The 72089-nt window shown below is 42.0% G+C and overlaps 1 protein-coding gene across 1 annotated transcript; it reads left to right on the forward strand.

Moving 5' to 3' along the window:
• Positions 1-1178: 1178 nt before the first annotated feature.
• AP1S3 (adaptor related protein complex 1 subunit sigma 3) lies at positions 1179-54622 on the forward strand. The gene is made up of 5 exons (XM_054586130.1): positions 1179-1298; positions 39042-39220; positions 40932-41040; positions 49865-50002; positions 54405-54622. Exons 1-5 carry the CDS (start codon positions 1296-1298, stop codon positions 54438-54440), a joined length of 465 nt encoding a protein of 154 aa, XP_054442105.1. The 5' UTR covers positions 1179-1295; the 3' UTR covers positions 54441-54622.
• The last annotated feature ends 17467 nt before the right edge of the window (positions 54623-72089 follow it).

Here is a 72089-nt window from a genome sequence, read left to right on the forward strand (position 1 = left end):
GGCCTTGTTTGGGGTCTTTTGAAAAGGACAGCTAACCTTTTTCCCCTGAGCACTGGCTTCCCATCTCCAGGCCTCATGTCACCTCCTTAGCTGACCACCTTCCCTGACCTCCCCTACCGCCACCCAAATAAATGTAGCTTCCCCTGTGCCTGCACCCATCTTCTCTGTAATCTCACCTACTTTGCATTGTCCTTCATTAGTAATTAGTTATTGACTTGTTTATTTGATCCCATCAGGAAGCTCCATGCTGCTTCTGTAAGGCCCGGGACAGGCAAAGTGCTGATAAATGTGGCTTCATTGCATTGGTCGGTGGAGTGTCCCTTACTCCCAGGTCACCTGAGCCGTCACACAGCCTTGGAAGGTACACAGTAGACCCTGGGAACGACTGCCACCAATTTTGGCTTCCAGGCACCACCCAAGCAAAGGTTCTTAACCTTTTTAGGGTGTTGATCTGTTTAGGTATTTGATAAAACCAACCTACCTCCCAAAAGGACATAAATATGTGCTCAAAACTCTTAGAGTGTGAGAATTGGGGGTCTCTTAACGTCCCAGGTAAAAACTCTAGACTTAAAAAAATCAAGGCGAGGAGATTGGAGACTCATCGCCAGTCTTAGGAGAGGCGTCTTACAACAGGGATGTTGAAAATGACCTATGGCTTTTGAGTGCAGCTACGTGCAATACATAATATATAATACATATGATGCAATATATAAACAGGCAAGAAACCGATTCTAGCGCAGGCACACGCTCCCTCTATACGGGTTTACGAAGAGACAACCCCTGGTACTTTCCGCGAGTGTATAGGAAAGAATCTTTGCCAGGTCTGAAAAACGTTTGTCCAAAGAATGAGTGACACTTTCGAAGGCAGATTCAGGAAAGCAGCCCCCCCACAGCCCCCTCGGGGGTCCGCGCTCAGGGGGTTCCAGGGAGCGCCCCGAGGGCTTCTGCAGCCGCGCTGGCCGCCGAGGCCAGGGTGCAGCGAAGCGCGCGCAGGTGGATCGGCACCTGAGGCCTCCAGCTCGGCGCTGGGCGGGGCAAGCTGCCTTGGGGTGAGAGTGCGGGGAGGGAGGAGGAAGGGGGCAGGGATAACGGGAGGGGCGGGAGGGGAATCGGCGGGGAGGAGTCAGCAAACTTTCAGTTCGAGGGCATTGTGGGAAGCAGCCATGGTCTGAGGCGGATGCCTCACCTGTCAGCCGCGCCAGCTCCTGCGCTCCGCTCTCGCCCGCCTGTGCACCGCGCTCGCCACTCGGCACTCGCCAGACTGGGGCGGCGGCGGCGGCGGCGGCCCGGCCACCATGGTGAGTGCAGGCGACCGGCGCCGGCTCTGCCTCGGGAGCGAGCGCTCCCGGGAGACACCTGCGGCGCCCGGCCGGCGCGCGGCTCCGTGGAGGGCGGGGGTGGGGGGCTGCCGGGTCCCGCCGGAGTACCCCGGCCAGTCCGCGCCTGTGGCCCCGCCGCCGGGACGGTGCGGACGCGCCGGGACACCAGGAACACCAGCCAGGGAGTTTCGCGGCCGCCCGGCGCCGCTGCTTCATTCATTCGACCAAAGTTTGCTGAGCGCTTAGTCTGTGCCAGGCGTGGTGCCAGGCGCTGGGGACCAGCGGGGGACCAGGCGAAGACTGCTGCCTGGAGCTCACATTCTCGGAGGGAGGTGTGGCCAGAGGAAGACGCGTAATACATCAGTGTACATATAGATAACCTCCGAGAGTAAGTGCCCTGGTATCACAGACACAAGAGGATGGAGGGGTGGACTGGCGCGGCTGCAGAGAGGGCCGTCAGGAAAGGCCTCTTTGAGGAGGGGGCGACATCTGAGCTGCTGGAGGTCCTGGAGGAGCCCTGTGAGTGGTGGGAGCGGGGAGAGCAAAGGCCAGAGAAAGGTAGCGGGGCCAGATGAGGAGGGTCCTTATAAGATAAGGAGTTTTGTTTTTTATTCCAAATGAGTGGGAGCGTTTTTTTGCAAGAAAACTGACCTTGTCCTTTCTATACTTTCAAAAAATCTTTTTGGCGGTTGGTGGAGAGTAGAATGGTGTGTGCATGTACGTGTGTGAAGAGGGGTGTCCAAGTGAAAACAGGGAGACTGGTTGCAGTGCTCCAGGTGGCAAGTCCTGGTGGCCTGCACTTGGGTGGAACCGACAGCGTCAGAGGTCTCCTGCTCTTGCCTCCTGCCCAGACAGCGTTTCTCGGAGTGCAGTCCCTTGAACTGCACCCGACCCACTTCCCCAGCTCAACTCACTTCCCACGTCCCAGGAGGAACAAAAGTGACCTGCACGTCCCTGGTGCACGCTGCTCAAGTGGGCCGCTGCAGGCAGGACAGGACCGCGGGCACGACCGCGTGGGTTCGGAAGGTTGGCGGACAAGGAGCGCAGAGCAGTGTTGAGCCCCTGGCCGCGAGGACCACAGGTGCCGGTTCCTGGGAGAGGGTTGGCTGCGCAGACCACAGGTGTGGTTCTTGTCTGTTGCAGGTTCCTTGTAAATACAGCGCAATGCAAAAAGAAGGCTGTAAATAATGGAGCAGCTTTCTTGGCTTGCTCAGGTTTCCCAAGGAACAAGGTGACGGCGAGCAGCGCAGCCCGCAGCATCATTCGTTTAATGAAGGGTGGAACAAGGCCCTGCAGCTTCTGAGTAGCAAAGACTGCTTCCATGGAGGGGGTGGGGGGAGGCTGGGGCAGGGTCCATACTCTCGACAGCACCTGCTGTCTGGGGCTCACATTCTAGTGAATTTTTCTTGCTGGTGTCACACGATCAGTTGATCAGAAATGTGTGAAGTTTCCCTGGCCTTGCCCAGCAGCGAATATTAATGTTCTTGAGCACTTGTGGTAGGCCAGGTGGGTTGCAGGACCCTTTGTATTCATGATCTCAGTCCTTGCTGATGAGGGCAACAGTTGCTCTCTGCCTTTTACCGGCTCTGCCCTGTTCTAGCAGTGTGTCCCTGGACAACCCCCTGACCTCTCTGTGCCATTTTGCTCATGGAGATAATCATTGTTCCAAATTCGTAAGGCAGAGGTTCTCAAAGGGCAGTCTGGGTACCCTGAGGAGTCCCTAAGACTTTTCAGAGGGCCCCAAGGCCAAACTGCTTTCAGGAGGACACATGATATTATCAGCCCTTTTTCATGTTCATTCCCACATGACTGTCCATGGAGTTTTCTTGAGGCGAATATGACCTGGGGTTGTGCAACCCGTTGAATGCAGAAGCATCTAGGTGTGTCAGGCTGTCTTCTATCGAGCCAAATACCGCAGGCACTTGCTAAAATATGACACTACCACTCTTTTCACTAATTTTTTTTGCCTTGTAAAATATTGTTACTCTTCATAAAAAAGTTTATTTCTGTTAGAGTGTAATGGCTTTAGTTTTTAAAAAATAAACTGGTAAATATCTAAAATTTTTCTCCATTTAAATATATAATAATATATGGCTACAACCTACCTAATAAAAAATTGGGGGGAACTGTGTTGTCAGGAGTGTGAAGGAATCAGAGTCAGGTTCTGCGAGTTAGTGCAGATGGAAGTGTAAAGAGCAGCCCTTTGCCTACAGTAGGTGCTCAGTAACTGTGGTGTGTCATCTGTTTTTACTGTCACATCGTAGGGAAGAATAAGTGGCCCTCCCTGGTGCCCTGCAGCGCTAGGATTTTTGGGCAAGGTCCGCTTCGTCACTCCACGTCTTTGTTCTGCTCTGTTCCTAGTTCCTGACTCTTGCCAACTCTTACTCTAGGAGCCTGGAAGGTGTTTATGGCATCCCACCTAGTACATACACACAGGAAATGGTTCTAGATTCCACCGTGCCAGGGATCCAGGTTTCCAGCGCCGAGATTTCATACTTCATGCATTCTGGAGCTGTGTTTGTGCTTGGATCGCACTGTTTGAGTCAGCTCTGGCCTGCCTTTGTTTGAGAAATCTCTGCCTTGGAAAACAATGCGGGCGTTATCGTGTTTCAGGGGCTCCGAGCCCAATGCGCTTAAACATCTTACTGGGAAGAATTTGCTATTGAATGGTTGAAATGGTGATGGGAGAGTTTTTTAATGCGTTTCTTTATTTATTTTTTATTCCCCTGTAAGAGGATAGCAGTGAGGATTTATAGAGGGATGTTTAAAAGGCTTTGGGGACACTGTTAATAAAAATGCAGGAGGACTTTGCTTTGTTCAAGGCCACATACTTCTGAAAAGTTGAGGTGACTTTTAAAACAAGGTTTTAAAACTGCCTTTGAAGTGTGATTAGCCATCTTGTGTTACAAATCTTATAATGTATGTTATTTATCTATATCGAGATAGAGTGATGCAGAAAGCATCAACCTTTTTTTTTTTTTGGTGTGATTTTAAATCTTTGGAGAGAGAGCTTCCCAAGCTGCACTGTGAAGCCATTTCTTTATCAGAATTCATGTTAGTTTGAAGCAGCTTGAGTGTACTGATCTCCTACATCAGATAATTCAATTTCCCATGTTCATTTGTAACCTCTTTTATTACATAAAACTAGAAAAGGTGAAAAGGAATTGGGGGAGGTGAGAGGAGAACCCCAGGTATGAACCTGGAGATCTTACCACGACCCCTGTCCCCACCCAGTACCTTAATTTCATTGCCTAAGGCTTAGGTGAACGGTAATCAGTATGTAGTTGTTTGGACAGTTTAAATTCCAGGGAAGTAGTCTATTACCGTAGACTACTTGAGGCCTGGTCTAGGCTGCTGGCTGGCAGTTAGTGTGGTAGGCGGTTGGCAATAGGGAGGGAAATGACCCTCTGTTCAGTTGTCCCATGAGGATTCGCCCACAACAAGCCCTTCCCTCAGGTCTGGAAACAACATCAGGGAGGCTTGTGTTTGCCTCTTGCCAGGACTGTTACTTCTGAGTTCCCGTTACTAGCTTTTTATGACAAATACTGACAATAGCTTACAATTTTTATGTGGCATTTTACTAACAACAGATGGAAGGAAATGGTCAGTAGACTGCGTGTTTGCCATACTATGTTGTCAAGGTCGGTTCCTTTGGGTCCCATGAATTATTTCATTATGGGCAGACATAATAGGTAAAGTGACCCCTCCCTTCTCACACAAATAAAGAAAATCCTTTTAAGAGTCCCCAAAGATAGGCATGTCTTGACATCGCAGTGCATCATTTCTTCATTTAAAAAATTAATAGAGCCGGCATACAATACCATACTGTTGCACGAGTATGCCACAGTGATTTGACATTCCTGTATCTTATGACGTGGTGGTCACAGTAGGTCTGGCAACCATCTGTCCTATACACAGTGAGGATATTATTGACTATATTTCCTGGGCTGTAAATCGTATCCTCACGGCTTTTTAATTTTATATTTTATAACTGGAACTTTGGACCTCTTATTCCCCTTCACCTTTTGTACTCATCTGCCTCCACCCCGCTGGCAACCATCATTTTGTTTCAAATAACACAACACAGAAACAAACTCCTTCCATGTTATTACGAGAGCCAGAGATTGTCCCAGAGGTCTGAGACGTCATTGGGGTTACTTCTTCCCCGGCCCGTCTTTGCCCCTCCCAGAGTCTCCCTTTCTGGCGTATCTTCTCCTCTTGTTTGCAGTCTTTGTTTCCCCTCAAGTGCCCTAGCCATTTACCCAGGAGAAACCCCCTAATTGCCATTTGAAGCCCCCAGGTCCTGGGACGTGATAGAGGTGCACACAGTTATCGGAGGCAAATGCCCCTCAGAGGCTCTCTGTGGGGCGCGAGGCTGTCTCACCGGCACCCTGACAGCAGAAAATACTTACTGCATGGCTGCTAATAGCAGAATAAATGAAGACTCATTTATGTCAGAAATGAAATGCCGTTAATCCTTATGAGGAAGGTGGGCTTCCGAAAAGTCTCCGAGCAAGTCCCAAGCCTGAAAGGTCCGGATTGTGAGGTAGCTCTCCCTACACAGTTTCTGAAAAATGCCTGGGGAAAAAAACGACAGGATCGCTCATTGGTCTCTCAGTGCAGGGGAGCATAGGCCTAAAGTACATTCAGTCAAGGATGAAGGCGTTCGGGATTCTATTTTGAATGTCCTTTTTGGATCTTGTCTAGCAGGACTTGCCGAATAAGCCAGAAGCTTCCTACTCTCCTGGAACCCCCATTCTCAGTGGGAAGTTTTGTAAACTTTCTAAATATTTTGTATCACGCGCACAGAAAGGGATTATACTGTAGAGCTTTGCTGAGGCCTCATCTCACTTTTACTTGGTGAAAATTGCTGACGTGTCTGAGGTGGGTGTGTGGGGACCTAGTTGAGGCATGTGGATCAGGCAGTGACACTGGCCTTGGGGACTAACTCAGGCCCTTGACACCCCCAGCCCTTCTGGCCTGAGGAGGTGGGGCCTTTTCTCCAGCTGGCGTGGCCTTTGCCCAGTCACTTTCTGAACGAGTTCTGACTGAACATGGCGTTCAGGAACATCTCCCCACATTTAGTTTCAGGTTAGTGCTTCTGCTGCAGGCATGTCTCTCTCCGTGTCCCCATGGAGCCTGGGGCGCAGGACACCGTGGCTTTCCCAGCCCTCCCCCGCCCTGCCCTCGCCCTGCCCTGGATCTGTCCTGTTCATGCAGGTGTGGCGTAGCTCATCTGCTTAGATCTTGCACATTCTTCACCCATTTGTGTAAAATAAGCAGACAGACACTCTATATATAACTTACAACTTCCAGAAGGATATGTAGGAGACGACAGTTGTCTCTGGGAAGGGCTCTAAGCATCTGGTTTGGTCAGAAGATTCACTTTTTATTCTCTGTGTTATTATTAGACACTTCAGTATTTTCTGTGTGAAAGTATTACCTTTTAAATAATATAAAAATGACTTCATAAATATTGTTGTTTTTATTCTCCAGCAAAACTGTTTTGTTTTTCTCTGTTTTGTATCTTATTAAGCTTGGATGTGTTTAGAATCAGGATAGTAGCAGAATAAATTCCTTTAAAATACACACGCACACGCACACGATTTCTTTCTCTCACTACCGTGGGCTCTTGGCCAGAGGCCCAGAGCTCCTAATTGCACTTTGCTTCTCTAGGGGGGTTGCGAGTAGCTGAGGGGCCGAAATGTGAGCCATCTTTCTCACTTCAGTGACTGTGAAAACTTTTGGTAACAAGGTGAAATAATATTTCTAGTTGATTCACAGGACTGAACCACTGAAGTACAGGGCTGTTTGTCAGGTCATGTAGGGTTGGCCTCTCTGCGTCTGGCAGACAGCTGAACATTCCAGTAAGATTAAGAGGTCACATCGCTAAAAAAGTCAGGAAGGACCCATCAAATCTGGAGTCAGATGCAGATTATCACGGAATTGTTCTGCCCCCAATTTCAATGTCTGCCGCCTTCCTCATTTTGTGGGGGGAAAATATCAGGGTAGCAGTTTTTCAGCCTGCAGATGACTCTATAAGAGCCCTGAAAAAAAATAACATTAATGTCTCTTTTGAGCAAAGTGAGAGAACTTCGTCAGGTGACAGAACATGCTGTCAGAGGAGACCTCCTGGTCGTGTGACCCATGGAGCGTTTTGCCAGCTTTTCATGAAGCCTTTGCTGGTTCCCATCTAAGGCAGGCGTGGAGTCGGGGTGTGAGGAGGCGGACGCCTCAGGCCTGTGTGTGAGCTCCGTGACTTTGGGCACAGGGCTCAGCCCTCTCCCCCCGCCGGGCCCACTTCCTCAGGTGACCTGAGGATTAAACGAGAGACTCCAGTACAAGCCTCCTGCACAGGGCCCGGAACCTGGAATTTATTCCATAAATGGTTTGCGGGGCTATTGTAAGAGAAATAGGAAAAAGCTAACGAAACACTTAAAAATAGTTCAGAAGATTTATTTATTTTTTTCTCCCTGAAGAATATATTTGAGCTGGTGAAATAAAGAAACAAAATATCATAGGCCGAAAATATTGGGGAGGTGGGAGAAGGTATGTACAAAACGTTTTTCTTTGATTTCTTAAACAAGCACTTGCCTTCAGTTTCTTTACTAAGAACCCAAGTCCTCAGTTCTAGGTGTGTTGCATGTGAGTCCTACCTTTCAAAGTCCATTTTGGCCTCCTGGTTTTCATCCCTTAAGAATTCAGATAATCTAGTCTATATCAGCAATCTCTGGGAGCCTCCACTATGTAACAAGGCAGGTCAGATTGAACCTGAACTTTGACACAGAGTATGATGGATATGCCATCTCCCACCGCTTAACAAGTTTGTTTGTAACAGTAGGTATCGTCATCAATGCACAAAAGCCCTGGGGACTGATTTTGAATGAGTGCTGAGCAGGGTGCAGTAGGAAGAAAACAAAAGTTCTTAATACACATTTAAGGGGTCATTACCGTGCCGAGTGCCGAGTTTTGCATGTTGAAGCATATTTAACATTTTTAAGCATAACCTCTTAAGTGAATTTGTCCCTCATGACAAAAAAAATTCACATTAAGATCAAATAAGCATTACTATGAAATATGAATAAGGTCCTAAGTTATTAATGTTTCAACTTCAAAGTTATATTGAAAATTGCCTGGAAATTTCACCCCCAATTTCTGGTATCTTTATTCTCCTAGAAAGATTTGAAACAGAACCAAAGGCCAGTCTGCCTCAAAAGACTCCAGGAAAAAAAAATCTAATTAGAAGCATATTTACTATGAGACAAAATTAACCAAGTAAGAGTATCATTGAGATAATCTATGTTGATTATTCTGTCCAGAGGAAATGATAAACGGTGAAACAGTCTATGAATCACTCTCCATGTTTTTTTTTCCACTTGTTAATCCTTGTGTTCTTAACTGTGAAGGTTATTAGAAAAGCAAAACCCATGAGTATGAGGTCTGTTTCCTGATTACCAGAAATTGTGCTGTTGGGAAGAAATTTCTCACTTGTGTAGCAAACCTAGCCGAGGACGGGGGTGGGGAATTAAGCTCTGAGGCACGTTGCTTGGATGATAGAATTGCTGCAGGGAGTCTGCGGAGGGGTTCTGGAGGGACAGGCGTGGGGCTGAGCCCCAAAAGGGTGGGGCACCCTGCCTTCAGCTTTTCAGAAAAGAGTGTGGGAATGTACGTCTGGATATGAGAGTAGGAAGGGGTTAATGTGTAGACTGTAAGGAAAGGTGGCTTTAAGGCAATGTCTGCCCTGGAGGAGAGCCTGCTGGGTCTCCCAGAGGGACGAGGAATGGGTCTCTCACTGCCTCTTCACCCCACCCTTCTCCCCTCTAACCCTGCCTTCCAGTGGACCCCACTGAGAGATGATTTCTCCAGGATATTTGGGCAATGACGTTTCTCACAAGTGGACTTTACAGATAGCTAAAAGGGACAGACTTTAACCACGATTTAGAGCTAAAAAAAAAATAAATATTAATACCCTCCTTAAGCATTAGGGGAAATGAGTCAGAAGTAATTTCAATCTTGTCCAGAGCCAGGAGGGGCCTCACTTCACTCTATTGCATGGTTTGGAGGCGACTTGTCCCCTTGGCAGCCAAGGTCCAATGGTACTGAAGACTCAGGTGTACTTGGGTGTGTGTGTGTGCACGTATTCCGTCTCTGAGTGGGTTTGTTCTCTTGTCTATCTCTAAAACACCATCTGCTGTGACCTCCCTCCACTACCCCATAGTCTGCCCTGAGCTTTTTCCTCCAACACTTTAACTTCTGTTTTGAGAGGGGATGCTTCTTTGAATAGCAGCATGAGACAAACATCACTAGAAAGACAGGAGAGCATGATGCTTAGAAGGCTTGCTGCGCTACAAGGTGAGGGCAAATCAGGTCCTTCACCCAGCTATGCCCCTAACTGTGACCTTTACCAGGTCACCTAATTTCCCAGGACATGTCCTCAGCTGTCACACCAGGAGAACTTGGGCAGGAGATACAACCTTAAAAACCCTTTCTGGCTCTCACACACTGTTATCAGCAACAAGAAAATCATATGCCTCTCTAATCCTAATATACATTAGGATCAGAAGGAGAAGCAGAGCTCGCCTGGGGCTAAGCTGTTGATCCCTGTGTCCTTGCAGGGCCATGGATCAGGAGCTGGACTCGCTCAAGGTGCAGCTTACAGGCGGGGCTCTTGTGTCCACAGCTGGCAGGAAGGAACAATAGCCCCCGCAGTAGAGAGCGTGTGTAACTGTGTGCGGGGCATAGCATTGCTCGCCCATCTGTTTGTGTGCGTCTAGTTCCTTGAAGTTTGGGCTTCAATCAGGTAAAGTGTGGAAGCAGCACAGCATTATAATTTTGCAATAGGTGCACATTTACTTAATACCCACTGTGTTCTGTACTCGGAACTGGAGATTATCAAGAGATGGAAAGAGGACAGAAGTAATTATGCGTCTGATGCCACAGGTATGCCCCCCCTCAGCTGTGGGTTTCTTCACGGAGGCAGAGAACAAAGATGTGGTCAGGAAGGGCCAGGAGACACGGGGCAGTGTGAATTCTGAGCGGGGTTCTGAAAAGGCATTAGGGGCTGGGCCTGGTGAGGAGCACATTTCACACGTGGGGAGGAAGAAGGAGCCGGTGGTGAGACGGGTCCTAGCCATACGTGTTTCAGGGTCCATAAGTGTGGCTGCATGTGGGGACAGGTTTGGAAAACGCCGTCTGGATGATAGAGGAGCTTGTCTCCCTGTCGTTTGTTGAGAGGACAGCCCAGGAAGGTCTGGCATTTTTGTTTTCTGTTCAGAGTCATCATTTCATAGGTGCAGAATATGAGCGATGGGACAAGCCTGCTGGGACAAACACCTAAACTGGATCTCTGTTCTGTTGTTTTCTTCAGATGTTGGGAGTATCATGCACATCTATAGATGTGATGGACTGGAAGTTTTAAGGTGAAATTTGAAGTTTGATGTTAATTTTATTTTATATTAGATAAGTTGAACCATCACACCCATATCCCAGAAAAACTTCAGCCTATCTTTGCCTCTGGTCAGTTTTTTCATGCGCTTTTTATTGAGATGCTCCTACTGATCAAGAGCTTGGATGCTGGGACAATGTCAAGTTGCCGTAATATTTTCTTCTTGTTTTGAGATATAGCTGACATATAACATTATATTAGTCAGGTATACAATATAAGCATTTGATATATGTATATATCGTGAAATGAGCGCCACAGTAAGTCTAGTTAATAGAGTCATTGTCTAAGAAATTCAGACAATAAATAATTATTTGTCAAACAGCTTAATGCCATTGCCTATTAAAAGCCAAACCCTTAAACTTATTGAAGAATAAAACATTTTAAAACATAATGGGCCAAGTGCAAAAACTTCAGCTAAGACTTTTTGTGTGAAGCAATAGGGAAAAGGTGTTTATTCTGTCTCAGCTGCAAGGTAAGTAATTTTCAATAAGAGAAAGGAAAAAACCTTTTTAAAAGTCTTTTCCTTTGAAATCATGGGCTTGTTGGATTAATTGATGTCTATCTGTATTTATTAGTAAAACCTATATCAAAAGTACCTCAAATCAGCAACTAGTTTAGCAAACACTGCTGATAAAGTTTGCATGGGTGCAACCTCCATTCCCCATAAGTCACTAGTGGGGCCTAAAGGTCAGTATTTTAAAGGTCACACTAAATCTTTACAACAAGATTTACAGTAAGACTTAAAAGAACAGCAAGAGCTTCTAAACCCCTTTTTGCTGAGTTCCTTTTTAGAACCAGTGAATATAATTGTATTTCCTCAGTATGAGTTCAAAGAACAGAATTCTTAAGGCTAACTTTGCATAATCATTATATTTTTACAAGTATTTACAACATGAATGCCTCTATAATATACCTCTAATTTACAATGATATTTTGTACTAGAGTCTTGGCTATGGAGACTGAAAATGTTGGACCTTGAGCAAAAGTGACCAAATAAAAAAAAAAAAAGACACAAAATTCTTTTTTGTTAACTGTGAAATAAAGTAACCACAAACAGAGTAGGACTTCCTCTTCTTTACAAAGCATCTTTTTTTTCCCCCTCCCTAGTTATGTTGAGAGATAATTGACCAAAACATCATGGGCGGTATTTTTTTGGTAGCATCTTTGAAAGATTTATAATAAAATATCAGTGTTACTGCCAACTGCTCTAAGTGTTTATGAGTACCAGTGACTACAGTTTATTTTGTAGCTACATGCTGCTAAAATTAGGTTAGAGTCCTCAATTTTAAAAGTAATACTTAAAATGCTGGGCAAGGGAAAAAATGAGAAAATGGGTGTGTTTTTCTTTGCCTGTTTTCTCTACCGGGTGATACAAAGAATAGTTATTACCAGCACAAGTGATCCTAAAATATCTGTTCCATACTCCATTAAAAAAAAAAAATTCATGCTACCTGGCAGACCTAATGAAAGAAGAAATGAGTGGTCAAAATGGAAGATGTTAAGCTGCGCGGGGCTGGGCCTGGCCTGCAGCTCACCCACTGCTTCTGAGTAGGGAGCTGGAGGCTGCCAGGTAGAGGACAGGTGCCCTCTAGTCACTGCAAGTTTATTGCACTGCCCACCCTTAATGACGCCACATTTTAAGAGTAGAATCAGCCAGTCAGGTAATTATATAATGAGATTTGCAGGAGGCCAGGTTCATTATCAAGTAATTAGCCCTGGGGTTACTTTGATGGCAGTTAGAATAGAATTAAACTATTTCTCCATGACTGAAGCTTAAATCCATGACTGTTCAATAACGTCATCTTAAAAGTAGCTGATGGTTCTTACAGTTTTCTCGGATAAGAACCCCTTTGGGAATCTGCTAAATTTCCTGGACTGTCTCCCTAGAGCAGTGCTCAGGAATCCAAAATTTTGCATATAGTTTCTGGAAGTCTACCAACACCCCCTTTCCCTTCCTGGTTATCCTTAAACTTTGGGCATTTCTTGTAAAGCTATAGAATCCTGCCTGAATTTAATCCCTAGCCCTGCCATCTATAGCTTGATGCTGCTGCGAAAGTCTTCTAAATGCTAACAACTTTTTTTTTTTGGTTTCAGTATCGTTACATCACCTAGGTGTGTGGATTAAACAATCTAATGCATGTAAACACTCAGCATTGTGCCTGCCATGCAATGAGTCATTTTTATTGATAAATATAATTGTCACGTGGAATACCATGTTCACATTAGTTGAGCAGCACTTTTGAGTCTTGCTGTCAAAATGTCTCCTTGGGAAGTTAGAGGATGATCCAAAGGTCTCTGGGGAGAGCTAAGGATCGGAGTAGAAAGTTAGTGGGCCAATCGTAATGCCATTAGTGTGTGCTCACAGCTATTTTATCTACCTCCACTCCAGGGCAACACGTTAACAGCAGACACTCTTGGAAGCCAGACAAGACACTTTTCCCTTAGAGATGTGTTCACAAATTCTTCTAAATTGTCTTCTTTTTTAAGGATGCTGAGCAGCCGCTTCTGTTAATACCGCTTTCTTCAGACCAGCCGTTGTAGGGTGGATCCTAGAGTCATTTTCTGGTTGTCGTGGTAGCCATGTGGTACTGTGACCATGCCATGGTCATGTCAAATGGACCATGTCTTCTACAGATGGCTAATATCACTGCCTATGGGCTATTTTCATTGCCAAGTTATGGGCATTACCTACAGTCTTGAGAACAGTTTTCATTATTGTTGATGCTATGTGTCCATTTAACACAGATTCAAAAGCTTTGTGCAGTGTAACCAATAGTCCTATCTATACCATATGCACATGAAGACGGCCTTTGATTGCTGGGAAAGGTTGGCGTGTGGATGGGGGAAGACCTCAGGCTTCACAGTCCGACAGATTGGTGTTGGGATCCCTTCCTGCTGTTTCCCAGCCTTTGAGCTTAGTCACCGACCTGGTGTTACGGGACATCTCTGTGGCCTCATGTGAACAACTCACTATCTGTCCCTTGCTCGTGGTTATTGTGATTGCGATGTCTATGGCTCATTATATTTCCTGCTTCTCTTAGCAACATTGTGTGTTCATGGCCTGGAACGCTGGCTTTGCCCAGAAAGGGCCCTTTTGATTTGTTTTTGACAAGTGACCAGATGAAGTAGTTCTTTTTCAGATGCGTGGTGGTGGAAGGAATAGTCTCCCACTCTCTGTCAAAGATGTCTGTCATTGAATATATGACATGATATTCCTAATTTCACCAATGAACGTAACTGATGATAAAATTCATTCTGGTAGCGTTGTGTTCTATGGAATGCAGACTCCTGTACACATAAGAATGATTTATGTGTTTGGGTTACGCTGTGGAATAAAAAAAAAATGTTAGATTTCTTAAAAAACTAGCGCCCATTGCCTTAGTTATTCTTAACAGGTTCACGTGTCATGCTGGTTTTACATGTTATGCACCATTCATGTTAGGTTGGTGGGTGCCACAGTCAGCAGGGATCTGACGGATTATAAACTTAGGATGGAAAACGATTTTTGTCTGAGAGTCAGACCCTAAAGAATCATTACTTAGGTCTGTCTGAAATTAATTAACCCAGTCTCTCTGCTTTCCTTGGATTTTATCCAAAATCAACCCTGGATGGTTTCTCTCAGAATTGGCTCCTCCAAACTCTTCCTCCCAAAGAAAACGTGTCACATACACAGAACCCATGACTAAAACTTACCAAGTAAGGACAACCAATGACAGCCCTTAGTTTTATAGCAAAAGATGGTCAAATCCAGTGAGGTTTATAGAATATTGATATTTACTTTCTGAATCAGTGGTATTATTTTACTAACTCTATCAGCCTTAAAAGGAAAATCAAAAACTAAATCACATTCATTTAAAGTGAATATTGGGTTTTGGTTATTATTGCAGCCTGAGATCTCCTGTGCAGTCTTGGAACACTTGTAATTTCTAGTTTAGTGTGCAAACCCAATGTTGACTGAAGTACAACCAAGAGTTTCTATACATGAAATGTAAGACTGTTCTGTGGATGTTCACATATTCAGTGAGAATTTTGTGTGTAAGGTTTGTTGGGCATCATTGGAAACCTAGTCCTGGGAACGTGCCCCTGATTATTTTGCCCTGGGGGGAGGCCAGTGTCGAACGTACCTTTCACGTATATTCAGTTCTAAAATTAGGCGATGCCTGAGAAGCAGCAAGGCCCTTTGTCATTTTTGCCTCTTTATTAAACAGTACGGGTGGGCGTGGCCTATGCTTGTGGGCTGCAGACTGTGAGCTGGAGAGAGCAGAACAGAAAGGAAAGGCAGAGAACAGCCACTTCCCATTGTTAATGCACAGAACAAAGAGCAGAGTGTGAGATACCCAACGATGCGTGTCCGCTGTGGCCTCTTTCCTGTGATTTTTTTCCCCAACTTGCTCAGCTCAGCCTGCCTTCCAGCAAGAGTCACAGGGTGTCAGGGCCTGTGGGACAGAGGAGGTGAGAAACCAAGGCCACTTCCATGTTCCGAAGCCCCTGGCATGTGAGAGAAATGAAGTGCCCAAGCAGAGCTATGCATATTGTGGCACTTTTTCAAGCCTTGTGCTTAGCAAGCCAGTGCATGTAGCCTGCATACCATACTGTGCACTTTCACTTTGCCTTTTGCAATGTGTGTTAGGGATTTATAGAAATATATTGATTCACTGTGTATGTATTCCAGGAGCTTGAGCTGGTAATGGGGCATGAACATCTAGCTGGATGGAGAACATCTCTGTCTTTCAACCTCGTTGGGGTTTCTCTGCGGTAGTCCGAATAGTGTACAATCCTAAATTTGAAACCCTTTGTGGATGTGAGGCCTGTCCCCTCTTTCTCACCCCTTTCACTCAACAGGGCTGCCTCTGAGTCCAAGGACATTTTGCCTGTCTTGGTGGTCCCACCGACTGGCACCCTTTATGTCTCTGAGAAAGTGGCTTACAGGAGGGATGCAGGGCCTGTGTCCAAGTGGGTTGGTTAGGCTGTGACCTCCAAACAGGGCTATCGTTGCTGAAAATATTCAGAGGTGGGGATCTGCTGCCAATCTGCCTGCCTTCTAAGTCCAGTTCCACTGCTTATAACTGTGTGACCTTGGGCAAGATACCTCTCTGACCGTCAGTTACCTTCACTTTATTTTTTTTTTTAAGATTTGATTTATTTATTTTTAGACAGGGGACGGGAGGGAGAGGGAGAGAAAAATCAATGTGTGGTTGGTTGCCTCTTGTGCACCCCCTACTGGGGACCTGGCCTGCAACCCAGGAATGTGCCTTAGGGAATCGAACAGGTAGGTGACCCTTTGGTTCACTGGCTGGTACTCAATCCACTGAGCCACACCAGCCAGGGTGTTACCTTCACTTTAAAGATGGAGAATAGTTATTATTCATCTTGTGTATGTGTGTGTGTGTGAGGGGGGTATGTTTTGTGGGGATTAAATGATACAAAGTATTTAGCACTGGGCCTGATACAGAGTAAGTAAATGATATTCCAAATAATGTGCAATATTAATACATTACTATTGTTTATTGTATTGTTCATTCTCCTCCCCAGGGTCTTAATCTTTTTACTCTCTCCTTCTTGGGCTCATACACGCCCAAGAGTATACTGCATGGGATGCTCAGTCTTTGGAAGCCATGGGAAAGTGCTCACTGAAATTTTGTAATATATATTCTGAGGTCAAAATGGCACACCTGCAACAATATTAGAAGAAATGTGAATTTGTTTCATTGTTTTTATTGATAGTTTTGAGTTCAGCTTCTTCAGGCCAGGTGCAAACTTAGGAGTAGTGTATTTAGAAAACTACAGAAGAGGGGGGACTTTGGTGGGGTCAGGTATCGTTTATTTTTCCTCTGTTGTGTATTGAGCTAAATTTTCACTGGCCCTGCTGCATTTTGTTTTGGTCAAAAGACAACTGTACCCATTTGAGGTTCAGATCCTCAGGCTCTCGTCCTGACTCAACAGCTTGCCAGCCATTTGTCTTTGGACACTGGCTTTTTTTTCTAGAACTGAGTTTCATCAAATTATATCCACAATTCTTTTCAGCTTTAGTGTTCTGCAAGCTCTCTTGTCTATTATATTAGGATTTTTAGTGCGTCTGCAGTTTTAAAACATCACTCTCTGCTTTTGATCCATAAAGCTCTTTTAAAATTTCTAAACCAAAAAAAAAAAAAAAAAATCTCTAAGATGATTTTGAATGAAATAGAGGAAATCCAGTGGATTTGTTAATAGCCCAGGCTTGGGAAGAGTCCTGGTCAAAGACATAAAGGCATATTGATGTTAGAAGGTGTTCTATTATGTCATTCTTGGTATTATTTAGAGAAATGTTTCTGTGAAAATTTGAAGCGCTTGACGCTGAAGGGGGATCAGGTGTTCGCTCTTTCCAGAGTCCTGCAGCCAGTGGACGCTGCCGCTCTCCTGTGACTCAAATGACACCTGGAAAAACCAGCCATAAAGACAACATCTGGAGATGGATGGTGACAAAGGCTTGGACCCTCATTCTGAGCCTCCTGGTTTGCAAATGAAAACTTAAATTTTTCCAGGGGAAAAAAGTGACATGGCTACCCCTAATGAATGGCATTAAGGAAACTCTTACATGTTGTACTTACCTAAAGTTTCAGGAGACCGTAGAAGCTTGTTTTCTGCTTATTGTACCATGTAATTCTCATAATTCAGGCACATGCCAGACACAGAGCCCAGTCTACTTCTATGTTGTCAAAATAGTCCCTTTTTAGAAAAAGGATTTTATTTATTAATTTTCAGACAGAGAGGAAGGGAGGGAGAAAGAGAGGGAGAGAAACATCCATGTGTGGTTGCCTCTTGCGTGTCCCCCACTGGGGACCTGGCCCGCAACCCAGACATGTGCCCCGACTGGAAATCAAACTGGCGACCCTCTGGTTCACAGGCTGGTGCTCAACCCACTGAGCCACACCAGCCAGGACTAAAAATATTCCCTTAAAAAAAAAGATTTTATGTATTTATTTTTAGACAGAAGGGAAGGGAGGAAGAAAGAGAGGGAGAGAAACAGCAATATGTGGCTGCCTCTCATGTGCCCCCTACTTGGGACCCGGCCTACAACCCAGGCATGTCCCCTCTCTGGGAACTGAACCAGCGACCCTTTGATTCACAGGCCAGCACTCAATACACGGAGCCACACCAGCAAGGGCTCCCTTTGATTATTTGTTTTCTGATTGTTTATTTTCTCTGTCTCATTTTCCGGGAGGGGGTAATGTTGAATGTATTGGAACAGCAGATATTTGGTAGCCCATTGAAAAGTTAAATATTAATGTATTCATTGTGTTCAGTTAAAGGTTTGGTCCTCCTGGCAGTTACTTCATAATTATTAGTCTTATCAATAAATGGGCTAAGGGAGATTTTCTTTGTGCTATGATGATGGAGCATTGCATTTTTTTTTTTTTACTATAACATTTATAGAAAAAATTCAGTGTTCTCATGTTGTTTTTAGGGTGTCATCTTAGACTTATCCTTCAAAGACTGACACCAAATATACTCATATGCGGATAAATATCAGCAGTTTCCAGAAGAAATTACTTTATATTCTCTCCTATAAGCAAAATTCTGCCATTAAAATGTGAGGCAATGATGGATTTAGGTATCATTTGAAACCGATCAACATTATTCTAAACATTAATCTTCTAAATTTTCACAGTTCTATTGTAAGTCAACTGAATAATTACCTTTTACACATCATATTTTCTTCTTCTTCTTATGAAACTGTCATTGAGTAAGTCACTGCTTCATCTTCTTCATACAACAGCTGATTTGCTGTAGTAAATTCACTTGTTCATTCACAAGAATTTAGCGAGGGCCAACTATGTGCCAGGCTCTGTTCTGGAAGCTTCGGATACATCAGTGAATAGAAGGCAAAATTATTGTCCCGTGGGACATACATTATAGAATATGGAATAATGACAACAAAGTAATACATAAGCAACACAGCCATAAATACTGTGAAAAATAACGGAGTGGGTCAGAGGACTAGGAGTGTGGGGGTAGGTAGTGCATGTTACATAGGGTGGCCCGGCCAGGCCTTACCCGGAAATGGCTTGTGGACAGACTTGGTGGCGATGAGGGAGTGACCAGGCAGATACCTGGGGGGAGGGAGTGCTGAGCGGAGGACGCGGCTGGCGCGAGGACCCTGGAGTGGGCTGTGCCCGGAGGCTGGGGCAGGGTGTGGGGAGGAGAGCAGGTGCTGACGTCAGCGGTAGAGCCGGGCGCTCCTAGTGGGGCCTTGCAGGGTGGGGCCTTGCAGGGCACGGCCAGGACTCGGCCCTTCCTTGGAGAGAAGGTTCTGAGCAGGGAATGACCTCCCCTGACCTACAGTAAATCCGGCTGCCTAGATAGAACCACGATAAGGGGCAACGGATGAAGCAATTGTTATGGTCTTCCTAATGAGGCCTCCTACAACTCCACCGACTTGTCAAAATATAAGGGACATTAAATTAAGTTTGTAAGGAAATTCAGTTGCGTGGCATTCTGGTGCATGAGCCTAGTGCCTTCAAGCGGATTTGCCATCCAAGTATCAAAATGTAGGGGTCTGTTTAGGTCTGCCTTAACGAAAAGATGCAGCACTGAAATTAGAAATTCTACGTCTTTCAACTTTGAACTTTCTGATGTAAAAGTGTTTGAAAAGAGCCCGTCCTTCTGTGGTAGCCTGTGGAATGACAAAACAAAACAAAACCAGAAAAACAAAACCAAAAAAACCCCCCAAACAACCCCAAAACCCTCCTTCTGTGTAGCATTAGATTAAATTCCTGTCACTTAGCCTAGGATTTGAAACTTAACCAAAGGGAGGGAGCTCCCCAGGGCAGGGCGGAGGCAGCACTTCCCCACCGGGCGCCCCCTTCCAGGGCGATGCCCCTCTCCGCCCCTACCTGCTGCCAGTCGCCCTCAGAGCCAGACAGGTTCTCGCAGCCCTTGAAGTTCCGTGTAGCTATGTTACCTCCTGTGTTCTGGGGCCTTACTTTGCCACGGGGAAGAACTTTATGGTAACTACTCTTTCCCCTCTGATGAAGAAAATGTTTGCAAATACTGGGCTCTTTCTTGACCTGATCCCAACATGACCAAAGCTGTGTTTTCTTGGGCTGGGTGTGTTGGGGACGGGGTGGGGGGCTGGGCGGTACAGTCCCTGCTCCAGTGTCCCTGAGGGATGAACAACTCGGCCTCCAGCTGTCCAGAAAAAGTTCTGAAAAAAATTATAACTAAATCATGTCAACTCTTTGGGTAACCAGGAGCCCAGTTCTTCCCTTCCTGTATTGGAGTATTCTCTGTTTTCCTAGCAATCTTTATAGTTTATAAAATTATGATACTACATTATTATAGAAAATCTGAAAAAAATGTAAAGAGAAAAATAAAAACCACCTGAAATGATGCCGTGAGAGAACCATTGCAGTGTTGTTTATACTGTTACTTTTTTCTTCTAATGTTATGAAAAGTAGTCATAAACAATATCTCAAATTATTGTGGTTCAAAAAAGAGCATGTATAATCTCAATCACATGTATATAAAGAATTTACATATATCTTAAATTCTGAAAGTGTAAAGTTATTTTTTAAAAGTAAGAAGCATAAAAAAGGAGAACTGAAGAGGTACAAAATGATATGCAGCTAAAATGATATAAAAATAATCTTTTCTTCATATCAAAAACTGAAATGTGACCATGAATTTCACCAGGCATCCATTTCACATTTACTGGCATGATTGCCAAGTAGGGGTTTGGCAGTATCAATAATGAAATCATGTGGTTATTCACTCAGTTGGAACCTGTCTGGTTTCTTTTTAACTTGGCAGGCATGCCTGCTAGAGAGTCATGCAGTTTTTCTAATGTTTGTATTAAAAAAAGTCTGTCTTTATTTTTGTTTTTCTAGAAGTCAGAAGTTTCACAGTTTCTCTCTCTCTGTCTCTCCCTCTCCCTCTCTCTGGGAGGAAAACCTTTACTTTGTACCATACCGACTCTTAACTTTTGTGATTCTGTACTTGATCAATAAATGTGAGAATTGGAGGTTTCTGGTATACTCAGATGAGTGAAAGCACAGAAAGTGTCCAAATTTAACCTCAGAATCATTATTTGCAAAAGTCCTCTAAAAAATTCAGTAGTATACTCCTAAAGTATACTACTCTGGTGAAATGAATAAGACAGAAGGAAGGGGTGGGGAAAATCTCAACTCACTGAAACCTCAAAGCAACACAACTTTCAGGTCAGCCTGTAAGAAACCATAATGCATATTTCTAGAAGCATATGACGTTGGATATAGTTCCAAAGTACAAGAGGCACTAGCATATATTAGTTCATTTGGAATGATCTTGGATACACATCTAAAGCATTGGATGAATCATTTACCCAGCAGAATACATTGTGAGACTCAACTATTTTGTCCTGACATCAGAAGCATAGAACTGTAAAGGCTTTCAGCTACAATCTTCAGAAATATCGCTGGAAATTGTGCATAAGTACTTATTAAAGCGGCAAAGTCACTATTTCCTTCATCCAAGCCCATGGACAAGTTTTCATGGCTACTGGTCGAGGCTGGCCTTTCCTTTATTCTTTTTATTTCCTTTATTCCTTTTGTTTCCTTTATCCAAGGCCAGCTCCTTCTGAAGTCCTTTTCTCTATACGCTTTCTCACAGGTTCTTTTCACTTGACTTAAAATGCATATCTATGAGTTTCAAGCCTGTATCATTTCAGCTGTTAGTTTAAGGCGGTTTTCAGCTAAGTAGAGCTGGACCGCCCATTTCCTACCACGCTGTTGCAAAGTTAAGTCTTCTCTTAGGACTTAATATGCAAGATGGACATGCAAATGCAATATGCAGCTTTTAGCATTAATATCCTAACTTGAAAAACTCCTCTTCCTTTCATTTGATTCAGAAGATCCTAGTCTTTTTTTTTTTTTAATTCTCCCATGGTTTGGAATCAGTGACCTGGAAAACTGGAAAAAAGGGAATCGTGGCCTTGGTGCAGCGGGCATGCTCACTTGAGCACACATTGTGAGGTTAATTAGCCGTTACACCTCCTCGCTGGCTCAGAGGCCACTGGTGGGGCAGGTTTGGGGGGCATGCTCAGCCGCTGCCTGATGGCTGCTCTGTCATGCCCGAGCTACGGGTGGGATCTAAATTTAGGAGCATGAATCCCAGCATCAGTGGGGAGTTTCTCCGTGTCTAGCTCTACCTGGCTGTAATCACAACTTACTATTATTAAAGGACCATAGTTCATCCAATGGGAAAGAGAGACCGAGGAGGGCGGATCACAATTCAACGTTCTGTGAAGTGTGAAGGAAGCCATCCTTGCCCTCCACATGTGCGCTCTGCGTTCCACCTTTCAAAGGTCAGGAACGTTGTATTCATTCTCCTTTGGAGCCGATGCTTCTCTCTTCATAGTACCTCTGTCTTGTAGTTACCTCAGATTTCCCACGTTGTCTTTTAAAGTCAGGGATGCAATTTTTACCCTAGAGATAACTGGTGACCTGCCATCCTGGGACTTTGAAGAACAGTTGTCTTTGAGAACACACTGTGGCCGGACCGTTGCCTTCACCCTCATGCTAGTGGCCATGCTATTGGTCACTTAACCAATTAATTGGTTAAGACCAATTAATTGTTGCATGCAGTGAAAAACACTTGTGGAATTCTGAGGAGTAACATTTATTAATACTACAATTGCATTCTGGAATTGGGGCATTATAAATCTGACTAACTGGATCCAATTTTTCCTATTTCATTTTGGCTCCTTTTGACTCATTTTGGATATAAATTTAAAAATTAACTGACTGTATTTGACTTTGAATAAAGCTTTAACTTTCTGGAAGAGGAAGACCTATAAGTGAATTTATCACCGATGTAAGGAGAGACATTGGAGTTGGGGTGGATTGTTTTCACTGGGCATTGGTGATTTACAAGAAAAACAAATCTCACTTGACTGATAGTTTAGTCTCACGATGTATTCTGCTAGGTAAATGATTCATCCGATGTTTTAGATGTGTATCCAAGATCATTCCAAATGAACTAATATATGCTAGTGCCTCTTGTAGTTTGGAACTATATCCAACGTCATATGCTTCTAGAAATATGCATTATGGTTTCTTACAGGCTGACCTGAAAGTTGTGTTGCTTTGAGGTTTCAGTGAGTTGAGATTTTCCCCGCCCCTTCCTTTTGCCTTACTCATTTCACCAGAGTAGTATATTTAATTTAGTAGTATACTACTGATTTTTTTGCAGGACTTTTGCAAATAATGATTCTGAGGTTACATTTGGATACTTTCTGTGCCTTCACTCATCTGAGTATACCACAAACCTCCATTTCTCACATTTATTGATCAAGTAGATGTGTTTGCTCGCCTCAGGTAACATCATTGCAGTTTAAAGTTGCTTGGAACAAGTTTACACAGTCACAGAAAAAGGCTGTACTGTCAACTAGCACAGAAATTTTGATTGATGAAAATATTCAGATTTTAACACAATTACATAGATTGTAGCAATGGAAAAACCATCCTAGTGTGGTTCTAGTATGTTTTCATTTATTTACCTACAGGTGTACTTATTTATTGACTATAGCTTTATCCACATATTATTTGTTCAGGAGTATTTCTGAACTATAGGTTTACAGAAAGATGTTTCTTTTGAGAAATATGGATATTGGAATGGAATGAAAACTTTGGGAAAAATGCTCCTAATTGAAACCATTGATGAAACTTAAGAATATACTTAACAGTGAGGTTGAGCACGTCTCAGAGTAAATGCTGGAGAAGTACCCTTTAAAATGGTTTGCCTTTGCTCATTTGCGATTTGTGAGATCAGTTGTTAAAGTTGCTTGAGAGCTACGACATCTTTAATACAGTCCATGTATTGCCTAAGAATATAGCTTATAATTATGCTAATTATTTTTTAAAGGTAGGAATCATTGGGAATCAAAAAGTCAAAAGACCATTAATAATTTTACATTGCATTATATAAAAAAATACTTTAATATGTTATTATGTTGAAAAACTGTCAACTTATTGTCCTGGCAAATAATTCCTATTAAATTTTCTTACACTGTTTAAATAATAGTAACTGGGACTTTTTATATAAGCATTGCTGATTACATCGTTCATTATTGGAAAATACTGGGATCTCCTAATCTACACAGTATTATTTTTTTTTTCTGGGATATTTTGAAATGTTCTATTTTAGTGAATTCAAAATTTAAAAGAAATAGACAAACAACACAGGATGTAACCTTTCTCACCAAGTTGGACAGGTTTGCTTTAGGGAGTCAGTGGGGAAGGGTAACATGTTTAAAACTCTTCTTGATGAGAAGCACTGTGCGGTGGTGAGCCTGGGCCTGGATCCTTTATCCGATATTACCGACTCCTTTTGTGGTCTTAACAGTCATTTCCTGTCTCAGTGCCTCAGTGTTCTCATTTAAACATATGAGATTGGAGCAAATGATTCAGGAGAGTTCTCCAGCCTCACTGTATTCTAAGCTGCTGGTTGGAGGACAGTCTCTGCGTTGAGGAGGACCTTGAAATGTGACCTGACAAAGCGTTCAAGCCTGTTGCCGCTTTCATGCCTGCTCCCTTTCCTTTGGTTTATCTCCTAATCCTCCTGGGTTCCTTGGCTCAGAAAGTTTGCCACCACACTTGGGAATTATTCATGGCTTTTCTCTCCTCACACCCACAGCTCACCAATACCAAAAAGTGCATTATTATTATTATTTTTTTCCATAAGATGGCTCTAGTAGTGCTTAGTTGTCTTCATTCAAAACAGTTTTGTTCGGTTGCATTGTGACAGCTGTCATATCAGCATGCATTAAAAAAACACTTATTGCCCTGGCTGGTGTGGCTCAGTGGACTGAGTGCCGGCCTGTAAACCAAAGAGTCACCGGTTCAATTCCCAGTAAGGGCACCTGCCTGGGTTTCGGCCAAGTGCCCAGTAGGGGGTGTGTGAGAGGCAACCACACATTGATGTCTCTCTCCCTCTCTTTCTCCCTCCCTTCCCCCTCGCTAAAATAAATAAATAAAATATTTAAAAAATAAATAATTTTAAAAAAGTATCAAAATTGATGAATTTTTGGGTAGCCATTTCAATATTGAAGATGAAAAAATATGCATCATTTTTGGCGTCTTATATTTTGTTATTTCAAGAAAGGTAAAAATGCAACTGAAATGCCAAAAAAGATTTGTGCAGTGTATGGAGAAGGTGCTGTGACTGATCGAACATGTCAAAAGTGGTTTGCGAAGTTTCTTGGCACTGTTGATATTTTGGCCAAATAACTCTTTGCTGTGGGGCTGTCTCATGCATTGGAAGATGTTTCACAGCACCCCTGGCCTCTACCCACTAGAAGCCGATAGTGGGAAATAACTGACATACTCAAAATATCCAAATCAGTAAAGTTATTGGTGAAAATGAAAAATGAGTCTTATTTTACAGAAAAAAACATAACAGACTTTTTGGCCAACCCAATACTATGGAAATAGCTTAGAATCGCCCACTACTTTCAATTCCCACTGCTACCTGCTGGTGGAAGCCATTGTGGTCATCACTTCCACGTGCCACTCCCTTCTTAGGCTTCTTCATTCCCATCGCCTTTAGGCCCAGGTCCAAACTCCTCACTGTAGCTTACAAGACCATTCTTAAGTTTGCATCTGCGATCTCTCCCCACACTTCCCTTCCTCTTCAGTCAAGCAACCGTATGTGCTGTTCTCCGTTCTTTGAAGACACAATATCCTTTCTCTGCTAACTTTCTTTTTTTCTCAAATTTGTATTTTTATTGTATTTTTTTTCCCACTCCCATTTGTCCCTTTTATCCCTTTTGTACCCTCTTCCACCTCCGCCCACCTCACCTCGCTCCCCGGCAACGCTGCCGCCCCTGCAATCACCACACTTGTCCCTGTCTATGAATTCTTATATTTTGGTCCTGAAGTAAAAGGCAAAAAAGAGACAGGCTCATAGATGGAGAGCAGTCTCTCCTGACATTCTTTTTCTACAATTCCCTCGGCCTGATCATTCTTCCTTAGCCCTACACTCTCCTTTCTCTACCCATTTCTATTTGACTAATCCTCTTTAACTTTTAGATCTTCTGTTGAAAGTCACTTCCTTGATATATTCAGATAAGGTCACTTTACTTTCCCACTGCTGCTGTGCTGCTTTTGCTTGAACGCATCACAATTGGCTATAATTCTGTGTTTAATGTCTCCCTCTGTTTGGATGTGTACTCCCAAAGGGCAGGAACCTGTCTGTCCTGTTCTTGGTGGTGTCCTCATCATTTGGCACAGGGTCTGGTACATGGTAACAGTTAGTACAGAATGGTTGAATGACTACATGAAAGAAGTAAGGAATGACAGGAAGGAAGGTAAACCTGAATGCATTTTCAGTAAGAAAGCAAGCCCAGCATTACCTTCTTCCTCTTTCTTATCACACTTCTCCCTACTTCCCACCGCAGGGACTTTCCTACCAATGCAGAGCCTGTTTTATTTTACAGTCTCAAAGGAAATAGTGGCTCTTCCTCTCAATGGCATTATATCCGACAATTTTTTTTCTAAGTTCCTCATTGCTCTTACTTTGTCTAAGAAGAGATAAGGGCCCATGTTTGACCTAGTTCAACTGCACAGATGACTTGAGATTATTTTTTTTTTCTGCTAGCAGAACATTGTCAGTCCAAAAAACTTTGCTTAAGGCTCTTCTTCCCCATCTTATTGTTACTGCTGTGATATATTTAATAGTAGTGACCCAGACTGAATCGGTGCTAATGCCATTATTACATTTAGTTGAATATTTATTTCTTCTATCTTAATCGCTATCAAAGGGCTTTTGTCCCTTCTTGCTCATTTTAAAAATCAGCAAAAAAAAACTCTTGATGTTGGAGTGGGCAGGTAATTGTTCAAGAGATATCTTCTAGACTCTGTAGAAAACAGTATGGAAGTGCCTCAAAAAATTAAAAATAAGGTTACCATATGACCCAGCACCACTTCTTCTTGATATCTACCTGAATAATTTGAAAGCATTTATTTGCAAAGATATATGCACCCTTATGTTCGTTGCAGCATTATTCACAGTAAGTAGTCAAGACATGGAAACAATTGCAGTGCCCTATGGTCACGTGATTAGATAAAGAAGCTGTGCCATATATATATATACCCAGCCATAAGAAAAGATGAAATACTGCCATTTGTGACAACATGGATGGGTCTTGAAAGTATCATGCTAAGCAAAATGAGTCAAACAGAAAAAGTTAAGAATCCTATGATTTCACTCATATGTGGGATATAAAACTGAAAGCAACAAATGACCACACAAGGAAAGCAAACAAAAATTTATAGACACAGACAACAGTATGGTGGTTACCAGAAGGAAGGAGGGTCAGGGGTGGTAAAGGGGTCAAACATATGGTGACAGAAGAAGATTAGACTTCCGATGGTGGGCTCACAATGCAACATACAGACGATGTATCATAGGAATTATACACTTAAACCTATACAATCTTATTAACCAATGTCACTCCAATAAATTTAATTTAAATAAAAAGAAGTGGCTTCTAGTTGCAAAGATGGTTCAATACATTGACTCTAAAAGTGGGAAAATCCGGCCTAGTTGGTGCCTGAGCCCATGTCTTTGCTGCTCTCCTGGGAGGCAATGCTGCATAGCCAGGTACAGAGTGGGCTCCGGAATCAAAGCCCGTATCTGGAACCTTCCGGCTGTTGAACCGGAGCAAGGTCCTTCACTTTTCCTGGCTCTAGCTTTTTAGCAACCACTTACAGGTAATAATATTACCTACCTCCTCCCGATTTTAATGAAGACTAAATGAGGTACTGCACGTACCATGCTGAGCATGGTGTCTGCAACACTCTCAACGCAGGTCAACTGTTAAAAGTAGGGCTCTGGTGTTAGCATAAGTCTTGCCTGGTTATAAATATTTGTACAAATGGAAAAAAATTAAGAACAGTAGTAGTTTTACCTTTTCCAGAAAACAAAAGGTGGCTTAAGGTGCCAAGTGCCAAGAGCCTTGGGCTGGGAGCGGGGAGATCATTTTAAGTCAGCCGCTTGCTAACCGCACGACCGACCGAGGGTGGCGGCCACCAGCTTGCTGGGTCTGCGTGTCCTCACCTTAAGAGGAGGCAGTTTGCACCCAGTCAGCTCTGTTGTTCTTTTTAATACTAGTATTTCGTGAGTCCAGGAATGAGGGATTATTTCATTTTAAATACCTCATTGCAGTAGATACTAACTAAATATTTGCTAACTTGAACGGAATCTGCTGACTTTATCTCTGGAATGTAGAGGACTTGGTTTCATGATTTTGAATTGTAAACACAGAAAACAATGATGATGATGTTTGAGATTTTTAAAAAGGTCATAAAATTCAAAGCCAGAGATAAGATGTACATAAGGGTTGCCGTAAAAAAATGCTACAAACTAAGTGGCTTAAACAACAGAAACTTACACTTTCACAATTCTGGAGGCTGGAAGTCCAAAAGCAAGGTTTTGACTGAGCTGGTTCCTTCTGGGGACTCTGAGAGAGAATCTGTGCCATGCTTCTCTTCTGGCTCCTGGCGCTTTGCTGGACACCTTTGGCATTGCTGGGCTCTGCCTTCATCCCTGCAGGGTATTCTTGATATGTGCGTACCTGTATTCAAATGCCCTCTTTTTATTCTAATACCTGTCATGTTGGATTAGGGGCCCAGCCTACTCTCTAGTTGAACCTCATCTTAACATCTGGAATGACCAAGGTCACAGTATAGGATACTTGGGAGGGGCGAGGGATGGTTAGAACTTTAGCACATGAATTTTTAAATGATGTAGTTCAACCCACAACAGGCTGCTGATCCTGTCCTATCAATATAACTACCCATCTACCTGTGTTTCTATCCATCTGTCCTGCCAATAAACATGGTGGTGCATACAGGTGGACGGATAACAAAAAATTTTGTGAGGAATTTTCTCTACAGAACTCTCTTTAATGTTTTATATAAATGGCCACTAGCAAACTCTCATCAGTTAACTGTTTAATTTGTGGATTGTTCATAACTTCCGTTTTCATCTCCTTCCTTTTATTTTCTTACAGTCCCTATTTTTCTATTTTTTTCCTCTCTCCTCACACCATTCACCTGATTTTCCTTCACTGAGCATTTCACTTGTCGTAAGCAGATAGTGCTACCTGCCACCAGGTGGTGTGCCAGGATCAGGAAAAGAATTGAAGTACATTGGGCCATGGGGTTGCTTTTCAACATTTTATTTCAGGAAAAAGGTTGACGTAACAAGCCAGACCGGAGATTCTGAGATGATGTGTGTTTTACTTCTCCATATAACTTTTCTCCTTCTTTATTGTGGACACAGAAACCTGAGCTGGGAATCTTGAGGAAAAGAAACCTATAAAATTTGGTGACTAAGAGTTCCTAGGAGATTCTGATCTCAGCCTCAGGCTGAGATGTGGGAACAAGGTTCTCAAGCCAGAGGGTCACTTCCTCAAATAGAAACCACACAAAAAAGGGGAAATCTATAGAGTCCAACAAAGCGGGAGAATGGCAGTAGTGAACGAATGGCCTTTGGCTGTCTCCCAACTCAGCGGCCTCCGTGGAGACCTGCCGCCCCCGAGCAGCTTGTGGACCGCCACTGCTTGCTTCCTTTAGCTCCCACGGGATTGTGTTGTTGTTATTAACGATTGATTCCTAACATTAAAATAATCCCAGGATTTAACATAATCATCAGATTTCAGGCCTCTTTTGGGAGGAACCCCGCCCCCCGCGCCCCCCTCCCCCCGCCCCCTGGCAATACTGGCTGATTTTTCTTTTTTTGACAACCCCTTATTATGGATGAGTTGCGGCTGTCCCTTTAGTTGGAACTTGTGATCTACAGTGTGACTCTGTGTCTTCCACCCCCTGTTGTATTACTCTGAACCTTTTCCCTCACTTAAAATGTTGCCTGTCTCTGCCTCGCCTATGAAAGGTGTTTGATATGTGGCCCTGCTGTCCCATTTGTCAAACAGACCGCGAGCCCAGAGAGAGGAGCCGACGGCAGGTTTGGTGCCACAGCTGCCCCGTCATCCCCACTGAGCCACGCTGCGTCATGAGAGGGACCTGGTAGGGGAAGAGAGAGACAGGTCACCTCAGAGGAGTGACGCCGTTCCAGCAGAGGCAGCAGAGAAGGCAAACACCAAAAATAAACACAGTGACTGCCATCGCCCAATTCTAGATAAACTAGAACCATGCACGTTCATGAGTGAAAAAGCGGGGAGCCCTAGAATAAGCTCCTTACAGGGAATGCAGAGAGAAGTAATACATTCTTGGCCAGGAGGCCCCTGGTTAGCAGTCAAAAGAAAGAAAGGAACTTAACTGACTTCCCTCCAGGTTTGGGCTGTCTGTTGATTCATTCCCTGAGCATTGGAAAGGTGATGGATGAGACCAGGTGATTAAGGAGACAAGGTAGCAAGTCAGCTGGAAGCGGGATGGTTTATTACCCAAAGAATCAGCAGGGCACTTCCCTGAGTACCTATGAAACGGCTGGCAGAGGCTCTTTCCTTAGAACGTGGAACCAACTGGCGAACGGTGCTGGAAGAGGAATGGAGTGATTCACAAGGAAGATGCAAAGAGCTTTTTCTTATCCCAGTGAAGATAAATGGGAGTATAAATGGGTGGGAGAGTCTCCCGAATGATTTATTAGCAATAGCAAGCATTCATTGTGAGCTCGCTCTGTGCTGGGCATTGTGCTAAGAAGCTAACATGTGCATTACATCCTCTCACATTACTGAGGTCATTACTGTGGTCATCCCTGTTTTACAGATGAGGAGACCGAGGTCCAGAAAGATCAGGTAACTTTTCCAGGTCTGCTTAGCTCATACATGACAGAACCAGGATTCAAATGCACGCTCTCAACCTGCTAGCAAAGTCTTCCCACTTATCCACCAAAGTGGCTCGACCGCCCCCCACTCCCTGGCCAAGCAGGTGGCTTGGCCTGGCGGTAGATGCCTGGCATGCCCTGAGTCATGTTTGGGTGTCCTGCGTCCAGGCTGAAATAGGGATTGAGATACACCACTTTGGCTGGGTGGCATGTGAGAAATTTGAAATAACCAAATGTTTTAATTTCTGGCATGTAACAAGTTTGTTGCAGAGAGCCACTAAACTTGAGCCCTGCCAGATTGTCAGTGAACCTTCAGGCTACGAACGTATATAGATGACTTCTGGGAAACTGTAGCCTGGCAAATCTTATTTCTGCCCCGAACACACTGGTAAAGTCTGTCATAGGGTAGATCACTGAAGGCTCAAGCAAGTGACCTTTGCAGAGAAAGCAGCTTGGCTTGCAGAGGAGGGAACTGTACATCCTGGGACCCTCTGAGCAGGTGAATGATGAAGGGTAGGCACAGAGTCAACCAAAACCTCTATCAATTCCCTTTTCTTAAAAATTGTATTAGGAACATTAGAATTCAGATCAAATGTTGTATGCCTGGAAGTAAAATCAGGACATATATTAACGTATATGCGGACTTAGCTACTTAGTCTTAGACGGCCCTTCTTTTTATCTATCTATCTATCTATTTATTTATTTATTGAGAGTGGGGAAGGGAGAAAGAGAGGGAGAGAAACATCAATGTGTGGTTGCTTCCTGCACACCCCCTACTGGGGGCCTGGCCTGCAACCCAGGCCTGTGCCCTGACTGGGGCTCAGACTGGCGACCCTTTGGTTCGCAGGCCGGCGCTCAGTCCACTGAGCCACACCAGCCGGGGCCCTTCCGTTTATTCTAATAAGGAAAAATACTTTTTAAAATTTATTATGAAACTAGTGGATGTTCATTGTAGAAAAACTAGAAAATAGAAAAAAGCAAAATAAGGGCAGTATTTAAAAGCCCATTTTAGTCCAAAGATACTCACTGTGACACTTTATACTGATTTGCAGATATATTTACACTACTCTTCTTTTTTTTAAATTGAATTTATTGGGTACACAGCCATTCTTGAAACTCAGCTTTCTGTTTACACTGCAGTGGTTTCCACACCCAAAGACCCACTGCAAATAGTTGCTTCACACACCTGGAAAATATATATATATAGCTATATATATATATAAAATCTTCCTGACACTCAGCATTCCCTGACTCTAACTACTAGCATTAAATTTTTTTTAAGCTGTTTTTTGTTAACATTTCCTTATTGGCCAGCTTTGTGTTAGGGCATTTTTTTCTTGCATTTTTACCTCATTGCGGGTGACCTTTACTAGGCTCGTTGTCTTTGTCATCGTTTCCTCCTTCCCTTCTTCCTCTTCCTCCTTGTAGCCACAACCAAATCACAAGAAGCACATTTTACACCATCACCCTGTAGAAATATGTGCAATTGAAGCAAAACCTTGAAATGCACACCCTTAATTTATGTGTTTTTTCTGAAATTAGAGATCGTTTTGAAATTAGAGACACATGATTACCAGGGCTTCCCCATCTGAACACAGCAACCATGCCCATGTTTGAAACTCCTTACGTGCCAGCTTTGCGTTTGCGCCTGCCTACACGGTCGGTGGCCAGGGGACAGGCTGGGAACCAGTTAGTCCGGCTACCCCGCACTCCAGGATCTTCTGAGTGCTGTGCCATCTCCTTTACGTGAAGGTGTATTTGTTGAAAGCACTTTGACATTCACTAAGTGTTTGGCTTACAGACAGAATGTTGGCTGACTTTTACTGAACTTGCTAATATTCTTTTCATTAAGCATTTTTTTTCCTCATTAAAGGATCACACATATGAATTTGGGAAATCCAATTATATAAGTACAGAGAAGAAAATAACAATTATAATTCAACTATTCTGAGATAAACATGATTAACAACTCAATGTATTTCCTTCATATAATTTCCACGCAAGTATCATTTTATATTGTTGCTATGATATTCCACATACTGTTTTATATTGTTCTTTTTAACTTCAGTTATATCATAGGCATTTTTATTTATTGAAATCATTTAACAAATGCCATTTAAAATTTTTTCTGTTACTGGCAACTTCAGTAGTTTCCAGTTTTATTTGATTATTTGTGTGTTATACTAGAAAGAGCTGCAGTCAACATCTAATGCCTGAATATGTATCTGCATTAAATAAGGTCTACGAGTATGGGCACATTTGGACCCTTGACACTGACCGCTGAGTCATGTTTTAGGATCATTGGAATTCTAGAGAAGGCCATTATTTTTTAAAGATGAGAGAGACTTAGTTATTCAGCACCCACTTTTGAGAAGCCTCAGAAGGGAGAGGCAGAGGTAGACAGCATCAAATGATGAATCTGCGTTCCTGAAGGGTTCGGTTAGAGTTGAAGGCCAGGGCAGGAGACGATGTATGTGTTCCCTGCCACAGGAGAAAATCAGTCAGCTGAGGGTGGGTGTGACCAGGCGTGCGCTTCTGGGTGTGCAGGTGTGGGAGGAGCCGAGGAAATCCCACAGAATGGTTTTATCTTCTTGGCTTTTCTCAGAGTCTGGGAGTGAGGATGGAGATAAGGAATAAGAGAAGCACGGAGGTGACCTGGAATAACCTGTGTAGGAAATAAAGTGGGATTTGCGTAGTGACCCTTTACATGAGGAGGTACCTGGACAGTTTTCAAGTCACACTGGTGATTTGGCTGAGCTGGTCCATCATACATTTATGTATTGTACCAATCTGCAAAGTGCCTGATGCCTCAGTATTGAAGCAAAGGTGAGAGTGGAGGGGCTTATCTGAGTTGGGAATTTGCAGAGTGGCCGTAGAAGTTGGAAAAGGGGCAAAGGACCCTAGCAATAGAGTTGTTTAAGTACTATATCATGAGATTGGGCCACCAGAGGAAGGGGCTGTCATGTTGATGGAAGTGGAGGAAAGGAACATATTCTTCATATTTATATTTGCAGCTCAGATCCTGAAATACAAGCTAGTTCTGAAAAGGTAGTGTTCATGGTGAGACAGCGCTGGGGACAGGAAAGGGTCCCGGATACCCCTCTTCTTGGGAGCTAGCTGGTTGTGGCTCCACTGCTTGGGTTCAGGTCAGGTGCAGGAAGATTTGCAAACATTAAGAGCTAAAGCTGCTATTGGAAGCCTTCACTGTTTATCTTCAACGAGAAGGAAGATGCTAGTTGGTGCACCACTACAAAGAACAGTGTGGAGTGTCCTAAAAAGTTAAAAATAATCTGCCTTATGACCCAGTGACTTTACTCTAGGGATTTTATCTGAAGAAGCTCAAAAAACTAATTTGAAAAGATATAGGCACCCCTATATGTTCATTGCAACATTATCTACAATAGTCAAGCTATGGAAGCAGCCCAAGTGCCCATCAATAGATGAACAGATTTAAGAAGTGGTGGTAGAGATATACAATGGAATATTACTCAGCCATAAAAAAGAATGAAATCTTATCATTTGCAACAGCATAGATAGACTAGAGGGTATTATGCTCAGTCAACTAAGTCAGTCAGAGAAAGACAAATATCATAGGATTTCACTTCTACGTGGAATCTAAAGAACAAAAGAAATGAATAAGCAAAAATTGCAACAGACTATTAAATACAGAGAGCAAACTGGCAGTTGTTAGAAGAGAGGGATTTGGAGGACTGAGTGAAAGAGATAAAGGAATTAAGAAGTACTAATTGATAGTTATAGAATAGGCATGGGGTATAAAGCCCAGCAGAGGGAATAATATAATAACTATGTATAGCACCAGGTGGGTACTGGAAATATTCAGGGAACAGTATGGAAAGTTTATGATTATCTAACCACTAAGGTGTATATCTGAAACACTACAAAATAAAATTGAAAGAAAAAATAAAAAAATAGAAGGAATCTGCTAATACTGCTTCCGAGCAGCGGCCCAAATATTAATAGACTGGAACCGGTCTGTTTTGTGTTTCCTTCAAAGGCCTAATAGCACCCCCATAGATATGCGTCAGAAACATATGATGAAGAAAACAGCCAGTTTCTGTGCTGGTTCAAAGTGAGAGTTTTGGACTTGTCCAGTTGGCTCAAGTACTGTTTTGGAGGATGCTCTGAGGACAAGGAATGCTCGGGTTAACCTTGCATGTTTGGACTTGAGAGATTCTCTAAGGCAGAACCAGACCCCTCAAAGCCGCTGCTGATATGCACGGTTCCTTTTGGGACAGGGATGGGAGACATTGGCGAAGCTGGGTGACCACTTGAAGCTGAAGCATTTTGGCCAAATGGAAGCAAGTCAAACCTGCTCAACGAACTTCATTGGATTTTCTGGTTATTTCTGGAGTTGGCATTTCTGGATGTTACCGGTCTCCCCATTACCCCTTTCTTCTCAGCAGCATTATTGAAAGAAATGTTTGGTGGTTGTTTTCTGAAGTCAGATGAAATTTGTTGATGACGTCAACTTGAATTTAAGTCGGCTTGTTGTGATTATTGTCAGGCAGCTATACTCACCGCTATACCACCAACGCCGCAGGGCTTCTTGTAATTATTGAAGAAAAACCACTCCATTGCCTCTTTTTCCTGCTCCCAAGCGAATGCTAATCAAATAAGGATATTTGATTAACTTCTTGAAACATTTTCAAATGTGCCTTGAAGGACCAAATTGATAAATTAGATAAAATCAATTGCTGGAGGTGACAACTTGTGAATCACTGTAATTCATTCTGCCAGTCGCTCGAGCAACGCTGTTAAGTCGAGAAGGAAGTAACAGACACCTGACAGCAGAGGGGAACTTGAGGACCCAACTCCTCCAACACTGCCTTATGCAATGCAGTTACGGGATAAACCGGAACCTGGTGGTTGCTTCTTTATAATTTGGAATGCATTTTTATGTTTTGTATGGGCTTTATGGGTACATGTATTACGTCCCTGATTATCTCTTCTCTTTGAATTTATTGTTAGATTGAAAAAATTGCTCTTTGTTTATTGTTCTCCATTGTTGATCCCTAATTAAAAAGGCAGGCACCTGATCTTTGGGTGAAGGTTGCAACAGAGGGGAACATGCACAATTAAACTCGGAGGCAGTTACAGCCTCTTGCTGGGATGGTGGCATTGATCTGAGGGTCCCAAATTAAAAGTCATGTAGAGCCTATGAAGAAATCTGGAAGAATTTTAACTCTGATTACTTTGACATCTGAAAATCAAAGCAATAAGGATAAGATGTGAAACCTGGGTTATTTCTTCTGGAAGGAAAAGATATAGGCTACATTAAAGGCTGCCTTCAAATAGGCAAAGTTGGTTGTTATTCCAAGGAGAGCGATACGTCTTTTTATGTACTCTGTGGATAAAATTAGGGAAAATTGGTTTAAATTGTAACAGAAGAGATTTGGATTAAATGGGGAGAAGAAACTGTTCTGCTAGGAAATGCAAAGTGAAAATTAAGAAAATGTGTGGATTTCACTTCGACATTAGATTGAATAGTCTTATCCATTTGGTGATCATCCAAAAAATGTCCTTGTTCTCAAGATCCTGAGATTTTATTATTCTATCACCATTCAATTTTGTACTTTTAGAATACCACTTTTATAATTATATCTTCTTGGAAGCAAAAATACCTTTCTTAATATGATTCTTAGGAAACAATGACTGTGTTCCATTATTGAATCATCTGTACCTGCTCCAAGAGTAAAATGGGTGTTTAAGAAAATGCTGTGTTCTAAGCAAATATTTAAAATTCCAGACTGAAGGTGATTTTTTTCTTAAAGCTGCTAGGTTTGTACGGGTTTTTAATTTGCTCTCTCTTCATTTGCCATGTCTTGGCCTTTAAGTCCTTGTTATAACTGATGTTTCCTCACTAAGGCAGAAGAGGGTTTATCAAGAAGACCTCAAATTCTATAGTTTGGGGGTAGAGGGAGCTCTGAGGAAGGCCTGGTTTCTTTTGGCCCTCAGATATTGCTACCTATCGAGTTTGTATGGCATGTCATGATGCTTAGAGCTAAGCCGTTTCAATAAAAAGAGTTGAATATTATATTGGTAAAAAGTTTGAAAAATTATTTTGGTTCCCAGTATATATTGTTCCCTCCATGACACCATCAACCTCAGCAATGAGTTTTACTGTTTAAAAAAACAAAAACAAAAACTCAAAATAAATTTTGACTCTAAATGTGGTCACATAGTGTGGATTGAGAAACCTTCACCTCTCATAGCATAAAGGTCAGACCGTGTAACAATTTCTGAGAAGCAGATCTATCATACCTCCCAGGTACAAAAGTAAATTTCTACATGTTACAGTAATCTCCCACTCATTTAAAGCTTTTAAAATCTGTTGGAATATGAATATTCATTTTTAACACACATTTTGAAGCTTAATTGAAAATAAGATCAGGTTGCTCCCTAACATAGCCAACTCACTCTATAAGTTGTTAAGAATCTGTTGTGGTTGTGATGCCAAAGACAATTGTAACTTGAGATGTTTGTTTCTGAAGCTCTCAGACAAATAACTTATAAAGTGAAGAGTTTACATTTAAGACTTAGTTGGATCTTTAACAAAGGTGCCAAGAACACACAGTGTGTCAAGGACAGTTTCTTCTGTCAGCAGTGTTGCAAAAACTGGGTATCCACATGCAGAAGAATGAAATTGGACACTTACCTCACTCTGTATACAAAAATCAACTCACAATGGATTGAATGCTTAAATGTAAGACCTGAAACTGTAAAACTATTAGAAGAAAACATAAGGAAAAAGCTTCTTGACATTAGTGTGGGCAATAATATTTTGGGCATCACTGCAAAAGCACAGGCAACCAAAGCAAAAATATACAAATGGGATTGCACCGAACTAAAAAGCTTCTCACAGGAAAGAAAGCAATCAACAAAGTAATGAGACAACCTGTGGAATGGAAGGCAAATATTTACAAACCATACATCTGTTAAGAGGTTAATATCCAAAATACAAAAGGAGCATAAACAACTCAATAGCAAGAAAACAGATAACCTGATTTAAAAACGGGCAAAGGACTTGAATAGACATTCCTCCAGAGAAGTCATGCAAGTGGCCGACATATATATGGAAAGATGCTCAATCAACATCAGTAATCATTAGGGACTTGAAAATCAAAAGCATCATGGGATATCACCTCACACCTGTTAGAAGGGCTGTTATGGAAAAGATGCAAGGTGTCGGTGAGGATGCGGAGAAATGGGAACCCGCGTACACTGTTGGCGGAAATGTCAATGGGTACAGCCACTGCAAAAAACAATGTGGAGGTTCCTCAAAGAATTAAAACTAGGACTACCATGTGATCCAGCAATCCTACTTCTGACTATCTCCAAAGGAAAGGAAATCAGTATCTTGAAGAGATATCTGCACTCCCAAGTTCATGGCAGCATTATTCACAATATTCAAGAAATGGAATCAACCTGTGTCCATCAAAAAATGAATGGAAAAAGAAAATGTAATACACACATATGGTAGAATATTATTCATTAATAAAAAATAAGGAAGTCCTGTCATGTGCCCTAGCAGGGATGAACCTGGAAGGCATCGTGCTAAATGAAATAAGCCAGGCACAGAAAGACAGCTACTGCGTGGTCTCACTTATATGGAGAATCTAAAAATGTCAGACTCCTGCAAACAGTAGAATGGTGGTTAGCAGGAGCAGGGAGGTGGGGAAGAGGGGAGACGTGGCTCAAAGGGTACAAAGTGCAGTTATGAGCAAGTCTAGAGATCAAAGGTACAGCATGACAACTATAGTTAATTATACTGTATTGAATACTGGAAAGTTATTAAGGAAGTATAGTTCAGTGCTTTCATCACACACAAAAAATGATAAATATGTGAGTTGATGCTGATTACCTTGATTGTAGTAATCACTTCACTATGCACATATATCGCTATATGTTGTACACCTTAAATAGGTACAATTTTTATTTAAAAAGACAGAATATGGCCCCCTTCTTGCTTTCTCACTTCCCCCCCTGCTTCATCCTCATTCTTTCCCTTTTCTCCTTTATTTCTCTATTATCATGTTTCTATAGTTGTTATATGGAACTGGGATAAAATTTTTAAAGTAAACTCTTGTACTGTTCTTAATAGATACATATATATTTTTTGGTGTAAAGGAAGAATTTAATGTGTTCTTGAAAGAGTTATATACTTGCTTGACATATTTTTCTCCTTGTGCTGCATCTGTGACTCATATCAGGAATTAAAGAACTTATCTTTCCTCTATAATATAAATAAGCTTTGTTTGTGGCACACACATTGCTTTGTTTCTCTGATGGGTTAAAGATTTCAGAGATGAGATAGTTTTCAGGCTGGTAAGTCTTTTTTCCATCTGTTCAGAACTATAATCCTTTGTACACCCTGCCACTGAATGTTAGTGTCTACATAGAGTGATTTGGTTGACCAAGGTCTGTTTTTTTTTTTTTCTGTCCCTCATTTGTTATAGATACATTTCATATTGCTCTTCAGCCGACAAGGGAAATTACGGCTGCAGAAATGGTACACAACTCTCCCTGACAAGGAAAGGAAAAAGATCACCCGGGAAATTGTCCAGATTGTTCTCTCTCGAGGTCAGAGGACAAGCAGTTTTATTGACTGGAAGGAGCTAAAACTTGTTTATAAAAGGTGTGAGTAACTTTATGAGAACTACATTTCTCCTTACTGCTTTTGTTTGTTTAATCCTGAACATTTTTGATTGCAACACCAATTTCATCATTTAATGAACTCTTTGGACACTGCAGCCCAAATATCTGTACCAATAGACTAATAGGAAAGAACTCTCCTTTTCTAAAAGGCCTTTCATGGGCCAGGATGGATTCTGGGCAGCTTGTCTGCCCAAGGGTACCGCAGGCCTGCATCCGAGAAATGTCTCAGTGGTGCCGGCTCCATTCCCAGCCCTGTTCTAGTGTTAAGTAAACAAATTATTTTCAGTTGGTAATAAATATGATAGAGAAAATGATGATGACTGTGGTACAGAGATGGGCAGCTCTTTTTATTGTTATTATCCCACATATTTGCAGGTGAAGAAACCGAAGCCACAGGGAGTTTAAATAATTAGTCTCCAATCAATTATAGTAATTGAGCGGTAATTGGTAGAGTCAGAATTCAAATTCAGATCTTTCTGGCTTTAAAGCCTATATATTCTCTCTTTACTGTACCCGCTTGCATGGGAAGACCATAGTGGAAGGAAACCTCAATTTATAGACGAGGAAACTGAGTCCTCAAGAGATAAAGTAATTTTGCCAATAAAGACCTGGATAACGGATCCCTAGCCCAGGGCCAGAGCACAGCCGGCCTGACCCTGCATCCAGCACCCTATTGCAACTTCCAGGGGGAGAACACACATTACAACGGCTCTTGCAAGGGGTGTTTCTAAGACCTGAAGGGGAAAGACAGAAGTAACTTCTGCAGACTATATTTAATGGATTAAATTACTAGGAAGTGCCCAGGCAAAACCCTTCGGCTGGATCCAAGGTCAAAATTTTTAGCGTGCCGACAAGACGCTTGTCTATATTCTCCACCTGCCGGTTTTCTAAAACTTGGGGTTCAATTGTATTTTAAATCATTGTATAAAGAATAGGTTTCAGCAGTTCTCTCAACAGATATTACAGGTGCTGGGTCTAGAACTGTGAACAAAGCAGACTCAGTACCTGCCTGTGGGGAGCCAGCGATCTGGTGCGGGCAGGACAGGCCGTGGAATGGACAATGAAGAGACCCGCTGCTCTCGGGACGGGGAGGCACAGGGATGCATAGCAGGGGCGTCCAGGCCAGTCAGAGAGGACAGACGTTTCTTGGAGGAAATGACATCCAAACTCAGAGCTAGAGGAGGAGTGAAAGCCACGCGAATGGGGTAGGGAAGAGTATCTTAGGTGAAAGAAACATAGAAGGAGCACACGGGACTTGACTGTCCTCAGGTGGGGACATACAGAGTGGCCGTGGGAGAGTGTGAGGGAGAAGGTGGCAGGTGGGGCCTGGGGACCCTCGGCCAGGTGTTTGGAATTTACAAAGGACAGTTCTCAAGCCAGGAAGGGGCATGAACAGACCCCCCGGTTAACGTACACCAAAGTACTCTCTCCCCCTGAAAATAGCTCCTCAAGGTACTGTTTTGTTGAAGGACTTTCACACAATTAACAAAAGTAGTCCAATCACCCCAGTATTTTCCTATGTTTTACATTTGGGGAGGACATGGAATGTGACGCAGGATGGTTTCATTCTTGGGCTTGGGTGGGGAGATGCTCTGGAGTGTGGGCGGGAACTGCATCTTCACTGGGGAAAGAGACATCTTCAGGTTGTTTAATGGGTCATTGTATTTTACTTTATTTTTTTTCTTTTCAAGGTATGCTAGTTTATATTTTTGCTGCGCAGTGGAAAATCAGGACAATGAACTTCTGACACTAGAGATTGTGCATCGTTATGTGGAGTTGCTGGACAAGTACTTTGGAAACGTAAGTTGTCCTGGCCCATTAGAATCCGCCAGTCTCCAACTCAGCTCTTCCATCAGTCTGTCTTTCCTCCCACTCGTTCTCTCTCCCAAGTGTACAATACGAATTGCATTTGTACTGAGGATCAGAACACCAGGCTCTCCCCACTTCTTGTAGTTCTTAAAGGATAGATTGAGAGGTTTCCAGAGGCAGGTCATGTCTCTGTCTTCAGACCACCGTGCTAGAGGTCTATTAAATGCACTAGAATGTAATTCCTTCTTTGTCATTGACGGACATCTCTCTTCTACTTTGATTTTCTATCTCTCTCTGGCTTCTTTTACTAAGTTACACATGTTCTTTAGTATTATTTACACATAAGGAAAAAAACACCAATAAAATAAACAAAAATAAAACCCCTTTGTTTCACATTGCTGTTATCTCCTTGCCTTTGCGGGCAAGTAATAAGTTACATGAGGTGGCCCAATCCTCCAAACCCATTCACTCTGCAGCTGCTTACAGCTTGGGTTCTACCTTTGCTGCTACCAGGAAATCAGTTATCACTGGCCCTTCCCCTGGGGCCAACACTAATGACTCTTCTTAAATCTACACCTGCCAAACCTCCCTGAAGCACTGGACCCTTGCTCATCACAATGCTTTCGTTCACTTTGCTCCTTTTCCCCGTGCCGTGACACCAAATTCTGCTGATGGCTGGGTTTCTGAAGGCCTCTCCTGGTTCCTTCCACTGAGCCCCTCCCACTGCCTGCTCTCTGAATGCGCTGCTGCTCTTCCTACTCTCTTGTGTACTTGATTTTCCCTCCTGGAAACCTGTTACTAGGCAACTCTTTCTCACTTTGCTGGAGATGCTCTTCGCTGCAGTTCTCATCGTCACCTGAGTCTTTACTGCGACAAGAAATAAACTCACCTTCCATCTTGCAATTGAATTTATTGTGTCCCCGGATCTTTTCATTGTTCTCCAGCCTTTACTAAAATCTACCTCTGTCTGTTCATATTGGACTGAAATTCATGTCCTTCTTTCCCGTCACTAGGCTAGGTTTACTGGGCATTACACGTTTGCTTCTCTTTTAAACCTCACCTCTGGCCCTCGCCTGGTCTGGTGGTCACCACCTTCCTTGCATAGACAGATCCAGGGTGACCTTCCCCCTCAGTCACTCTCCATCTATAATGAATAAAATTCAATCTTCTTAGCCTGGTATTTAAGCTCTCTAAACACTCGCCCCAGACCACTTCTCCAACTTTCTTGCTTCTCTCTCTTTACATCCCCAACATACCTGGTGCTCCCGTGATATGGACCAGCCTGGTATTGTCTTTAACTTGTACAGGATTGGCTTGACCACCAAACTACAGGTGTCTCGCGATCATGACCTAGGACTTATTTGTTTGTTTTTTCACTACTTATAACCAGCTCTGGACCAGATTTTAGCAAATGTTTCAGAAACAATTTAGTTCACATTCTGAGTAAATAAATCACTGAATTTGGAAAGTGTTTTCTTCTTAGCAATACTCTCCATATTCCCGTGCATGTTGAAGATTATTATTAAGTATTGTTAGGAGAGGTTATTTGCAGAAGAGTTTTCTGTAATTCATTTAGTAGAATGGGCAGCATTTGCAGTATTGGTTGGCATTCTATCAGATTTGTGGCAACATTTTTTATAGGGTGAGCACTTGAAGGGTTTTTGCAAGAATTTTCCTGCTGTCCCTTCTTCCCTCTCCTTTATTACCCCCTTTTCTTTCCTTTGTAAATTATGATAAGATTTAAAATGTTGCTTCAGGAACTTTCAGTTGTTGATTAGTGTACAGAAGTAATAAGTGGCTGCTAGATCACTTTTCTTTCTCTTTCTCCTCGTTCACTAAGTTTATTTTCATTTTTAAAAGAGAGATTTGTGAAGACTTAATAGCATATTTTTATATTTGATTATTTAATGTTATGCTTTCTGTCACTCAAATGACTTCTGACATTTTGGTGCTTTCTTTTGAAAAAGAACTCCAGACTTGGCCTTCTGCAAAGGCTGAGGGGGTTTTCCTGAGGCCTGGGTTGTCCCAGCATTCGCCTTCTCCCCCTCACTGGCGCACTCTGGTTTGGCCTGTTGTGTTTTTCTGGATTAATCCAACTATGATAATATGCATTGAGGCTGAATGTTGACCTGGATCTTATCTGACCAAATTTTGGGTATGCCAGGACACATGCCTTTCTCAAGAAGATTTGAACCACCTTCACTAATGCTGGGCTCATTTAGAGCACAAGGAGAGTCAGAATGAATTCTCATTTCTCGAACATTAATTTTTCATCCTATTTTGGCATACCTTTAGAAGCTCTTTGTCGGGAACCAAAATTTAATTCACTAAAAAATTCAATGAATCTTTCATTAAGCTAAGAGCAGCTAAGAGCAATTCAAGGCTATCTGCCCAGTAGGCGTTCAATTCTTATTAATTAACAGTGATGAGCAAAGCGTAGTGATTTTCGTTGACGTCATCTCAGGAATATTTCTCTTTGGTTTAATTTTCCTCTTGTGTTAATACTGAAGGTTTCCTTGAATTCTGCCCTCATGTTATCTAAGGGAAAACTTGGTACTAAGCTTCCCTTATATTTAGCTCTGGAAGAATATTACCTTCTGATGACAGATAAATCAAAATCTCTGGTTACTAATTTAAGTTATGTATTCTTTTTTTAGCACTTTTCAATTCCAAGGAGATTTACAAGGATTCACTAGTTAATCTTTCAATCTTCAGTAAGTAGCATTAACCCCAATTTATAGAGGCTAAGTAGAAATGCCTCAGAGCTTCACGGTAGATAAGGGTCTGTTCTGGGATTTAGATACCTGCCATATTTCCCCATGAAAAATGAGTTTTTACCAATGTGCTCAGAGGGTGTGGATGCTGCGTTCCCAGAGAGCTTGAATCTTGCTGTGGGGATTTTCCTGCTGTGAGAAGAGCCCTCTGAGCCTGCTGGATCCCAGTGACACTGGCTCACGAACAAGACCTATAATTTGGCCCATCACATACCTCTCTTTTACAGAGAAGAACAAAAATGACACTCAGAAACGTTAATGGGAATATTTATATACTTTGCTAAACTCATGAGGCTATTGTGAGAATCAAAGACACAGTGTAGTTAACACTACTTTGTAAACTGTCAGTTGCTCTGCAGTTACACCTTGCATTATGATTATTCTACATACAGTCTCATACATTCCTTGTATATAACTTGATACCTTTGGTATTTACTTTACAACAGAATCCTGTAAGGGAAGGTGCCTCTTAGATGCATCTAAAAGAATTTAGTTATTGAATACCAGAAATATTCTTGCTACATCACATATTCTGTTCTAAGAGAAGACCCTTAAACCAAATTAGACCGAAGCACAAGGCTTGAAGGTCAAAGATCAAGTTAAATTATCACTGTTTTCTGCCTTTTATAAGCTTTCCACCAGAATAGAGATATACCAAAAAAAAAAAAAAAAAAAAAAAAAAAAATTTAAAAAAAAGTGGCTCATGTGCTGAGTAACACAGAAGCCATGTGTTTTTGCATAATTAGATGGGATGAAGTTATCTGAACATCTGCTGTACTGAGATGGAGTGCTTAGGTGGAATTAGGAGTGTTTGAGTGATTAGGCACTAGCTGAAGAACCTGCATTTAGGCTAGGGTTCTCCTGAAATGTTCTCTCTTCTTTTTCTGCAATACAATAATCCCTCAGGGTTAGACTCAAGAAATAACCAGAGAGTAGCATTTTGGGGCTGTTGTATATGAAATAGCTGCTCATTGGTAACATTCTCTATCATGCCGTTAGAATTCATGTATCCATTTCCCTTGTGACCTAGAGTTAGTAACTGTATGTCCAAGTTGTGTGTGTACGCATTATGTGCTTGTGCAGTATGTCTGAGTGTTTTGTGTGCTTTTGGCTTTGCATGCCTCCTTACCTTATCCCGGCCCTTGAACTGAGCAGTGCAGTAAATTAATTGCCCCATGGCTGCTGGGGAGCTCGCCAGGCTTGGGGGAGGGGGGATGGCTGCTCTGAAAGTGGGGTATGATACGTTCTCAGAGAACTTGAATTAGTATCTGTCAGGTTCACTTTGCAGAATTCTGGCTGCTGTTTTCTCCTAATGAGGCTCCTGTCTGTCTTGGATTCCTGGTCTACACCTGCCTTGAACTCTGAGGTTCCTCAGCTCTTGCTACTGTAACTCCTGATTTCCTGCTTCTTCCAACCTCTGGTAACTGCTTATTTCTCCTACCTTCTTCCATGTGCATGATGCCTGTGCTTTCTTTTTGTTTATCTAGATTGTTTAAAATTGCAAAGTAATGCAAACTTTTATCTATCCTTCTAGACATATACTTTTAAAAGTAAAAATGGGATTGCATTATGCATATTATTCTGCAACTTTATTTTCCTCTTACAAGTCTCTCTTGGAGCTCTTTCCATGTCTCTCCATGAAATCTACCTCATTCTTTCCAACTTCTACATAGAATTCCACGGTATCCCATCCCATACCCAAGCAGGAGTATAGCATACACTATTTAAGCAATTACCTTATGGATGGACTTTGGGTTGTTTTCAATTTTTATTATAAATTAGGCTTCCATAATTTTTGTTCTTCACATATATATTGTGCACTAGTTTGAGTATAGCTTAGAAATAAATTCCTTGAGGAATTGTTGGGTCAAAGGATTTATATATTTAAAATCCAAAATGTTGACCCTCCAAAATGTTCTATAAAATTCACAGATTCCACCAACAGTGAGCGTGAGTACCTGTTTATCGACAGTCTCACCAGCAATGGTTTTTCTTAATTATCATGTGAAAATTAGTTTAATCTGCATTTCCCTGATTACTAGTGAGGTTGTACATCTTATATGTGTATTGGCATTTTTTCCCATGTCTTGCCTTGTCTATGAATTGCTTCTTGACAGCCTTCTTTTTGTTGTTCTGTTTGAGATGCTGGTCTTAGGGATTTGTGAGAATCCTTTCTGTATCATGGATACTGTTCTTTCTCCTCTGTCATCTATGTTGCAAATATTATCCCCATTCTGTTGCTGTACTTTTAACTTTGTTTAGAGTGCCTGGCCCACAATGCACTCTGATCTCTCCGTGTTTTTTCCTGGGCAATTAAGTTGTACTGTCATTCAAATACCTGGAATGAGTGTGTTCTGGAAGTAAAAGATAGCGTTTCTTAGCTGAGGACGTGTGCTTTTGTTATGGCTTTATTATTCCTCTCTCTGATAGTTGTTCTTAAGAGGGATCCCTAAAGGTTTGAATAGACTCTTATCTTAAATTGGTTTATATATGTGTGTGTGTGTATCTGTAGGTATATATATGTGTATATGTAGATAATTGTAAATTTATATGTATCATGTATGTATGCATATATATCTGTGTGGGGGGAGAGAGAGAGGCCCTTGAGGGAGGGAAGAGATAGATATAGATATACTATATACACACATGTTGAATTGATGCTATTTTTCAGTGAATGAAGAGACCATAACCTTTGAAGATGAGTTAGATGAGCTTTTCTGAGTTGCTCGTTTATTATAGTTATATTACATTCATTTGTTCTTATGTTTCTAGATTCAGTTGGATCTGTCAGCATGAACCATTTTCCTTGTGGAATCTGCAAGGTTATGGAACTAAATCCTGAATATATGGAGCACTTTGCTAATTGACATCCATTTTCTGTAAAGTTACAACATTCAATGGATTCAGGGAGCTGTTGGTCTCGGAAGCCATTAATCCCCAGCATCATAGGATCTGGGCCTGTATGGTGGCCGCCTAGTTATCCTGCAGACATTTATTGCGTTCTTCTGTGTGCCAGGTATCAGGCATATAACGGGCACCGAGACACGGCCCGTGCCTGAGCTCACTCCGTTGCGGGGGGACTGCTAAGTAAGCGTGCACCAGGGCACATAAAGGATGAAAGGAAAGAGGGTGGGGGCGGGGAGACGCTGTGCTTCTGACTTTTGCCTTTGGCCCTGAAAAATGAGTTTGGTTTTGCCAGAAGAATAAAGGAAAGGACATTTAGAGAACATTCCAAGAATTGCTGGAACGCAAAGGGCCCAGGCATGAAAGGATGTTGTGAGTTTGTGGAATGCGCGCCCGTAGTTTAAGGAGCAAGGGCTGACACGGAAGCCAGAGAGGAGGGCCCCAGGTGGGTCACAGAGAGTCCCGTGAGCCAGGCTGAGGGACTAAAACTCTGACTTAAATATAAAACCCTACACAGAAGGGGACCAAGATCAGCATTTTAGGAAAGGGTTAGTGGTCGTTCCCCTTGAGCAGGCACACACGCCACCTGGAAGATCATTGCAGTGGCCTCAATGTGGCAGGTGTGAGCAGCGGCTGTGACAGTGAAGAGAATGGGAAGGGGCTTATTTACACGATGAAATCAATAGGAATTGGTGACCAATTTGAAAGGCATGAGGCCAAGGGAGGGAGAGGAAAGAGGGGAGGCCGGAAAATAAGTCAAACTGTAGGATGCATTAGAATGTGCCACTACATAGAGGTGCACTTACTAAGGAAGAGAGGGACTAGATGAAGAGGAATGTGCTTGAGTTCAGTTTGGGACATGGTGACTTAGACCGAGGAATGCCCAGGCAGAGGCTAGTTAGCAGGTGAACATATTGACTAGGCATCTAGGTTTGTTAAGTACTTGCATGCTAGACAATCTTATTGACCATCTTACTCTCAATAAGACGGTTGATGTAGAGAGCCTTTGCCTAGGAGAATACATGAACTGCAAGGAAAATATAGGTTTAGGAGAATATATGTGTATGTATTCTCCCGAGAAACACCAATATTCAAGACGAAGTTGGATCGCTAGAATCTAACATGTAGGCAACATGCAGCGGAGGTGTTTGTTTTGCTAACTGGTATGTCCCAAGCACTCCATAAAAACCTCTTTTGTAAAAAAAAAAGAAAAAATTATTTTAATTTTCCATTACAGTTGACATATACTGTTATACTAGTCTCAGCTTTACAACATAGCGATTAGACATTTCTATACCTTAGGAAGTAAGGCCCTCCGCCCCCCCCACCAGCCCCGCCACCAATAAGACTAGTTCCCAGCTGAGATACTTCTTAAACAATGATGGTGACAGTGGTTCTCGACAGTGTCTGGCATCACTAATGTCACCCGGGACCCTGTTTGAAGTTCAGACTCACAGGGCTTTTTATTTTCCTATTTACATTTATTATGTTTTATCGTAATTTTTCCATTCCCATTTAGTCCCCTTATACTTCCCTTCCTCCGCCTGCCACAGTTGCAACGCTGTGGTCCATGAGCCCTTTTTCCTTTCTGCTCTATCTCTGCGCCCCTGACCCCCTCCACCGCTGCCCTGAGCTGTCAGCCTGCTCTCATCCATCGATGAGTCTGTCTCCATTTTGTTTGTTAGTTCAGTTCATTCATTATATGCCACATACGAGTAAAATCATGCAGTATTTGTCTTTCTCTCACTGGCTTATTTCGCTTAACGTATTGCTCTGCAGGTCCATCCATACTGTCACAAAGGGTAAAATTTTCTTCTTTTTTTATGGCCAAGTAGTATTCCATTGTATAAATGTCCCATAGTTGTTTTATCCACTCATCTATAGATGGACACTTGGGCTGCTTCCATATCTTGGTGATTGTAAATAATGCCACAGTGAACACAGGTGTGCTCATTTACAATCAGTGCTTTGGATTCCTGAGGATATATTCCCAGGAGTGGGATCCACTTTTAATTTTTTGAGGTATCTCCATACTGCTTTCCACAGTGGCTGTGCCCATCTGCATTCCCACAAACTCTCAGGTTTTACCCAGACCCACTGAATCAGAAACTCTCGCCTTGTGTGTTTTAATGAGGCTTCTGGACTGTGATTTAGACACAATCTGAAGTTTGAGAGCCACTGGCCTGTGACATAATTTTGAGAGAAACTAGCACAACTGAGTTCTGAAGTGTGAGTTTCTGAGGGCCCTAACGCTAGGAGCCCAGGTCCGCCGCAGGAGAAGCGCAGCGCTGCCCTGCGCCTGCGGCGCGGCAGGGCTCGGCTTTCCCTTATGCGGGTGTGCAGCTGAGCGGAGCGGCCTCATTCCTCCACCGAGTCTCAGATTTCTCGTTCTGACGTTAAATATTATGTAAGGACGTGCTCTGTTTTCATAGAATGTGATTTCACTACTTTATGCATGCATGCATTTATTTTTAAATATTTTTATTTATTTATTTTTAGAGAGAAGGGAAGGGTGGGAGAAAGAGAGGAAGAGAAACAGCGATGTGTGAGACTTACACCGATTGGTCACCTCTCCCATGTGCCCAACTGGGGACCTTGCCTGCAACCCAACCATGTGTCCTGACCAGGAATCGAACCGGCAGCCTTTCAATTCTCAGGCCGGCACTCAATCCACCAAGCCACACCAGCCAGAGTGTGCTACTTTCATTAAAGGCCTACAATTCCCTCGTTCTATTTTCTGTCCTTAACATACTATCTGATATTTTTATCTTTGGCATGCCACATGGATGTAACTTGAAGAAGCTTGAGATACTGGCAAATGTGTCTTGGTAACACTGCTGCACATTTATCAAAACATTTATCTGTTTATTTATTTATTTATTTTAAAGATTTTAATTAATTAATTTATTCTTAGAGAGGGAAGGGAGGGAGAGAAACATCAGTGTGTAGTTGCAGTTGCATCTCATGTGCCCCCTACCGGGGACCTGGCCTGCAACCCAGGCACGTGCCCTACACTGGGAATCGAACCGGCAATCCATTTGTTTGCAGGCTGGCGCTCAGTCCACTGAGCCTCACCAGCCAGGGCTCAAAACATTTATTGTTGTTGTTGTTGTTTTGTTTTTTTTTTGTCCTACCAGGTCTGTGAGCTGGATATTATCTTTAATTTTGAAAAGGCTTATTTTATCCTGGATGAATTTATAATAGGTGGAGAAATTCAGGAAACATCCAAGAAATCTGCTGTCCAAGCCATTGAAGATTCTGATATGTTACAGGAGGTCAGTGCTCCGTTTCTTACGCGGTGGGAAAAGATGATGATGATGATGCATGTGGCGCTGGTGGTTGCGGCGGCGGCGGCGGTCTGCCGCGGTCATGGTGATGGTGGAGGTGATTACGGTAATTATATATTAGCCGACACTTATTGAGTGCTTATTCTGTGCTGGCTACAGTGTCTAAGCAATTGATGTATTAATTTATTTAATTATCACAGCAACTCTAAGAGGTAGGTGATATTGTTACCTTCATTTTAAAGATGAGGAAACGGGCACAGAGAGGTTAAATGACCTGCCCCACGTCCCACAGCCAACGAGTGTGGAATAAAGATTTGAACCGAGGCAGTTGGGCTCCACAGTCTTTGCTTTTCCTGTTTGAGCGTTGTAGTGAAAATACTTCACTATCAAAAAGCTATCAAATACTTGGTGATATTCTTTTCGAGAAAAATTTTATGAGAGGTAGAAAAAAAGACTCTCATTAAAATATCTGTGCTGCCCTGGGAAAGGAGAATAGCAGTACGTTGTTATTTCATTGGCCAGGGCTATTAGAGCTGTATTATTGAAGATGGCATGTATCATTTTAATTAAAATTCCTTACACCTCCTCAGGAGGCTGCACGTGCGCTCCGATTTGCATAAACAAATTGGGACCACGGTGGCTAGCTTTCCAAGGTGTAAGTGGGCCCTGAACCATCCCTTTGCCTGCGCTCCTGACCCTGTGATACTCATAAAGTGGAGTGGGGCTTTTCTTGTAGATGCAGTCCAGTTTTGCATTGTACCTAATAAAGGAACTTACCTACGTTACTCCCTTCAGTTTCCCCAGGGACACTGGGAGAAATGGCGCTTCGCCCCACCTACTTTGCCCTCCTAAATGAGGTCATCCAGCCCAGCCCTGCTACCTCTAGGTACTTCTCCCTACAGCATCCTGGGATCTTGCCATCTTTCTATTTTTGTAAGAGCAGGTCAAGAGATTCCGGAGTATTATAAATCTTTAAAAAATTGACGTTAAAGCCATTCTTCCTGCTGTTTGAAAGTAACAGGCTGACTAAGTTAATAAAACACCGTGAGGTATGATTTGCCAGCAACTGTGTTTGCACATCTTTGGGCTGATTACTTGCTCCTGCGCATCTCGGGATCCAGGCTTTGGACACCGGGAACACTGTCTGTGTGAGGGAGTACCCATCAGCCTCTGCTTGCGCCTGTGAGGAAGCCAATGCTTTAGCTGCTAGAAGTGTGCTCACCTCAAAAAATGCACATAAACTTTCTGATGTTTACTTGACTCTCTCCAAATGTCATAGGAAGGGAATTCTACGAGGTATTTGAGAAAGCAGCAGTTTGGGAATTCCACAGAACAACCTTTGTTAAAATATGCCAAGGGATTATTGATCATTCTATCCCCAAGGTCCTCACTGTGGAACCTCCTTATAGGATAAACAGACTTTAAACAGGGTCCTTTAGCACTTTAGTAATTAAAGTTTCTTGAATTGGGGCCAAGACACAGAGGAGCTATTTTGAATCCTCCCTTCTGCAGGAAAACGTTTTAAAGAGCTTGCAGTGTATCTGGTATTTCTAGTTCCATTTTAATCTGGGAAGCAGGTATTTCAAGAGAGAACCCTTTCACAATTAAACTCTGCTTGGTAGTTTAGGTCCCTGGTGATTGAGGGGAAGGTCCTCACGGGGTGGTCTCAGGGGACCCCCCCATCAGCCCCTGAATCCCCGTAGTGAACAGGCAATGCCATGGCTGTCCTCTAAATCTCACTGAGCAGCACTGGCCGGATCGAAACAGCATTATCGGTATTCTGATACAGGCCTCTGGTGCTGAAGCTAAATCAATGAAAATTTGGGGAGGTAGTTGAAAAATCGAATTTGTATATCTGATTTGTTTTGTATGTCTAGTCAGAGAAGCTTAGAATGAATGAGCACGAGTCATATAATTGCATAAAGAAATATATTACTGCTTTCTTTTATGCCTGTCCTTTGGACCTAAGCACATATTTGCAGTTACCAAAGATGAAGGGAGGCCTTTTAAGATTGCTTTCACTTTGGCCCGACTGAAAACCTGCAAGCAGCCCCTGGGCCTTTCCCTCAATTCCTACCTAATGAATGGCTGTCTCCCCATGTTTAGGAAGAGAATACATAGTCTTAAATCTCCAAATGCTGAAAACTTATTCTGAGTGTACAGGGGCAAGACGTTGATAATGTGGAAATAAATGACCAGTTTAATTGGTTGGGGATGACTTTAGGCTGTGTCTTATTTTGGAGGTAACAACTAAGCACCGCGGACAACAGGTACAAAGTGATTAGAAGTAAAAAGAAGCTCTGAAAGAAGATAGCGACCTCCAATTGTAGAGGTTGCAATTCCTGAGGTTACCATGGAGACAACAAGAGAAGATGTTTTGACTAGAGAATAAGAAAGTTTAGAAGGGATGGTCAAGCGGTACCTCATTAGCTCCAGCTAAGGATACCTTGCATGTGTATGTGTAGATACATGGGAAATGAATAGGTGCGTCCCCACGCTGTCACCCGTAAAGCAAGACCATGTTAGCAGCCCGGCCCCCCATAATGCAGTAAGAGGTCGTAGCATGCCCAGTGTGGAACGTCCAAGATACACTGCAGCGCCAGATGGGTAGCAGGAGGGATCCAGGATACAGGCTCTCTAGTCGTCTTGCAAAAGGTCAGGGCAGAGCTCTTTAAAGTTGTGCCAGCCTTCAAAGCCTGTTCTGACTGTTAAAGTAGCAGGCTCAAGACAACACCAGCCTCGTACGTCATTGGTTCATGTAGCACGGCTTAGGAAGGGCAGCCTGTGAAGGCTTTAGCAGGCTGAGTTAGCCAGTGGCGGGAAGCAGTGCCAATGACGAGTGAACTGGGAAGTCCATGAGATGACCGCTCCGGGGCCTTTTGCTGGCCTAGGCCCCTTCCAAGGCTGCAGGCTCACTATGGTCCAATTCATCAAGGTATCTTAGCTGCAAAGAATATGCAGCCAGACAATGAATAGAAAATGTTATAGTGGTACTGTCAGGCACTTAATGATTGAAATCCTTATGTTATTGTTCTGGACTTTGCGATAGATGTCATCTTTTTAAAAATTTATAATTTACTATCATTTTTTCCTCATTTTTAATAAACTTGATGCCCAATTTTATATTTGTAACTTTGTATTTTTTAAAGTGGTATAAATTTTAGGTGCCACGAAACAGGCCGGGGCCTCTGGGCCAACGCGATGTGCTTGCTGAGTTGAACGACATGGGCGGCTTCTGTGGTCGGAGATGCAGGGCAGAGGTCTCAGGCTGTGGGTCTGGGCCAGCCCTCATCTGCAGTAGAGGGTGTGGGAGCCTGACAGGGAGGTGTGGATGGTGGACCACCGTATGTTCAGCCGGGGAACGCTGGCCTTCGAAACAAGCTGGTGGAGACCAGTCAGAACACCTGATTTGTAACCCTAGTCTCCTCTGAGCAATCTTGCTGGGCCTTGGCCTTGGTCTCTTTGGCCCATGCTGGTTAACGGTCTTCTTGGCAGGCGCAAGTGAATCACACACGCTGGGGGTCAGGCTTCAGAATGCACTGAGCACTGCAGATGGAGCTGCCAGAGGCAGGGGTGTTACCTGGGGCTCCCCCTTGGTCTCTCTACTGATTTAGTCCAGAATCCACTCTATTGTACATATATATGTGTGTATATATGTGTATATATTTACATATATGTGTGTATATTAAAAAAATAGAGAAGAGTGCAAAAGTCCATCTTTCATCCATTGTAAAGGGCTTGCAACATCGCTGTAACTTTGAACTCTGCCTGTAATTGTGAACCCACTCAAACATTCCAAAAAGTGCTGGGAGAACAATTATGGCCTTGTGGCATATTAGCAAGTTTGATAACTGTTGAAGAAGATGAAGAAACATAATGTGTATGCTTTGGAGGAAAACCTCATCGAAACTGCATGGCAGGAAATCTTAAGAATTAGGGTTGTTTATTTGTTATAGCTTGGCAATAAATGTAAGAAAGACGTCTGTACAATATCTGTAACAATAAATATGTTGTACAAATAGAACTCGGATTTCTCTCATACACATGCCTGGCGAGAGTCCTCGCAATCATTTTAGCAGACATACTTATCTGAAGTCTGCAGTGATATCTTGCAGCTGTTGCATGCTTCTTTATCAGACATTCATTTTGTGATCCAGGTGGGTTTCTCCTGTTGACTGTTAGTACCAGCCACATGGAGGTGTATACAAATTATACTCAAACTTCGAGTCTTCTCTCTTGATTAGAATGCAGATATTTATGTCCACATACACTTTTCAAAACTGCTTTTCAGTAATGGCAAAGGAATAAGTAAAAGCACAAAAAAGATTCCACAGTCTGCTAAAGGTTGTGGCTTAAGGAAAAGCTGTTCTAATCTATTGTTCTCTTTCAGACACTGGAAGAGTACATGAACAAGCCTACATTTTAACTGTGCGCCTCCTTGGAGGCTCCGAGCACCACAGGCTGTGGATTTGTCCAGAAGCAATGCCTTGCCCAAGTGACTGAATAGAGCCTCCAGCACCATGCCAAAAAGAACTTAAAAGGGATTTTTTTGTTAACTAGCAGAAATTAAAGTTGTTTAACATAATGTATTTATCATTATTACATGTCTGTATTATATTGTATGTGATGACTGATTGTAGCTCTGGATGTTCACAGAATTGCTTCATAACTCAGTAGACTGAACGTTTTGTTTGCAATGTGTTAGCTCCTTGTAATATTCTAAGCTAATTTAAATGCATTTGTTGTAGTGTGTTTTTGCTGCACTTGGTCCTCTTACTGACAGGCTGAAAACTGTATTGTAATAACTCATGATTTAGAATGTAAAGTAGCAACACTTTTCTAAATATTTAGCTTTTAAAATTGTATGATGGATAATTCAAAATCATGTTAATTAGTCCAGAGTTTATACATAATGTTAGACATTTTTAATACACTTAATAATAATAATGTAATTTCAGTCCAGATACAGTGTATCTGGTTTTAATGTCCTGAATTTATTTATTTGTCAGGGTTGGAGTGAAGGAGAATAACCAAAGATATTATAGGGGTGAAGTGTTTCTGAGGCCTTGGAAGGTCCTCTCATGGCTGAGGTTTTAATTTTACTTTTTAATTGAGTATAAAAACACAATAAACTCATGTTTTCTACAAACTCTATATATTGATTAAGGTTTTTAGACATCTGAAGATACAGTGTCTATGACTTCCTTCATTATAAAATAATAGCATAATAGAGATTAATAACAATAGTAATAATTATTACTACTACTCAGTAATCTTATATATTTCAAGCACTCTTAGTTGCTTGAGAGATTTTGTTTCAAGTACATTTTAATGTATTTCTAAGATATTTGAAAACTTACTGTTCGTTAGGCTTACTTAGAGCATTTAATACAGGGTGAGCAACAGTAGGTTTGTAGTTCATATGGAAAATAATATAATAATAACTAATAATACAAGAATGAACTGTTTCATGTACTCATAACTGCAAACTACTTTTGCCCAACCCTATTTTATTGCTATCTGGTGGAGGCCTTTTCTCCCTTTTTCTTTCATCACCTACCCCAAAATATTTGCTGCTGACCATCATTGCGAATATGTCCCATTCATGCTTCCTGGAATGGAAGTTCTATGTAACGAGGTAGTAAATGTCATCAGACATTGTATGGAAGTAGCTGGTAATGTTTGGTCTTACTGCCCCACTTTTATGTCTTACCCGTGCATGTGCTATGTGAGTGTTGAGGTCTGGTATCATGTGCACTGGAGCGGGTAGGGACCTTCGAGTGCTTTTTCTAAGAGTGTGATTTCTATTGGGTTTTCTAGGTGATCTGATAGGGTAGACTTTAGAGAACTTGAGGGAGAAAGGTTCTCATTGATTTCTCTTACCAGAGATATTTAGGGAAGAATGGCAAGGCAGGAGCAGCAGAACTGAAGGAAAAATCAACCAGTTTCTCAACAGAACCATCATTAAGTGGACAAAACTCAGATTAGTATGCGAAGTAATGATTGGGCTTTCAACATCTAACGTTTTCTCAATTAATCATGTAATTACAATTATGGCATCAGACTGGAGTTTGACTATCATTTTTGATCACTTTGTTTACCTACTTATTCAGTTTGTGGTTTAGCTTTTTGTTGTTGTTATTGATATGGTGGAACTCTTTTTAAAAACATTTTGTAAAGATGGACTTTGAACATGATTTTTTATGTGTTTTACATTTTAGACATTGTCTAGCTATTTATAGACAGGGCTTCTCAGGCCTTACGTCAGCATCACCCATAGAAAATGAGTATAATACAGTATGGCATACTAGGGTAAATTTGAGGGATTTTGGGGACATCTTCATGGGCCTTGGTGAAAATAATCATTATACTTTCTTTATATTCTATAATTATAATAAAACTACCAAGTGAAAGGAAAGATACTACATATTAAATTTTATAAAATGTCTGAATAAAATGTTATAACATTTTTAAGTGAGGAACTTGAGTGTGCTTTCATGAAGAGATATTTAAAAAAATCAGATTTCATGCTTGAAATTGTTACCCATAATTCCTGGTAAATTCACTGTAATAAGACCTCTTCATTTTCTTGGTGCTTGTCATCACAGACAAACTTCACAAGTATGTGACAGCAAATGATGAAATTACTTTGTTTCTGTTGACTTCTTTCTCACCTTTCACCCACATTTTGATAATCTAATCTCTTTACCAATAGTTAATCATGTAGTCATTCTTTAAGGCTAGTAAATCCTTTTCTTTCATTAACTTATATAAAGCTGGCATTGTGATAAAGCAAATGAATTTTTATAATCATATATATATTTATTTTTTAAGAAAAGTTTATTTTTTATTGTATTTCTTTCCATTACCATTTCTCTCTTATTCCCTCTTCTACCTCCACCCATTGAAGCAGTCGGAGGGTTAGCTCACATTTGGAACCATGGGTTCTCATAATTCTTCCTTTTCTTCAGCCTTAATGTTTTATTTACGTCAAAATATTATCAGCTAAATTATGCTGACACCTTTTAGTAAACATCCATTTAACACACAGGATTAGTGAACATTTTAAACATCTGTGAGTAAAAAGTATGAAGCAATGCTCTCTTGTAAGTTATAACAATATCCGGTGTAGCTCATGAGGCCCTACTAACAATGGCAAAGGCCCACGTCAGTCACGTGATTGCCAAATTGCTCATTTTACCAGCCCCCATGAAAACTCTCAGCGTTTCCAAAGGGAAGAAGAAAAGTGTCACTTTTGAATAATGTTATTAGTAAACAGATAGGGGACATGTCAAAGACATGGAAATAATTCTAATCTAGACGACAGTTAAATCATAAATGTATCATCTCAGATTAATCTACCCTTGTTAAGAACTACACTGAGAAATGCTTAGAACACTTTATTTTGTAAGTAACAAAACAAACTAGTTAACAAGTTATAATGGGAACACTACATAAATTAGTACTGATGGCACAAATTCAAGGTGAAAACCTTGAGATTTAGTTAATATCTGAGTTTATTCACAAAGAACTAAACAAAAGTAAAAGTTCATCAGTAGGCCTGAATTCCATATTAAATAGTACTATCAAAACGTGTATCTGACATAGCCCTACTGTTATAGGCTTTTCTGTTTTTCGCCTTACCTGACAAAAATAGATTATCATTGTTTAATACCAAAGTACATTTTCTGTGAGATTTTTCAAGTTTGTCAAGTGTTAAATGAGAATTGAAAAAATTCTAATAACCTTTTTGCATTATTGAAAAACGGTCACTGGCTTGCTTTACTTTCATTCCAGAGCATCTGATTGAACTTAATCCAAAATTTCAGCAACCATGTGGAAAAATGTATTAACATTTCTGAAAAGTAAAATTAAACAGAGCTCACCAGTGATGTTTCATGGGATAATAACATGAATCCTAAAGAATTATTAGATACAGAAGAACATCTGTGTATGTTTGAAGAGAAGCTTTATCATTATTTTAAGGAATTTGATATGGAAAAAAAGTTTGAACAAATTAAAAATTAACTTGCTTTTCATGGACATGTACCACAGAGGTGATTGCAGGGGGAAGAGGGTGGGTGTAGGTGGAAGAGGATATAGGGGAGATAAATGGTAAAGGAAAACATGCAATAAAAAATAAACTAAAAAATATATATAGCATTATAAAAATTCACTTGCTTTATTACAATAAATGCCAACTTTACATAAGATAATGAAAGAAAAGACGTTAGTTTTAAGGAATGATTGCATAATTACAGGTGAATGGATTAGATAATCAAAATGTGGGTGGATGGTGAGAAAGAAGTCAACAGAATGTTAGACTTTGGCGCTCTGACTGGATGGCTCGGTTGGTTGGAGCATCATCTCATACACCAAGAAAGGTTGCGGGTCCCATCCACGGTCACAACACATACCTAGGTTGTGATTTGGAGCCCTGGGTGATGTTTCCCTCTCTCCCCTTTCCCCTCTCTAAAAAAAAAAAAAAAAAAAATCAATAAAAACGTATCCAGTGAAGCTTAAAAATAAAAGAGTTAGACTTTGGCTAATTATAATATTAAAAGCCAAACTGAATTGGTAGGTGGATGAATAAATAGACCAAGGCACATAATAAAAAAATGAATAAAATCAATTATGTGCTATTTGGAATAACCTCATGTGATAATAGTTGTAAAGAAAACAACGTGTAAGTACTTTTTCTATTAGTTCAAAACTATTTAAAATGTAAGAGCATAGAGCAAATTAAGGTGAAAGAAAATTTAACTCATAAAGTAAAAATCCAACGAGCTTATTATTTTAGGAAGTGTTAAAATGTGTAGACACTCTGCTCTCTGTGCATTCTATATTCAAAATCTTATGAGCCAAAATATATAATTGGTACACTTAGGCATTTTTCTGAGGCAGCCATCCAAACACTTCAAATATAATTTGAACTTGTGAACTTCTGAAGCAATGGAAAATAGTGGTTTAATTTTCTTTTTCTAAATCTGTATGATTTTTAGCCATGGGTTTCAGAGCTAGCAAGTGGGCCAAAAATCACTGGTTGGAATAGTCTGAGCCATATGATTAGATATCATATTTATGTTTAAAGCATCAGCATGGACTAGGAACTGGGGACCTTCCGGCTAGTCCCGGATGTCCCACCAACAAGGTTCATGAACTTGCTCTTTGGAATGAATGGAATGCCGGAGTCAGACGGGAACTTGGAAGTGAGCTAATCTGAACCACTCCTTATACACAAGAGGAAAGAATAACCAATACACCAACAATTACGCTTTGATCAGGTCCCAGTGCTAGTTAGTCCATTGTTTAATCAAACCATGTCTTGATCAAAGTGTCCCCTCATGGAAGTATTTGATGAGCCTGTGTACTGGTATGAAATACATGCAGAATGACATCCGAGCATGTTTTTAACCCTTTTAAATGACACAAGTGAAGTACATTGAGTGCACTTTAAATGAAGGGTGCCTTACACGAGGAGAGAGAAGTGCTACTCCAGGAATGCAGATAAAAGGTGAATTACCAGATTTTCTTGTTTAATTTTGGAGGTGGAATTTCTTACATGTTTCAGAGGGAAGAGTATTTTTATTTTTATTTTTAAATTTTTGTGGCTGTTGAATCAGAAGGACTAGTGTTTGGGAAAAAAAGATCACTGCCTTCTATGACTATTTTCTGCACTTAGCTAAGGCTTCTCATTTCAACTTTGTCGGAATCTACCTATGAAGTAAGACCTTCATGTCTGGTTCGGAGCCCTGGAGCCAGGGCTGAGTGAAACCAAACACTGCTTGAAAAATGAGGCAGATACCAGCTGCTTATTTACCAAATCATTTGCTGCTTCCTGTGGGGCACACAGCTCAACTTCAGACTTGGTTGAAGTTTGGTTTCTCCGTGGCAGACTCATGGCCAATGGATTGTGGGTTGAACTAGCATATGCCCAACAGCAGACCTGACTCATACACACCCTCCCACGTCATCCTCCATTCTCCCTCTTTCCCTGTTTGCAGCTGCAGGGGGACACTCCAGGATCCAGAGAAGCCAGAGCCATGAGACGGAAGATACTTAAAAAAGCTTGTCAAGGAAGACAACCAGGAGCCACACCGGACTGAAATGTGTGTCCGAAATAAACTTCTAGTGTGTTAAGCCACTGAACTCTCGAGGTTGTTTGTTATAGCGTGAGTCTGCCCTAATACATGAAACAATTATGGGCTACCATCAGTACGATGTGGATACTTATAATCAAGTTTATTTTCAGAGAATGAAAAAATATAGCAGCTTTTAGAGTTAATACAAGCAACAAAGTATGGGTCCCAAGAACCCATACCAGAGCCTGACACACAGTAAAATAGCAATACATATTTGCTGAATGAAAGTTGGATGATGAAAGATTAAATTCAACATGGCAGTCACTTGGCTGGAGGAGCTCCTATGATAGAAGTAAAGTGATCAAAATTCAAAATGAGCACTGACCAGTGGTACCATAAAGATATATGCTATTTCTTGTCAAATAAGAAACAAGAAAACAAGTGGGTTGGGACCAGAAGTTGAGTGTCCACATTCTCAAGCCAGATTTGTACCCCCTACTTTTACTGACAGGCCTCTATAGTCCTCTATGGTCCCCCTGTGCCCCCCAACAATCCGGTACTGGAAGAGGGAAGGGTGGAGTGTCAACTCCCTTGTTGGAGCAATGCTCTGAGCTCCTGGGGTGTGAAGCCAACAGGCTCAGGCTCCCCAGTTTATTAAGCTCCATGTCTAATTCCCTTTGCTTCCCTTTCCTTTGTTAGTAATTAGCTAGCTCACTCTAGCAGAAGGTGGTGTTTGCCATAGGAATGATTGAGTACCAATTACAGTTCACACTAGACCTAGCTAAGATACTACTCTAAGTGACAAGAAAGGCAGTTTCTAGCATTTGTTTGTTTGTTTGTATTTAAGTTTTATTTAGAACAGATGCATAGGTAGGGAAGGAGAGATAGCAGTAAAGAAGAAAATTATATTTCATGTTGGTAAGTATAGTCACCATATGTTTGATTCTTTCATTTCATCCTCTTGTCTATAGGTGGAAAAGTAGTAAAACAAGAATTTTAAATGAACTGCAATTGTGAAAGAGACCTGAGAGTCAAGTTGAATTATTTTATTTTTATTGATTTTTAGAGAGAGATAGAGGAGAGAAAGAGAGAGGGGCACACATCAGTATGTTGTTCCACCACTCATACATTCATTGGTTGATTCTTGTATGTGCCCTGACTGGGGATTAACCCCACAACCTTGGCGGATCAGGATGACACTCTAACCAACTGAGCTTTCCTGTCGCAAATGCATGTGCTAGGCCCTTGGCCTGAAATATCCCACCTTTTTCTTTTCTACCTTGAGGGTGTCCTGCTCGCTGTTGAACTGGCAACTCTTGGTCACCACCCAGGCCTCAGTTCAGATGTCAGCACCTGCAGAACAGCTCTCATTACATCCTTCCCCCGGATTAATGACTTGTATGCAACAGGAGCAGAGAACATGTGGTTTGTTGATATGTCATCATACATTGATAACAAGGCACATTGGAACAGGGTGTGCCTCTTCTTCCAGACAGTCACTTCTTCAGGACAGAGGCTGTGAGCTTCCTATTGTTATCTAGATGGTAACTTCATATTTGCTGCATAAATATATATGTCACATTTTCAAACTTTAGAGTTGAAACTGTGACCATGGGGGCCCCACCAACCATATCCTCCTGGTCACAGTTGACTATAGACTATAGTCCCACTCTCCCTTTTTAATGCTCTAAGATTGTTGAAAGAGCCACTTGAGGAGATATATCATTTTCTCTGATTATCACTTGTACAGGAAAGTGTTAACTCAGCAGGTCTGTGTTGCTCCAGTCCTGCACACTCCAAATAAACACCTGCCTCCACAACTGGCTGGCACTTGGGAGACAGCTTCTGAGCCCTTGGAATACTGTGCCAGATAAGAGTGTTTTTGCATGCCTGTGAGCTTGGGCCAGGCCGTACAATTACTATTCTAACAATGTGGCTTAATGTGAACACCATTTTGCTCTGGGTTGGGGGCTGGAGACTGAGTAGCTGAAATCAGTCACATGGGTTCCACGTACTTATGTGACTGAACCCCCAAAATCCCTGGATACCAAGGCTCGATGAGCCTCCCTGACTGGCGGCACTTTGCATGTGTTGTTGCACTAGGTTGCTGAGAAAATGAAGCATATCCCTGTGTGACAGCACTGAGGAGGGTCCCTACGAGCTTACGTCTCCTGCACTTGTTCCATGTGCTTTCTCCCTTTGCTGATTCTATTCTATATCCTTTTACTACAATGAACTACCACTGTAACTAGAATAGCTTCTGAGACCTGTGAGCCCAATGAATCACTAAGCCTTAAGCGGGTCTTAGGGACCACCTTCCAACTTCGGTTGCTATACCTCAGTAGTATGGTATATGAAAACAAATAATTATAGTGACCAGCAAGGGGAGAGCCTGGTGTTTTGGGGGTAGAGGGCAACGGGTTCTTTGAAAAGGTTCTGTCTTTCTTCTGCTTTCCTGGGGTTCTGCAGTTAGAGCCAGAATTGGCAAGGCTGGGGTCAGGAAGCCTTGCTTCTTCTAACACAAAATGTACCTCTACGTTCCCAAAAGAAGGAGATGAAATAAAGAGTAAATATATATATCTGGAAATTTTTGAAGATTTGGGGGCTCTAACTCTGCCCAGGGCAGCTTGTTCACCAACCTTCCTAGCATCCTTTGGGCAGCAAGAAAGGCAGCCCTGCATGGGAGCGAGTGGAGAGGTGGCCTTTGTCAACCTTGCTGACTGTCGCAACCCTCTAAGACCAGGGAAATCTCTTTATGTATTCCATTTGATAAACTCTTGAAATCAGCCCTTGACATCTCTGAGTTTATTAGTAAGGTGGGTTTTGGACTCGGAATTTCAGGGTTCGTATTCTGATGCTGTTACTTGCCTATGGTGACTTTGGGCAGATAACTTCTGCTTGTCTCAGCATCCTCGTCTGTGTCTGGATAGGGTCTGGTACCTAGTACGTGCTCAATAAATGTTAGCTGCTGTCATCGGTTTCTATTCTGGCTCTATCTGATAGGCAGCAGAAGAGCTGTCCTAACTATAGTGTTGAGAAGAAGGTTTATGTTGCCTAAAATAGCTTTATGGAGCTGAGACAAGGATGGAACTGGGTCAGCATTTTGAGAGTGGATGACAGAAATTGCACTTAAATACCATTTCTTACATAGGCTATTCGAGGAAGAGGATTTCTTCATGGCAAATAGGCTGGAGTGTGTCCCTGGTGGATTTCTTCCTCCTCCCCCGCCCCCCCGACCCTGTTCTCCTCCTCTGACTTCTGCCAGGGCTGTGGTGGGCTCTATGGGCAGAAGCTGGCCCGGACACATTCCTCACTTCACCAGACAAAGCAAGCGTGAGACTAACATCATCCCGGAGGCCAAGGGGGCAAATCTGACAAGACAGAAACTCTAATCATAGGCAAACTCCAGGTTTAAAATAGTCTCTTCCTTTGACATAGTCAGGATAATCCCCAAATGATAAAGCCTATTTTTACACAGGTTTGAAAGGCCATAGGCCAGTTGTGTTCCCCAGAAACAGAATGTCATCAGTGTGCTGGGGGACCTTACATGACACAACTAGGCTGCTCCTTTACAGAAGAGTTAAAAAAAAAAAAAAAAAGACATAATGGGCCATTTAATTTCTCTGGGGTCATGACTCCATTTCTGACCTCAAAAGTGTTAGCAAGATGGACATGTTTAAAAAAACAACAACAATAAGAATTCTTAGCACAAGTGTTTTGTCTTTAACAAAAATTTAAATTATGTTTAACAAAAACCCAAAACTAAAAAATAACTCCCACTATTGGATGACACAGGTAAACAGCCTACATTTCTGAAGAAGAATTTGTGAGTGGGTATAAATAACATTATACTGATCATGTCCTTTGACACAGGAATTCTGAGACTTGAACGCGGGTGTTAGCAAGCTGATTTGTGGGCTGAATCCAACCTTGACCTGTTTTTGTATGGTCACCAAGGTAGGGAAGGTCTGTACACTTTTAAAGGGTTTGTTAAAAGAGGAAGAGGAAGAGGAGGAGGTGGTGGAGAGGCCAAAGGAAGAGCCAGGAAAGGAGGAGAGGGAGGAGGGAGAGAAGGGGAAAGAAGAAGAGAGAGGCTGCACCACAAAGCCTTCATTTTTACTGTCTTTCCACAAGTATGCCTACTCCTCATCTTAGCTCAGCAGTAATCCCAAACATGGAAAGTCTACACGAACAAGGATAATCTTTGCAGTATTCTTCTAGTAGTTCAAATGATTGGGAACAGTCTAAGTGCCCAGGATAGAAGAAGAATTAAGTAACTATTAAATAACTCATGGAAGGGGATGTTTTACCCCCACTAAAGTGATAGCTAGTGAGGGTCATGGGTCTAAGATTATGAGTTTTGCCTATATGAGGGACACTAGAGACACTTTAAGGACTTCCACAGCTCACAGACATTTTCCTGCTTCTTAGCGCTCAATGCAGATGCTGGAGAAAGCCACACATTTTAAAGTGTGAGGATATTTTGCCTTGAACACGAGGATCTTGACCTAAGGAATGGACCCCGAAAACATGATACTTGTGCCCTTGCTTTGTGGACTCTCCGAGCAGGCAGGTGACACCCAGAGTTGCAGGGGTCACTTGGGGAGATGCCCTAGCTCAGGGTGGGATTTTCTCCTAAGGAAGCGTCTCCTTCCTCTGGCAGCCAGCAGGACCCCGGCCGCCACATTCTGCAGAGTCTAGTGTGGTTAGGTGGGATTCTTATGCCCTTTACTTGACATGTCTTTGCAGACCTGAATACAGTAAAGCATGTTACATATATCTCACTATATGGAACTTTGGTCATAATTTGTATAGAAGTCTGGCTTCAGAGACATGGCCAGGAATATAATCAGGGTCATGTTCTTGTTTTATTGCAAAACGTTAGGTATAGTTTACAGTGTTTGCCCTTTTCATGGAAAGAGGTAATGTCCATCGTTTCAGTCTTCCCTACAAAGAATTGGGGAAGAATCGCTGGTGCCAGTGATTTCTTAGGGACTGAGCAAAGCACAGTGAGTGCAGATAGGTCTCTCTCCTCTGTTGCGCTGAACCCTGCTGTCACCCCACGCTACTCATAAGAGAATGTCCAAGCTCCTTCGTGCGGAACCAGGTCTCGTCATGGTCTCTCCAGCCTCATTGATCACAGGGCCCCTTATTCAACGGTGCTGCCAACACATGACACACTCCTGTTTTCTGCAGGTTTGCATATTCATAACCTACCAAGTTATGCATCATTTCTTCAGAGAGTCCTAGGATGACTGCTCCAGTGAAGCAGCAGACTATCTCTTTCCCCTGCCACTTGCATTCCCATAATTCCATTTTATATTCTTTGTCACACTTACGTTATTTGAAATTATCCTATTAGTTTGTTTGGTGGTTAACCTTTTTATTTACCTGTGCATGCGTGTCTTTGGGTACTTACCCTCCCCCTCTTCTCAGCAGGGATCTGTGTCCCCAGCACCTAGAACACTGTTTAGAGGAGAGCCTGGTACACAGTAAGTTCTCCAAGTTTCCTTTTTTCACTGTGTAGCAGAGGACACCTCCTGTTCTTTAAGACCCAGAGGTCACCCTCCCAGACCTTCCCAGGTAGGGAGTGTGCCTCCTCCTCTGTGTTCTGACAACACAGCTCTTCCATAGCTTCTGTGGTCAAGTTATGTATCAAATCCCCCACTAACCTGTGAGGAGCCTGGTGGGGCAAGAACTAGTCTCTCTGTATCCACAGCTCACAACCTGGCTTCTAGTAGGGCAAATTTTTGTTGCCTGGATGAATAAATGAGTAAGTCCACAGTAGTTTCCCATTGAATACTTACATTGTGTTGACTTCAGTCTACAACTTCTCTATTCCTTTTCCTTAAAGAGGAAGAAACAAAAAATACACATTGCTATATAGTACCCTAATATTATGCTATACCTATTAACCTAATATTAATTTTACTCAAGTTTAAAAATATGTGTGTTTCTGGAGAGGAGAAGCTTGATTTCTATTTGGCTTAGCTTTTTTCTTTCTTGTCTCTCCTAACTTGATACACAAACAAGAACTAGAAATCATGTGAATGCATAATACTTCTGGCTATTATTTCACTGTTATTCACCTCTTTCCCCCATTAAGGGCATTTACAGTGTCATAGAAAATGGAGTTCTTGAAATAACTTCTAAGAGTTCATTTCATGTTTCCATTAGGTTAGATTGTATTCAGGCCAGACTCATCACATACAAAGAGGCAGAAGCTAATTGGAGCCAGGGCTACATAGCGGTTGGCATAAGATACAGTAAGGGCGGACATTATTCAAATGTTTGAGGTTAGAGATGCAAGAGAGATGGGAAGACTGCTCACTTATTCATTGCTTTGTTCATTCATCCATTTGCCCATTTTATACATACCTTATTTAGTAATGCCTCCATTGAATTTAGAGAGTGTGGAGGGAACCATGCTCATGGGCAAGAATCAATGAGTTTGTAAAAGAGCACCTAGCTTGGAGTGGGAGAGGTCCACAGGGTGCTCAAGTTCATATTGGCGCTGATCCTGAAGAAACAACCATGTTTAAAGCTGTGGAGTTGAACCTGGTTTGGATCCTAGCTCTGCTACTTATTCTCTGTGGGACCTTAGGTTTTCCTTAACTTCTCAATTTTCCATCAGCAAAACTGGGTGGGAGGGACAGAGCAGAAATCCTCATTTCTTTTAAGGTTGTTTTGAGCATTAAATAAAGTAAAACTTGTAAGAGCTTAGTTCAATGCCTGACAATTAGAAAGTGCCTAGTAAATGCCAGTTAAACCCAATTATGGGTACTTGAATGAATGAAACTAAGCTGTTACAGTGACAGTCAGCCATCCTCCTGAAACATCCATACCACAGTCAGAAAAGAAATTGGAGATTGGCAATAATAACAGGAAAATAATAGCAACCAGCATCTCTTGAGAGCTCACTGTCTCCAGGTGCTATGCTAACCATTTGAGTGGGTGATGCCATTTATTCTCTTCAACCAGGTATAACTAACTAACGAGAATGAAATTTTAATTTCAGCTACACTAGTTACCTCCACTCACAGTCTCACAGAAAAGTGGCAGGTGTGCACAGGTCTAAATAATTCATTAGTTGACAATTCTTTTGGGTTCATCTACTTAGAAAAAAATGGCACAGTGACACTTTCACACCATGAGCTTGGGCCTTTCCCAAAACTGGACTGTAGCTTTAGACAACTCCCAGGCAGCTACTGCCTCAGTTTTACTATTTGCTCTTTAGGGACGGACTTCAGTATTGACTTCAGATAACAGTCTCACTGCCAAGTGACTTAATTACCAATTCAGTCCTATTTCCACTCATTTAATGGGGCTCCAGTCAAAGGAGGGGGAGAAGTGAAAAAGGAAGGAATGGAGGAAGAAAGGAAGGAATGGAGGAAGGAAGGATGGAAGGAAGGAAGGAAGGAAGGAAGGGAGGGAGGGAGGGAGGGAGGGAGGGAGGGAGTAACATCCAAAGCCACAAAATCCTGCTTTGAGTAAGTTCTGCAGTGTAAGTCACAGGTGGGGGTGCTTTTTAACCTTAATTAAGGATATCTTAAATAAAATGTCCCTTGGTCCTGGTTTATTCAGATAAAACCAGATTAAGCCAATATAAAAGGGATAGGTTCAAATGGGTGCTTGATGGAAAACAGGAGATAAACTTTTGGCCAGGACTCCCATAAATTGCCTGGGGCTCTTGATGTTATATTTAGTCTTCTAAATTCAAGCCTGCATCAGAAATACAATAACTTAGAGGAGCTTGATGTAACTGATATACAAGCTCCTGAGTGTCCTTGAGGGGTATAATTCACACAACAACACACAGCTATTCTTGTTTTTCTGCGTCATTCCCTCTTCAGGGAGAATTTTAAATCATCTGTGGGTAGACAGTTCAGCCAGCTAAAAGTAAAGTCTTTTATTTTTATCAAATAGATTTTGTGCAAATAAAACAAAACAGCACAGAAATCTCATTCCTCTTCTTGAGTATTTTCTCTGTGTTTGTTTTTTACCTTAGCAAAATAACCAAAGTCATTTTTCCTATAATGGCCTTACTATATGCTGAATATATATTCATGCCTTCAGGAAATATTCGGCAACAATTGCCATGTACTATGCCTTTATACTAAACTGTAGGGACAAAAAAAAAAAATGACTAACACAGATCCCCTGGTCTCTAGGAACTTATAGACTAGAGAGAAATACAGATAAATAGGCAAGCAGTGTGAAATTGCTAAGACAGGGAAGTACTGGAGAGGCCGGAATTACCAAGCCTGAGTACAGGTCACCACTGAGTGGAGGTAAGCAGGTGTCAGAGAAGGACTCCTGAGGCTGACATAAAAATCATTGAACATCAGTCTTTTATTTAACAAATATTTACTGAGGTCTTTATCTGCACAAGCATTCTTATAGACCCTAGAGATCCTGTAATGAACCAGACAAAATCTCAATAACAACTATATATTATCATTTTAAGTAGTGCTAACTGCTAAGAGAAACTAAAGCAGAGAAATGGGAAATAAAGCATTTCCAAAGAAATAAAAATAAAACTTCTCTTTACCTTTTGAAGCAAATTCAAATTTTTTACCATCATCTACTTCAACCTAGCCCTTGCCAACACCTCTATCTTCGGGTTCCTCTCCCTGTTGTTTATTTTACTGTGACCATATTGGTTTTCACTCCTGATTTGTGAGAGAGCCCCACCAAGGTCAGCCAAACCACCTCCCTAAGCCCCTAGACACGTGGGCAGCACAAGCTCAGTGTTGTATTCTACAGAGGTTTTGTGGTTGTTTCTTACAGGCGCCATTTGGCAATAAAGAGCCAAGTGGCTGGCTTCCTTTGCTTATGTTTGCATGCCTCCCACTCAAAGTGGTGGTTTCCGGTGGTTCCATCCTTTTCTATTTCTTTATTTTTTTTAAAGTTATTTTATTTTTCTGGTATCAATTACTGTACCAGTTAGGGCCTAGTCACAAAAAACAGTTATCAGTCATCTGAGCAGAGAACATTTAATATAAAGAATTGGACAGACAGAATGAAGGCTGGAAAAGGCTGAAAGGGGACCCTTGATGTATCACTGAGGTGGCGGCTGCAGTTAGCACTTTAGGGAACAGAGAAAGGAGGCTGGAGTTATTAGCACCCAGAACCTTGGAGCGGGGATCCTCCAGAGCTGGGCCTGGGCCTCTGAGGGGTTTCAAACTTGGAGGAGAGCCCGGCTGTTACTGACATTCAGACCTCTGATGAGGAAGAATGAGGGAAGGAACAGGAGGAACGATGTTGGACATCTTGTGGAGCCAGGAAATGAAGGTTCACTGAAGGCTGTAGGCACATCACTTTACACTTACGGTGTCAGGAAATTTATCTGACTTGGTTTATTTTGGGAATGGAGTAAGGAAGTAGCATGTAAGATAACATTCCAGAAGATTTAGGATGTATTTCATGCAGGTACCTGTCACTTTTATTATTTCACTTTAAAGTCGGTGTTGACACAGATGAAATGCAGAACATAGATAGGAGTTCAACAGAAGTACAATGGCTGATTCCTGGAACAGAAAGGCCACACCCTGGAGCTCAGCACAGGCTGGAAAGTGCAGAGAGTGTCTGAGCTGGACAAAACTGAGTTCAAATAGCAGCTTTGTCACAAGCTGAGACATTACTCCAGTGATTTCCCTGTACTTCAGATTTTACCTGATTAGGATTGTTACTGCCATCCAGCTTGGAGTTAAAATCAAAGTGCCAGCGTGCCTCCCACACTTATCCATGCTTCATTTTGGTCCCTCTCTTCCTCTAAAACTGTGTATTATAATAACCACCAATCACCTGCTTATTTATAATTTCTACTGATTATTTGTGATGTTTCCCCTTTTCCCCAATAGATGTCTACAGTTTGGATCTGTTTAAGGTGACCTCCTGGAATGGCCTCACTTTCTGACATACTCCCACATTTGGGAAACTCCAGATTAAATACTAGAAAGGTTAGAGGCTCTTAGGCAGACGTCCTCCAGAAGAACAGTAGGCATAGTCTCAATGATAGTGACAATAACCAGTTGTAATCAGTGCAGAAATGACCCCCTAAAGACGGGGGGAAAAGCAGAGAGCTTTGACCATTAGGTGAAGATATACAATTCAGAAGATGCACATTTACATAAACTTTAGAAAAGAGAGTCAGGGAATAAGAATTTTTCATGGTGACCACAGGCATTTCCCAAAGGATTGGGTTTCCAAATCTATGTGAGCAAAATTTTATCCTTCTGCAGAAATGAAGGACTCTACATCAGCTTTCCAAAGCCTATTGAAAATATCAGTTTAGTTCTTTTGTTATTGTTGTTTTCTGTTTAATTCTTACCAGTACTCATCAGGCATCTATCTGCTTCTCATTCTAAGTTGCTTTCCTTTGCAGACTTGCAGGTTAGGGAGGAAATGCCCTCTGCTAGTGTCATATTTTATAGGACAGCTCCTTCTCTCACTATAATTTAGTAAATTAGTAGCTGGTTTTCTGTTACCAGTCAATCTGTGTAAATTTGGGAGATAATGTTATCCTGAGACCTACCTTCAAACTACTCAAGGCCAACATCAAACTAATGAGGACTAGTTTTCCATGTCAATATATGAGTATGCTAAGGGATCTTGAAAGTCCTTCTACTCTAAAATTATCTTTCCTACCTGACTGTCATGATATCTGAAATATTATTAGACTTATGCCATTAGGCTGTGGGTCTTCAAGTTACCATCATGTAAATTCAATTCAACCGCACAAATTCGTATTGGGTTGACCTTTAGTGCAAAGCATTGTGATGTGTGCTCTGAGCAAAAGAACAAAAGAAAAATCAGGGTAATAATAAAGTAAGTTTACCTTTCTCAAGAGCCACAAAACAAATAGTAAGATACAATGAAAATTACTATATTAAAAATACTTAAAGGAATAATAAAGACTCTGTAATAAAAATTCCAAGAACTAAGTATTCAGTGAGTACTGGAGTGACCAGATATATGGCTTGAGCTGGGACTCCAGAGGAAGACCAAGCAATCCATTTGTAGTCATCAGTGATTTAGGCTTAATCTGTTAATGAGATATCCAGTCTCTTTGGGAAAGAAGAAAAGGGCTTAGATTGGCTCTGATGGCATGGCCCCAGGGACCAAACAATGAGAGAAGCCTGGGTAGGAGGCCCCAGGAGAAATACCTGGGGAGCTGAACTCTGACGTAATCCAGAAGTTTTCAAGGGCAAATTTGTTTCATTATTTGCACAGAGATGTCAGAGTTTTGTTGAATTGTGTGACTTGGGGGTTACGTGGTGCATTTGAACCTCTCATTGAATAAGTATCAGAAAGTAGGGGAATGACTGGTGCATAACCTGGTAAAGTCCTTCGACCTCATGAAGTAAAAGGCAAACAGGAATTGGACGCTATTAAGATGTTGTAAGCAAATTATTATGTACTGGACCTTTGTGCCTGCCTCCCACAAATTCATATGTGGATACCTTAACCCTACTGTGAAGATATTTGGAGGTGGGGATTTTGGAAGGTCATTAGGGTTAGATGAGGTCATGCTGGTAAAGTCCGCATGACGAGATTAGTTTCTTTGTAAGAAGACAAAGGACTAGAGCTCCTTCTTTTTCTGTACCATGTTGTGGCTAAAGCAAAAAGGCAGCCACCTGCAAATTGGGAAGAACACCCTCTCCAGACACAGTTTCTGCAAGCACCTTGATCTTGGACTTCCTAACCTCCAGAACTGGGAGAAAAACATATTTGTTGTTTAAGCTGCCCAGTCTCTCGTATTTGTTACAGCCGCCCGAACTAAGACACAAATCAATACAAAACATGCTGTGAAAGGAATTATATTCTTTCAGCATTTTAGATAGGAGAACTCACAGCAAAGATTTGGTATTGCTTGACAGGAGGAGGAAATCATGTTTTTAGTTTTCTAGTCAAACTGACTATACAATTGGAGTTTTCACAGTTTAAACTTTCTTTGAGTTGAGGTCATCATTACCAGTCAGGGGAAGAGG

The sequence above is a fragment of the Pteronotus mesoamericanus genome, unplaced genomic scaffold (assembly GCF_021234165.1).
Source record: "Pteronotus mesoamericanus isolate MK-2021 breed Mesoamerican mustached bat unplaced genomic scaffold, CSHL_Meso_final contig_90, whole genome shotgun sequence".
NCBI classification, from domain to species: Eukaryota; Metazoa; Chordata; class Mammalia; order Chiroptera; family Mormoopidae; genus Pteronotus; species Pteronotus mesoamericanus.

Coding starts and splice junctions, on each gene's coding strand:
- AP1S3 (XM_054586130.1), top strand. Junction 41,041..49,864: donor TGGACAAGTACTTTGGAAAC/GTAAGTTGTCCT, acceptor TTGTCCTACCAG/GTCTGTGAGCTGGATATTAT. Junction 50,003..54,404: donor ATTCTGATATGTTACAGGAG/GTCAGTGCTCCG, acceptor GTTCTCTTTCAG/ACACTGGAAGAGTACATGAA.